The following is a 72,089-nucleotide window of genomic DNA, read 5'->3' on the forward strand; positions in this document are numbered from 1 at the left end:
GTGCCGTCCGTTCGGCGCTAGGATCATCGGTGATTTGGATCACGACGAGTACGACTCCATCAACCCCATTCTCTTGAACGCTTCCGCTCGCGATCTAGAAGGGTATGTAGATGCACTCCTTCCCTCTCGTTGCTAGTAAACTCCATAGATTGATCTTGGTGATGCGTAGAAAATTTTGAATTTCTGCTACGTTCCCCAACATTTACAACACATTATCAATTGGCTATTCTCACCTAGAGGTCTTAAGGGGTCGACGATGGGAACGACTGCGGGGATGAGGCAGGGGCAAACTTGATTACTGCATAAACAAAATATATTAACCACTTACTATAAATAAACTAATTCTATTAAGCACTTACTATAAATAAACTAATTTTATTAAGCACTTAGTATAAATAAACTAGTTCTATTTAGCACTTGCTATAAATAAACTAGTTCTATTAAGAACTTACTATAAATAACCTAATTAGTTAACCTAGTTAACCTAGATAATTAACCTAATTAAACTAGTTAACCTTATACATGGGACATTTTTATTCAAAATGTTCTATACCTAAAAGTTTCTAGTACTAATTTTTTTACTAAACCCTAAAAATATGCCCTAAGTTCATAATGTAACAAGTACAAGACATTTTTATAAATTCTACCAACTAAAAATTACTATTACTGAAATTTCTAATCAAAAGACCTAAAACTTCCTATTCTATTCAAAACACCTAAAATAGTAAAAAAAAACTACATTTACTCAAATGACCTAAAAAATTATTTTATTAAAAAACCTACATTTTACAAGGTCTGCATTTTAAAACCTACATTTAAATTACCTACATTCTACAAGAACAAAGAGAGAAGGAAGGGAGGGAGGAGGGGCAGGAAGGAGGGAGGGAGGAGGGGGAGGCAGGGGGGCGGGAAGGAGGGGGAGGGAGGGGGGTGGAGGGGGGATGGAGGAGGGAGGGGATCGATGGAGGAAGGAGGAAGGGAGGGAGGAGGGAGGGGATGGAGTAGGGAGCTAGGGAGGGCGGAGGACGGTCGGAGGGAGGAAGGCAGACATACAGCGAGCGGCGGCAGCAGTGGGCAGCAATGCGGCGGCGGTGACGAGCCGGTAGCGGCACCAACACATGTGAGATGAGATGGAGAGTGTGGAGGGGGAGAGTGAGGGCTGCGTGCGGTGAAGGTAAGTTAGACTTACCAGTAGCACGGTAAAGGTAAACGTGCTACGGATACTCCCATATCAGCAGCGCGTTTTCCAGGCAGCGCTGCTACTATGCCTAGCTTGATGGCAACGGTGATGGCCAAAATAGTAGTAGAGAGTTTTCGTGTTGTCGCGCTACTGTTATATTTGTAGCAGTAGCGCGGTCGGTAACAAAGCGCTACTGTTATGTATCAGTAGCGCCTGATTCTAACCCACGCTACTGCTAATCCTCTGTGTATAAGATTTTTTCTAGTAGTGTTAGGGGGCGATGGGGAAGAGAAAAACGGCCCCGCCGCCACCATCCCGGGGCCTGGCACGGCTTCACCGGCTGGCCCACCGGCAACGGCGACGCAGGGGTGGACGGGAGGTGGAGGGGCCAGCCGGCGACGGCTAGGGTTCCCCCGAGTCGCTCAACTCGGGCGACGCGAGGGATGGGAACGAAGCCCGACACTGGATTAATTTGAAAGGTCGCCTCAAGCTCGTTTCTTAGAAACAAAAAGGCACACGCTCACATCATTACACACACACAATGACACTGTGCCTATTGAAGACTGGGTCAAAGTTGCGGAGCTGGAAGATTGATGAAGAGCGATGCAAAAGAAAAAAATTGGATTGACAAAGAACTCGCTATTAACGAAAACGTCATCCCCCACTGCAATGCAAGAATAATCCGTAATCAGAATAGCTCCACACACGACCTTTTATGCATGATAGTTGGACGATGGTGGGATCTGATGTTCCTTAAGTATGGAGGGATTTAATCTAACGATTATTAGCTAGTGTCGTCCATGCATCGGCCGCATAGTCATCGGCTGCGTAGCACTGCTCATCCGCAATCGTGAGATACCAAAGCGTCAAATCTAGGGTTTACTTTTTAGTGAGCTAGGGGAACTACTGTGCTCTAATCATCCAACCACTGGTCGCGTAGGCTGTAGGCGGCAGGACTCCCTTGATATACTTCTACCGGTGAATTAAGCTCACTTCAGTGAAGAAAAGGTGCGTACGACCTTGTCACTATCAGTCCAAAGAGTAAATTGTGGTAGAACATGTCTATCTGGAAAAAACATAATATAGACATAGACGTTCATAAATATGAGTGTACATTCATTCTTATAAACATACTTACTATCCTATGAGCACCACCAAGACTGAGATGACAAATCAGATTGGTGATGTCACTACAAATGTCTCATAGTCGACAGGGATGTTATCTCCCACTGACGAACATCATTAAAAAGCCTAAAATAATCTAGGAAACGCAAGCGTCCATGCAAAGTCTAATACTTGAATTTGGATAGGCTGGTTCATTGGCAAAACACATTTATAGATGATGTTGCAATCCAAAGTTACAACTCTTAAGTAGTTTCAACAAGTATCTCGGGTTCGAAAGGTAAATCATAGGGTATTGGTTATGATAGATTAGGATTTTTTTATGATTAATTGTAATCTCTCCATCATGATTCTTATCTTATCTCTGGAAGCGGTTTCTTGGCATTCATGTCTTGTACTCTACATAAACAGGTTGCAAACTAGCCGAATTCTAGCGAGTTGGCCTTGGCTCAGGTTGGCTCATACTAAACCTCGAGCAAGCTCATATCTTAGTGAAGCTCATACTAAAATTGCTCATACACAACTTGTAATGTTTTCCAGTTAATCTTGAGCTAGTTTCAGGCTAAATAAGACCATAAAAATTATATAATCTAAGGGCATTTTCCTATAGATAGGCCACATCAACATAATAAAACATACAAGAATGCAGGTACTGTTAAACTTTGGCAAAAATGAAAAAATATTTAGCACACGGCGGAGGACGTATCATATTAAGGTCTAAATTTGCTCTATGAACCTCCCATGTTTATTAGGAACACAATAAATATGTAGACGCCTACATACACTCATAGAGACTCATCCCAATAAACAAACACACACTCTATCCTTATGAGCACCTCAGAGAGACTGAACCACTAGATATTGAGGTCGATGAAGTCATCACAGACGCCTCGCTGGCAATGGAAATGATGCCTCCCGCTGAAATGATATTCCAGTGTTCGGCGTACAACCACCCTCCTAACCATCCAACCATCAGTTGAATGATATTAACCTTTCATGTTAACTACTCCCTCCGTCCCATAATATAAAAATGTTTTTGACATTAGTGTAGTGTAAAAACGTTCTTATATTATGGGACGGAGGGAGTAATAGATAAAATGAAGACAAATCACGTACGGAACATAGATGGTAATAAATTATCATATTTCGGTTTAATACACAAGAGGATCATTCAATATAGTTATATTATGTTGAACTATCGAGTTAAATTGAGCGAGATAGTGTTGGCTCAAGATTCGCTCATTTCTCCGAAAATCTGCTTCTGAGCTCGGGCTCAGATGATTCCGCAATCCACACCGATGGTTTTGCATCAGGATTTGTGCGTCTTTGGGTATTTTCGGCCGTATTTTCGTTGTCTGGCGCGGCAGACTGTCAGCATTTATTGCTACGGAGCGTTGGGCTACTGCCGCCGGACAGATAGAGGCCCGATGGCTCGTCATCTTATCTGAGCTCACGTCGTTGCGGGACAGCTCTACGATAGATGGCTCGGCACTTTACCTGAGCCACCCTAAGCCGTATGACTCAAGTTTCCACAACGACGGCGTCAACACGTCTGGAAACATAAATTCATTGGCCTACCCTCAGCCCATCTGCCCAACGCTCTCATTCACTCTCCCATTCCCCAGTCTCTCCATTGTTCACTCATACCCAACTCCGTCCCCATCTCCGGCGACATGTCCGCTTCGTCTACATCCTCTCTCCCCGTCCCGGCGGACTGGCTGCTACCCCTGATGGCATATCCACTCTGCGGCGACGAGGTAGTACGTCGCAAGGAGTGGGAATCAGGTTGGGCATCGTTTCTACAAATGCATCCGTTATGATGTAAGTATTTTTTGATCCGATCTTGTCAGGTTTTTCATATTGAATCAAGATTTCACACACATCTCACCGGACTGACATAGAAGAGTTTTCACACACATCGTTTCGATGGACGCATGTTGTCCAAGTGTGGCTACGTCAGACGCATTTACATGCCACGAAGAAATGCTTGATCAAGGGAAAAAACAAAGGCCTCAACATCCAGACGACGCTGCTAGTCCCAGTCAGCATCAGCCAAAAAAAAACTGCTCAAATAAAGTTGTTTCGCTCAAACATATTCAGTAACCATGATCATGGATACAAAACGCAACTCAACAGGATGCAACCACTGTAAATCTATTTTTAGCTTTCGAAATGCCAAGGCCTCCCATATAAAATTATGTATGATTCAAATACAGAGACTGCAGGAATATATTTTTTAGTAATCAAATAGTGCAGAAACAACAATAAACATGGTAACAATACTAAAGTTTACGTGTTGATATCATCTCAAAAAGCAGTTCATAAATTCAGACTAGCTACCAAATTTTTCAGAAAACCATAAATCCTTTTGCGTGCTCTAGGACACAACTCTAGATCGTTACAGACATGGACAGTACATCTCAGACTAGCTATCAAATTGTTCTCACAACATCCCACAATTTTTTCTGCTTGCCCAAGGAACGCAAGACCATGATATCTCATATAGGAACAACATACAAATCCTGATCCGGGACGGACTGCAAATCAGGCCTCATGAAAAAGACAAATACATATTCATCGACCAAAAATTGCACAGCTCAGCTCTCGGCAAACCCAAGAGGCCTCTTGCATGTGTTCCGCCAGTGTCCTTCTATTCCGCAGTTCTTGCATCTGCCTGGTTTCCGCGGCTTCTTCGGAGCATCCCCTCGCTCTGGACATGTGGTCCTCTTGTGCCCCTCGCGGCGGCAAATGCTGCAGAACCTGGTTCTTTTACTCAGCCCTTCGTACGGTGCCTTCTCCCTGCTGCTTGTCGGCCTGCCAGTTCCTCTACACTTTTCTGGTGCTGCGAGGCACTGAAGTTCATTCATGCCGACAGAATTCGCAGCACTGTTGCATTGGTCAGCCTCCTGATCAACCAAAGCAGGATCGCCGTTGCAAGTTGCACTGGCATTTCCATTTTCAATGAGACGATCCTCGAATGCCAATCCATCCCGCGCAACCGCCAGAGGCGCTCCACCCTATAGCAGAGAGTCCAGCCCAGAATGCATGTAGTCATAGCATGCAGCACTTGCGTCCCCCATTCACACAACTTCCATGGCTTTAAAATATAATGTTGCATGCCTGTACGTGAACGACAAATTATGCGATTTGTCTTTCTGGTATTGAACCAGGTGATCCGGTAGTATATCCCTCGCATCTCTTGTCCACCTTTTCAGGATATGGTACTTAGGGATTTCATCAAGAGGTAGAATCTCCATCACCTACATTTTTTTCATATTTAACATATGTTAATGAGACATGTCCTTTTTTCCTTTGAAAAACTGAATTATGTACATCAATACACTTATGCAGCTTACCCTCAAAGCTGTGTGCTCAAAACTGACCACATTCGCACGTGAATATTGATTTGTCTTCGTTAACTGTCACCTCGTACTCCACTCTACTCCACTTCTCTCTCTTTGCTGCATTATTGTGAGTTGTGATGTATTTCCTCATCCTTTCTACATCAGTCACATTGTATGCAGTTCCATCTATTAGGAGGCGGCCAAATTCCTCAAACATATTCCTTGTATATATTTTGCTGGCATGGCGCTCTATCGCAAGGTTAGTCCGCCGCACAGCGCCTCCCCGACACAATGAAAGTATTAAAATGAACGAGATCAGTTCTTGAGCAGAAATCAGTAAAAAACAGAAATCTATTTTCTTGAATGGGAGCAACATATTTACAATCATTGTCCTCTTCTCCTCGTAGCTTTCATCGCGCTCACGGTCAAACTGAAGCCCCATGTATTGCCAGACAAAAACATGCATCGGGCTTGCGGGGGGGCATGTATGACTTCAGCATGTGGTTTGCACTCTCACTCCTCTGCGTACTTGTCAATTTTGCACAAAACACACCTCTGAAATATGGTTTTGCCCATTTATGTCTTGTCTCATATATTTGGGTCATATAGTTATGCCCCCTCAAGTTGTACTTATCAAGCAGCGCGTCCCAGGCTGTTTCAAATTCCTCCTCAGTTAACATGTGGTTAACAACTTTGTGAAATTCAGCTTGGAAATCACACTTTTTCGTGTAAAGCGGCCCCAGTGTTTCCTTCACCTTCTTAAGAACATGCCACTTGCACCAACGGTGGACAGTGTTTGGATAAATTTTCTTGATCGCAACCTCCATTACTCTGCATTGGTCTGAGCAAACAAAAAACAGTTTCAGTCAGAACCATAATTCAAGACTTATTTCCTTGCATGTTTTTATGTCATAATTCATTACTGCGTCCAGTGCAATTTGAAGGGATCTACAATAAAATATGTACAATCAAGGGACATTTTTCGTGTTCAAATCACTCACCTGTTAGTATTGTTTTTGGTGCAGGTCCGCCCATCATGCGAATGAATTCTGAAAACACCCATTCGAAGCTCTCTTCCTGCTCGTCGCGCATCAACACTCCTGCCACGATGATACTCTAGTAGTGATTGTTAACTCCAACAAATAGACCGAATGGCATGTCGTCCAGATTTGTACTGTATGTGGTGTCGAATGTGACCACGTCGCCAAAGAACTTGTACTGCATCCTGCTGCTCCCATTAGCCCACATGAAATTCTTCACCTTGCTATCTTTCTCGGCGAGCACCACAAAGGAGAATCCAGGGTCACTCGACCGAATGTCGGCAAACACCTGTAGTGCCTTCCGTACATCATCTTCAGCCTGCTCACGACTAATCTTCCCACAAATGTTCCTGAGTGTCCTTTTAGTGAAAGGCACCTTCTCAACCGAACCAAAGAAGCTCCCAATTATGCTGTATACCTTGCCAAGGTTGACGTTGTTCTCCCTCAACTGCCTTCTTAAATCTTTGGTATAGACGTCTATGTGTTTATGAGATGGCCAGTGCACTTTCTCTCCCATTGTAAGCGACATCGAATGATTGTGGCTCGCTCGGTGCTCTGTTATGTACCAACTGTTGTCTGATGCACGTAACAGTCTGATCAAAGCCGGGCACTCGCATCTGCACGACCTGCTGTTTCGTCTGGCTTCCCCTGCATACCATACAACAGAGCTAGTCAAAGAACATTCCAGCAATTTGATATGTACAACCAAATTCACTTTGTACACTTTTTTTCATTTTTATCTGAAACTGAAAGGCCACTCACCGAACAACCACAAACTATCTCCTGCATGCTTTTGGTTCTCTCAGCTTTCAGCCTGCCTTTTCCATATCTTATCCCAAAACCAATTTCCCAAGAATACAAGTTGTAGAAATCATACACCTCGCCCAGTGAATCAAAACTAAGACCTAGCTCAGGTCGGACCACACTCTTGTCAGGTTGCTCAGCGTATTCACACATTGATAGCTCCAGGGCGCTCATCCTTGATGGACAGGGCACACGGTCCGATGGCGCACTCCCGAGACGAAGCCTGCAGCAAGTTGCAAGCCCCATAATTTACATGCTGGATGTCTATGAGATTATCAAATAAACTGATTGTCACGAACAAATGTCAGAGAACCATCTCTCCCTGTATAGTCTTGCAAATCACAATTTTTCAACCTCCCTGTGTCATCATATTATTTTCTAATCTAAAAAAGGCAAAGCCTAGTTCGTCTAGAAACAAAAAACACAAAAACCAATTTTGACAGTTCACACCCGTACCATCAATTTTTACATGTCTGCATTTCTATGTGAGAGAAGATTGGTGAAACAAGTAATTACCCCCACTCCCCCAGCGCACACACACACACACGATTTGTTTCATCTGAATATGTAACCAAGGATCAATCGGGCGCCTACTTGTAACGGCAGTAACAGAAGATACAGATGGTCGTCGTCGGAGCCTCAGCTTTTAGTCCAGCCGGGGCCTGCGGATTTACTCTTCCCGTCGACTGGGCAGACCTGGTCGGAGATTCATCACGCCTACGCTGGCCACCTACCTGAGCGTCGGTGAGCACACCATTGCACACCATCTCAGCTATCCCGGAATCAACATCCCCTGGCGAATATCCTGATTAGCAGCCCCATTATCCAGAAGGTACATCAGCGGGACTGGATCTGGGGTTGTCGGCAAACTCCTCCCGCACGGGGAACCTGCGTACAGAATGGCGAATCAATCGCATAAGATTAGTTATCTTTCACAGAGCAAGCTTATCCTATCGTCGTTCCTAGGAGAAAAACGGACCAGAACTGCACGGGAACGAACTTGCCGACCGCATCCAGTAGGAATTCCATTCCCTCGATGTCCATCCGCACCCAGCTTCACGATCAAGCACCGTCGACGGCACCGGCGCCGCCACCCGCGACAGCAGCCTCGGCGAACTCTCCTCCTTTTTTTCTTCGACGGCGGCGAGGGGCCTCTAGAATGAACCACCGAAAGGGATGCATATCTCTTTCCTATTTTTTCAACGGGGTGTGCCCCGGCGGCCGACAAGCGGCTCAGACAGCGTAATCCATCTTGGACTCCTTATCTGATCCAGGCCCAGACTAGAAAAGCTAACGTCATGGTCCACGGCCTACTCAGGATTGCACATTCCTGGTCCACGGCCCATTCCGACTACCCGCGACGTCCGTCCGACCGCAGGGGACCAGCCCCACTTACGGTGCACTGTTCCATACTGTATTGGGAGGTTTTCTCCATTTACCAACGCTCGCACAGGATAGGCCAGCTGGCTTTCTCCAGATCCCAAGACTGCAATGGACGATGCAGATTTGGGTGCAGCTGAGCCCGAGCTCCAAATCGACGCACTTCATTTCTCGATCAACATCCATACTTAACTCATTCCTTTTCAAGTCAATTTCGAGTTGAGCCAAAAAAAAAAAACAAATCGATTCAAACGGGTCGCCGGCCTCGAGCTTTTCTTGACCTAAGGCTAACTGCATACGTTATTGCCTCCAAGAATGTCCCGCCTCATTTTTGGTTTGAGCACTTTGTTGGCCTAGGCTCAAGCCGACCTAAAGTTGAGCTGTTTTGTTCAAACTTTTGCCCGATTTTAAATAGTGTGAACTTCATTCAAATTTGAGTACTTTTATTTTTATGCAAATATAGACGCATGGATCACACAAGAAAATCACACAAATCACAAGGAGGTGGCGGCCAAAACTATTGGAGATCTCTCTCGGACACATATAGTAAAATAAAAACCAAAGTGTAGATTTTGCCCTAAATTATCGTCATAACTCGTAAGTACCTTTCATTCCTAATTATTTTATACCACCTTTAGTTTTCATTATCATTTAGGTTCCATCCATTGCGATGGTCAACCATCGTCAAAACCATTTTTGTGCAATACACGAACCGTTCTCTCCTCTTCGAATCATAGAGGGGCAACTTTTTTGATGCTCCGTGGTGCCACCCCTCTTCAGACAATTGGTCGCCGCACCCCCCCTCCGACCCTACTAGGGTGGGAGCACGGGGAGGCCACGATCTACCAGATGGAGTTGTAGTTTTCCTGGTTTTGAGACTTTTTGTCGGGTTTTGTGGAGGCACGTGCTCAGGTAAGTCCCTGAGCTTCCTCATCTTGACAATGTAGGCTATGATAACATCTATGACATGTTGGCATGTTTTCATGCTCATTTTGGCCGATGGGGTTAGCGACTTAATTAGCGTTTTTAGAATTTGTTAGCATGACGATGATTGTGTTTTTTCTTTGCAATTTGTTCCTCCGCTTTGTCTCCGTCACGTTGTGTGCCCTCCGGTGCGGTCGTGAGGCATGTGAGTTCTTTTTATGGAAATAGTAACCGGCGAACGTTCGCCAGGGAGAAACTGCCAGCGAATGCTCAACCTACCATACAATCTCAATCCTACGGTGCAGTTTGGATGACTTGTATACACTTAAAATTAAACAAAGGCCATGGCTGTTTTACAAAAAGGCCACCCAGGTTCTCGAAATGCTATGTAAACTGTCTTAAGTACGTTCACAAATGTCATGTCTTGTGGAGAACGTTCGCCAGCCCATCCTTTTCTTTAAGGTTGAGACCATGGATATGTTATGTGTGTCTTTTGGAAACAACGAGTTCAACTATTTCTTCTCCGGCCTTGAGAACTTCTTGGCAGTGACCAATAATGACTGGATGGTCCCGCGATGGAGAGGCAACGACAGCGGCGCACCATTGCGGAATCGCCCAAAGACCTCGATGCATATTCTCTATTTTTCAGAGGGGTCGCCTAGTTGATCCCGAGGAACTCGCTCACAGAGAGCAGGTCGCAGAATTCTCCTCCTCCTTGCATGTGGATCTGACCGGCGTCGAACTCCCAACAGATGCCCCCGTTGCCGAGCCCATGCAACGAGTCCACGGCGCCGCACATGCCATCCACCTGCACGGCCCCCTGGTGGCCCACGCCCAGCTGCGCCGGGCTGCCGTCGAAGGCCGCGTCCAGTGCGCTAGGTGCCATCAGGCCGGTGCCGTAGTCCATGTCCATGTCCATGTCGAGCCAGTCCGCGAACATGACCTTGGGGAGCACGGGCGTGTGCGGCCGGATCGTGGCTACAACGCCGGGGATTGTGAGGTTGCTCGAGTCGTCGGCCATCGACGACGACTCCAGCGGCCCGGATGAGCCGGCGATGGACGGCTGGTTAACAGTGCTGCGTTCGCGGGCGCTGTCGCTGGGCGTCGGGCTCCGGGGCGCGTCTGATCCGGCGGACTTGGCTGGTGAGCGCGCGCCCTCGACGCGCTTCTTCAGATACGAGTTCCAGTAGTTCTTCACCTCGTTGTCGGTTCGGCCCGGTAGGTGCTGAGCTATCTGAGACCACCTGAGAAAAAACCTCACCATGTAAGATAAGCTAATTAGTGTACAGTGACTCTGATAAATAAGGACATCGATAACTGCCACACGTGTGGTGTATCGGGTGGTTGTGCCGCACGCCTCGTGTGGCATGGAGAAGAAACAGCCCACGCATCTACGTGTGGCCAAAACAAGTAATGCCCACACATCTCTTTTTTCCCTCCCGGTCCCTCTCACACGCGTGCGAGTGGGCGAAATAGATAACGCCCACACGCCCCGTACGTCAGGCCTCGTACCTCGTGGTTCCGCAGGCCCCGCGTGACAGTCACCGTGCGTCCCGCAGTTGCCATGGTCCAGACCCTCGTCCATGTTCGTTTAACTGCAGTTGCCATGTCGAACAACTACAGTTGCCATGGTTGCTCAACTGCAGTTGCCATCTAATGTCAAAAGTTTCAGATGCCATTTTTGGGCAACTGCGGCTGTTGCTATGTATGGTCTGGTTTACCACTAGGCAGTTGCCATGTATGGTCTGGTTTACCACTAGGCAGTTGCCATGTATGGTCTGGTTTACTACAGTTGCCATGATTTGAAAACCTTAGGAGTTGCCACCTACTAACACTAGGCAGTTGCCGTGTAGTGCTACAAAAAGACATGGCAAAACAACATGTTCGGGTAAAAAAGAGAGAGTTGCCATCTGCTTACAAGCACACTAGGGCAGTTGCCGTGTACCCTGTAAAAATACATGGCAACTGACATATTTGGGTAAACAAAAAAAGAGAGTTGCCACCTGCTTAAAGCACACTAGGGCAGTTGCCATGTACAGTGCAAAACACATGGCAAGTGGCAACTTGGGTGTGGGAGATGAGACGGGCGTGTGGGCGAGATGGCAAATGCCCACACACCAGCCCTTGTGCGTGAGTGGAAAGTGGCGTGTGGGCGAACTGCTGAACGCCCACACACCAGCCTCTCTCATGTGGTGAAACGGCCGTGTGGGCGACCGGGTGAATGCCCACACACCAGCCCAGTCCTACGTGGCACTAGAAACATGCCAAAGATTCGTGCGCTAACAAACGGACGCGGATCTACGCGTGTGGGCGAGATGCAAATGCCCACATGTGTAGGCGTTAAACTTTTCGATAAATAAAGCTATGATTGTCAATGTCAAAGCATCTGTACACTATCATTGCTCATTTGTCTCAGACCGTTGACTAGTACTACAAGCGTGTACAAATGATTGTACTACACATATCTTTACTATCAAAATTGAGGACGATACTAAGAGTCTGTTCGGCACTCATCTACTCCGTAAAATACGAGAGTACACGGAGCGCCACTTTGGCCACTCCGCGAAAATAGCCTGCGGGCCGCTCCGCCGCTCCAGGAGCGGAGCTGCGGAGCGGAGAGCTGTCGAACAGGCCTTAATTTGATCTTGCGTACGAAATGGAATTGACAAAACTATCTTGCTTGCAACGACTATTTAGAAACGTAACGTAAGCATTGGATTAGACACAAGTTTAGCGATTCTTAGCTGTTCTTTCTTCCTTTTTTGTCCAAAAAAGAGGTTAACCGTGACCAAGCCAACTTTCCATCCAGTAGCTAGGTTAGTGAAAGCGAGGCTCTTGTTCACTATCACCAAACGGGCACTCAAAAGAAGCAATCGAGTGCCTCGATATATATGGACGCAGGTGTCAGCATCAACTCCACCACGTAGCGGCCTACATGGCAGACATCAGCATTTTCTTTTGTTTGCGCCAGCAAAACTAAGCTTGCTATTTTTCTTCTTCTTATTGAACTCCTAGATGAATTAGGGAAGAAAATATCAAAGAAACACACTCTGATTCAGTCACGCCTGCTAATCAGGTGACGTTTCGCTCGTCACCAATCTACTTGCTCTGGAGGCGAGGTGGAAAACGTGAGGCTTGTGATGCGTGCTTGCTTACTTGTTGCCGAGTGTGGCGTGGAGGCTCATGACGGTCTCTTCTTCCTCCCTGGAGAACATGCCGTGCTTCAGCCCCGGCCTCAGGTAGTTGATCCACCGCAGCCTGCAGCTCTTGCCGTTCCGCTCAAGTCCTGATATTCAAGGGAAGCTTTAGCCCCCACACCACATGCCAAGGTACACTTGACAGAATTCTGCTGGAACCCTTTCCCGAAAGCACTGCAAAAATTTGCTGAGTTCTAAAGAGCTTCATCTACTGTCCTCTGGCGATTTTAATTCCCCATCTTTTCCCCATCCCACGAGCCAAGGTACATTGCAGAGCCTCGGCAGGAAAGCAGGGGAAATTGGGAATTGGGCATGAACCACGCAGGCTCGCGGGAATGCAAGTACACAAGAAGAAAATCTATCCAATTCCCTGTCGAAAATCTCGCTTGGCTGGGAGGGAGTTCTTACCGGCCTTGACGGGGACGGTGCTCCAGCAGCTGTGGCCGTAGCGGACGATGAAGTCACGGAGCTTCTGGTCCTCCTCCGGCGACCACAGCCCCTTGCGGTGCTGCGCCTTGGGCTTCTGGCACGACTTGCACCCCATCGATTCTTGCGAAATGCCGGCCGCCGCGGAGGCGCAGGACCAGCAATGCTTTCGGCTGTGTAGTACTCCAAGTAGGAACAACGAAGGAGGTTAATGTTTCTTAAATCAGCTTTGAGAGGCGTGGGAGCCTGCGAGGGGCTGCGATCGCTGTGCTGTTTGCACTGTTGTGTCTGGCATGAGGGCTCTCGGTGAGACTTTATAGACCCAAATGATGAGTCGTTGGGCGCCTTCTCGTGGGGATAGAGAAAGATTAGTCACCGATTGTTTTTAATGATCACAAACTCTTTGAGATAGCATATCCACCGATTTCTGCAATGCTCTTTTATTTAGTAAAGCTTCTTTATTTGTAGCAGATAGTAATCCAAAAGGCATGGAATTCTAGAAGAAAAATCCATCTTGGAGACACCCAATTATAAGTCCTGCAAATTGTGTACTTTAATAATTCTCCGTCCTATGTGAGCTATGGAAGATAAACCTTGCACAATTTTAGTTGATCTTTATTTTAGGTACACTTAGCCAGCTGGGTGATCAGTGTAATTGCGTGCCTAGCATTTTAATAATTTGAATCTTGGAATCTAATTTAAATCGAAAGCGGTGATTCTTAAACTAGATTTTGAGAAGGCTTATGATTCCGTGAGTTGGCCTTTTTTGCGTACGGTCTTATTGGCTAAAGGGTTTGAGGGGCCCCTTGTTCATAGAATCATGCAGTTGGTCTCGGGAGGCCACACTGCCATCAATGTTAATGGTGGTTAGCAAGTTCTTTGCCAATGGTAGGGGTCTGCGGCAAGGTGACCCTGCCTCGCCCATTCTGTTCAACTTCGTTGCGGATGCCTTATCCCGCTTGCTATCTAGGCCAGCTACCTTTGGGCACATCTCTCCGGTTAGCTCTAATCTTCTTCCCCAAGGACTGATCCACCTCCAATACGCGGACGACACTATTATTATGGTTGAGCTGAACGATGCCTGCCTTGCACACCTCAAGTTTATTTTACTCTGCTTTGAGGCAATGTCGGGCCTTATGATTAACTTTGCCAAAAGTGAAGTGATTGTTACTGGTGTGGACAAATCGGAAGCTGTGCGTGTGGCACATCTTCTCAACTGTAAGTTGGGGTCCTTTCCGTTCAAATACTTGGGCTTGCCAATATCCCCGGACGTGCTTCATGCCAAAGATTTTGCCCCGGTGGTTACAAAGGTGGGCAACAGGGTTCTTCCCTGGCGGGGTACGTATAATACTAATGCGGGTAAAGTGGCTCTAATTAATGTTTGTCTATCCTCCCTCCCCATGTTCCTGATGGGCTTCTATCTCTTGTCGGCTGGGATTAATGCTGGTTTTGATAAACCCCGTGGGGCGTTCTACTGGAACACGGGCGGACAATCGCCGCAAATACCGCTTTGTTAAATGGAAGTTGATGTGTAGGCCCAAAAACCTTGGGGGGTTAGGGATTCTTAATACTTCCATCATGAACCAATGCTTGATGATCAAATGGTGGTGGAAGATTATGAGTGCTGAGGATCAGCCCCTCTGGCTGTCGATTCTTAAGCCAAATATTTCCCGTCCTCCAGCCCGATGTTTGCTCAGTCGCGTGGTGGCTCTCAGTTTTGGAAGTCCCTGGTCAAAGTTAGACCTGTGTTCCAATCTTTTGTTAAGTTTGTTGTTGGGGATGGCTCCTCGATTAGATTTTGGCTTGATTAGTGGTGTGGAGACTCACCCCTCTCGGTGAACTTCTCCACCCTTTTCTCTTACTATTCTGATCCGAATATTTCTATTGTGGAGTTGGCTTCCCAAGGGTGGAACCTGGTCTTCTGCCGCTCCCTGTCGCTTGTAGAGTTTGAAGACTGGCAACGTCTTACTGCCTTCTTCCCCTCGCTCTCGACGAATAGGGATTCGGTGGTCTGGCCGTTGTCTGCCTCTGGGCGTTTCTCTGTTAAATTGCTACTCCCTCCGTCCTTTAAAGACTGTACTTCCAACTTTGTTGGAGGGTCAAACTATCTCCAAGGTTGACCGAGTTGTGCAAAACTATATCAGTGTTTGTGAAACCAAATAGGTATACGATGAAAATATATTTTATCATGAATCTAATACTACTAATTTGATGGAATAAATGTTGGTGCATTATTGTACAAATACGGTCAAACATAAAAAAGTTTGACTTTCCAAGAAAGTTGGAAGTACACTCTTTAAAGGACAGAGGGAGTATACTCTAAGCTTGTTGGTGGCACGCCCACTAATCGGTTTTCCTAGACCTGGAAGGCCCGTATTCCCCCTAAGATTAAGATTTTCCTGTGGCAAGCTTTCAGAGGCCGGTTGCCCTCGGCTGATCAAATTCGTAAGAGAAATGAGCCGGGCTCCCAGTTCTGTGCTTTGTGCGGTGCTGTGGAGGACACAGACCATATTTTTTTTCCATTGTGCCCTGGCTAAACTCATTTGGAGTTGCGTAAGGGATTGGCTTCTTGTCTCTTGGGCCCCTGGCTCCTTTTCCGAGTTGCGTAGCTTGGCAAACAACCTTTCGGGCGTCTCCAGACGTATCTTTTGGGTGGGCCTGGGAGATTTTTGCTGGTCCCTTTGGACGACTAGGAACAAATTTACTATTGAGCACGTGTTTCCGGCTAAACCTGCTGACTGCTTATTTAAATCATGTGCTTTCCTGCAGCAGTGGAAATCATTGACTAAGGTCGACGACCAACAAGCGCTCTCTCTGCTGATCTCCAAAGTCCGGGCTACGGCGTCTCAATTATGCAGACAAGAGCAAGATGTTTAAGTGCTTCTTTTGGATCGGTTGCTTTAGCTTTAGTTGGTCCTTCTTTCCGGCCTGCGTGCCGTGCACTAGCGAGGGAGCCATGTACCTGACTATCTTTTCTTTCGTCTCGCCCGTCGTTGGGGCCTGGGTGTTGTTTGGAACTTCTCTGTTATGTGGTTGATACCTGCCTTATGGCTTTATTTATAAAGTCGGGCGTATGCCTTTTCTCTAAAAAAAATTTGTTCATTTTCTTGTTGGTACCATCTTTTGGAATAATCCAGGTGAAATAAGAATAAAAAATATATTAAAATCATTTATGATACTCAACTGTAGTGCTTCCCCACTGTTTCCATAATCTATAGAAAGTGTTTGATGGCAACTCAAAAATTAAAAAAGTATCCGACGAAACCAAGTTACAATGACGAAAAAGGGTTTGTCCCGCTTTATATTATAAAGCAACCATCATCCACACATCCGAGCAAATCTATATAAACGCACGCCACCACCACACCACACACAATACACACACCCAAGCCAAGATACAAAGGTGCCGGGCACCGACACACCCCGTCAACGACTACCAAGCACACTACAGATGAGCAAGCCTAGAGTCGACGGAGACCACCACCAAGATGAGCGATCCACCGGGAAGAGGTGAGACGGACAACGCCGGAGCGAGGACTCCAAGACAATGCCTTCAAGAAAGGCACGACCACGGATAGCCGCCACCGTTCGATCCGAAGATCAAATTTTCACCCGAAGCAACACGAAAGGAGTAGGAACACAACGACGGAGCCTACAGGAGGAGCACAACGTTCACGGACGCTGTCGCCGTCGACTAGTTCACAGACTGGACAAGTGATGTACCCTGGTGCTCCTACCCCTCCGTCGTACCCCTGCTCCGCCAACCACCCGCAGCCATGGCTGCCCGCCCGCACCCGAGCCGCGCAATCTACGCACGACCAACACGCCTCCCACCACTAGGGCCGCCGCCCTGCATCCAGACGTTCTCGAGATCAACCAAAGGTCTCGGCTTTGGCCCGACTGGCAGTCCCCTGCAGACGGAGCCACCGACGACCGCCCTGCCCTGAACATCGTCGGATCTGAGCTTGCCCGCACCCGGCTGAGGGAGGGGGGGGGGGGAGGGGGAGGGGGAGGAGGAAGAGGAGCGGACGCATTGATACGTCCATTTTGCATCATGCTTTTATATTGATATTTATTGCATTATGGATTGTTATTACACATTATATCACAATACTTATGTCTTTTCTCTCTTATTTTAGAAGGTTTAGATGAAGAGGGGGAATGTCGGCAGCTGGAATTCTGGACTAGAAAAGGAGCAAATATTAGAGACCTATTCTGCACAACTCCAAAAGTCTTGAAACTCCACGGAGAATATTTTTGGAATATATAAAAAATATTGGGCGAAGAAAGCACCAGAGTGGGGCCACCAGCCAACCACAAGGGTGGAGGGCGTGCCCTACCTCCCTGGGCGCGCCCCCATCCTTGTGTGCCCCCTGGCAGGCCTCCGACGCCCATCTTCTGCTATATGGTATGTTTTGACCTAGAAAAAATCAGAAGGAAGTTTTCGGGACGAAGTGCCGCTGTGTCGAGGCGAAACCTGGGAAGAACCAATCTAGGACTCCGGCGGAGCTATTCTGCCGGGGAAACATCCCTCCGGGAGGGGGAAATCATCACCATCGTCATCACCAACGATCCTCTCATCGAGAGGGGGTCGATCTTCATCAACATCTTCACCAGCACCATCTCCTCTCAAATCCTAGTTCATCTCTTGTATTCGATCTTGGTCTCAAAACCTCAGATTGATACCTGTGGGTTGCTAGTAGTGTTGATTACTCCTTGTAGTTGATGCTAGTTGGTTTATTCCGTCGAAGATTATATTATCATATCCTTAATGATAATTAGTACTCCTCTGATCTTGATCATGAATATGCTTTGTGAATAGTTACGTTTGTTCCTGAGGACATGGGAGAAGCCTTGTTATAAGTAATCATGTGAATTTGGTATTCGCTCGATATTTTGATGAGATGTATGTTGTCTCTCCTCTAGTGGTGTTATGTGAACGTCGACTACATGACACTTCACCATTGTTTGGCCCTAGGGGAAGGCATTGGGAAGTAATAAGAAGATGATGGGTTCCTAGAGTGGCAGAAGCTTAAACCCTAGTTTATGCGTTGCTTCGTAAGGGGCTGATTTGGATCCATATGTTTCATGCTATGGTTAGGTTTACCTTAATTCTTCTTTCATAGTTGTGGATGCTTGCGAGAGAGGTTAATCATAAGTGGGAGGCTTGTCCAAGGAAGGGCAGCACCCAAGCACCGGTCCACCTACATATCAAATTATCAAAGTAATGAACGTGAATCATATGAGCATGATGAAAACTAACTTGACAACAATTCCCATGTGTTCTCGAGAGCGCTTTGCTATACATAAGAGTTCATCCAGGCTTGTCATTTGCTACAAAAAGGATTGGGCCACCTTGCTACACCTTGTTTAATTTTGTCACTTGTTAGCTGTTACGAATTATCTTATCACACAACTATTTGTTCCCGATAATTTCAGTGCTTGCAGACAATACCTTGCTGAAAACCGCTTGTCATTTCCTTCTACTTCTCGTTGGGTTCGATGCTCTTACTTATCGAAAGGACTATGATAGATCCCCTATACTTGTGGGTCATCACGCATCCACGGTCGGCGACCCCCCGCCGTTGAGGGTGGTTTGACCACTGTCAGAACCTCCCGTCCCTCCATCCAAACCTCCCCACCGGACACCTCTGTCGCCCCACCGAGGCCGCCGGCTCAGAAACACGCAAAGCCACCAGCAGCAGCCCACCCACCTATGAGGGATCCAGGAGGACCGCCACCTGCAACCAAGAATCTCATTGGAGACGCCCTCTCGCGCCGCACGTCGTCGTACAGGGGCTAGAGCCGGAAGAGATTGACCAGAGACGAACCAACACACCCCGCCAGATGTCCCCCGAGATCCTGAATCACGCAACCACCACGCCGCCAGCAGACATCCCAGACCGCCGATGAGCCACCACAACGGGAAACGATGATGGCCTGACTGCTCGCCACCACTCCGCCGACCCCACGCAAGTACAGTGCACCGTACGCCCCAGCCGTCCCGCGCCAGCCGAAGAGGGACGTGTGCACGGTCTTCATTATATGTCTGGACCGCAGTGTCCGGACCACTTTTGCCATCCAATGAGAAACCTTATATGTCCGCTCAACAGTCCGGACGTACGGATTCTGGTATCCTAGCAACAAACATGGGGGGCTTTGTGGGAGTCCGGACATGTACTTGACCAACACAAAGCCTTCACGTGGTTCACCTCTTTTTTCTCTCTCTTCACATGCATGGTCTCTCTCCTCTCTCTCACATACACCACACGAGAATATCCCACCACATGCATGGTCCCTCTCTACTCTCTTTTCTTCCAACCTTAATTTGTGAATAGTGTTGGATGTATCTCTCCCACATCATGTTCGCGGACCATAAAAATGAACATTTGTGGTGTCCATTTGCGGATCATCGTTGGAGATGCCCTTATATGTTTTCTACTTTTGTTTCTGAATCATTCTCTCGCAGAGTCCTAATTTAAAATCTGAGCTCTTCTCTGTGTAATCCTCCACCGTCCACTTTCTCTTACTTTTAATTTATTACATAATATGAACAGAAATTTAGCCCATTTATGCGGTATTGTCGTATTGTATTTTAGGGGAAGAAAGAGAAAACATTACACTCTTGCCCGGCGAGACAAACCGACATCAGTGTTCCTGCCACCTTGGAATCCTGCCGCCACAGCACATATTCAAGTCACTCACGTATGCACGTTAGCACATGTAGCTATTGCTAATTTATCATTGCCAATTTTGACATCTTGTGCGCGTCCGAAGCAAATATGGATGCAGTTGTGTGTGAAGTCTTGAGGGAGGGGGTTGGCTGATTTGATTTGACTTAGTTATTTTGGTGCCATTTCCAAATTTGAAATAAGATTATTATTGAATAAATGTAAATGTAGATAGTCAGACCTGCATTGTATTCTCCAAACAGGTTTAACTAATTCTTTAACTTATATTTTAGTGTATGCAAATAAAAAATACAGACACGTACGTACTCTACAAACCTATACGACAATAGTGTATGACATTGTGTTGTGTTGTGATTTCTGACATTTCAAATATAAATTTTAGATATGAACAGTGACCTCCACTAATAAACAATCAGAGGTCAAATTACCAGTGTTTACATTGGAAGTATACACACGGACAATTTCTTCGGACGGCGCCTAGATTAAAAGACGATACGTACACATGTCTTGCATTTAGACGTACACATATATTAAATAATGTAGAGACTATGTAGTACAATCGATTAGGTTAGTATATACACCGCATTCATATTGTTGATTCCGACCATAAGACGCGGTACGTTATTCCATTTTATCATTGTTAATGTGTTCTGGTGGCATATCGAATAGTACATCTGTGGCATTAGTGCATCTTCAACACCGACTCTTAAATCGTTCACATATGTGCGGCGTGTTGTTCGGACCGCGAAAGCCTTTTAATATGGGCCTATATCGGTTCACAGGGCGGTTCGGATGTTCTCTCTCCCGCAAACCGGAAACAAACGTGGTGAGCTTTACGGCGTTCGAATAGCACCCACGCCCGCTTCTGACTACAATGGCCCCACCCGAACCCCCTCCTCCGTCGCTCGCACGCGTTCTGGCCCGGTGCCAGCTGCCCGCATTCACCCTGCGGTAGAGCGCGCCACTCCATATTGAAGTCGGCCCAGAGCGGACGCGACCTCTCACTGGCTCCACCAATGAAGCGGCGCGCCGACGGAGGGCGCCGCCTGCGACACGTCTCTGGTGTCCGTGCCTGTTCAATACCGGAAACACGTTACTGGAAGGGGCGGGACGAATATCTACCACACCAATGCCCCGTCCATCCGTATGCCTCCATTAAGTAGGCTCGCCGGCCGAGAAACCTACTCCGGCACCGCGCATTGACGCACCCGGACGCCTAGACTCATCGAAATCCGCTATTTAAAGGCGGCCACACCTGGATAACTCCACGCTACAACACAAGTCACTCCCATCCTTTTTCCTTACACTGCATCCGCCATGACTGCAGACGGCGAAACTCTGTGGGAGAGGCTTTCCACATAGATGAAGTATGAGGTGGCTGTCCTTGCCACTGCATGGCAGAACCGCCATGCCAGGCGTATCGAGGCTGGCTTGCCGGCCAGTTCGCCCGAGGTATCCGACAACGAGTACGACCTCACGATGGAGATGGGCTCCAACGACATCGCCCTGGCTCCCGTGCCTTTGCACGCCAGCCTCACCATGAAACAGGCGCAGGCGCACAACAACGCCGCCATGGTGGAGGTGCAGCCTGCGCCAGTGCCTTTGTCGGCGTTCCAGCAGGCACAGGAGGAACAACTGTACAATTTGTTCCTCCTGGAGCAGCACCGGCCGGCGGAGGCCAGATCTACAGTGAGCGCGGGAGCGAGGTCGTGGCAGCCATGGCTGCAGTGAACCCCAACTTCGTCGCGGAGCAGCATGCCATCTACGATGTCATCCGAACTCAAGGCGTCGCTCGTCAGGAAGGGGCTGCCAGGAATGTTTGCATGAATTTCATCCGGTTTGTTGGAAAAGTGCTTGAAATGTATGTGAGCAGCATTAAATGGCGGCCTCTTACTTCCATGTCCGTGAACTGATCCCCTATGCACATACGGAAGCGTGAGAAAATTTGCGGAGTTGGCCTAAGAGAAGCTTACTATACATTGCAACCTAATTTCTTAAACTCCAACTAACAGCAACACATAAGAGACAAAAAGGGATCGTGATGACAGACTTCATTACAGCCTTGCACCGGGAGCATGCATGCCTGTTTGATATAGCCGGGCGGCCGGCGAACATCACACGCGTGGTTCCACACGCTGCCCTGTCCCCTGACCTGGCCACCGGACAAACCATCCATCTACACGGGTATCAACGCTGCCCTGCTGGCTCGACCACCCCGTTTACTTTTAAGCTTCCAGATATCTTTCTTTTCTTGCCATCAAGCGGATGCTACTACATTTTGTATGCCGGACGCCGATCCGGCGTGCTTCGTTTGAACAATGCGCTGGTGCCGCAAAAATATGGCGTTGCCCCGCGCCGACGCGCCGGAGCGAAGGTCAATGTGCATTGGCGGGCGAATCGGCGTCCGCGGCCTCGGCTTCCGGGGCTGGCCTCCCGTGCGCGCCTCCGGCGTGCGCCTTGTTAAATCCTCGGGTTCCTTCCCTCAAAAATAAAAATAAAAAAAATCCTCGGGTTCCTTTTGTTACGGGGAGTGCACCGTGATGTAGCTAGCCGTGCACGAACCCGTGGAAAACGAGACGAACTGTTTCTGGTGAGAGACCAAACGTCGTGGCAGCAGTATATGCATGTAGCAAAGTGCAGTGGAGTGGTTACTTCCTACTGTGCTGTGCTGGTCGACCAAAGCATCATCATTTGGGAATAGGCCGTCCGTGCATGCATGGCGAGCGTTGACAGACGCATCGTGATCATGCATGCATGGAGATGGGGTCCTGGGCTGGCGCTTGTTTGTTGGCTTCCCCTGACATGACCCTTTGCTCACCCCTCTCGCGATCGTGCGCATACCACCGTTTTGTTTGCATGGATGGAAGACTCCCATGCACCTGTCACGGTATCACCCGGGCTCACGATGTACGACTGTGACGGATTTTATTTCTACTTTGTAGCGAAGGTGACACACTACGTGCACAATGGAACACGTACGAGCGTTTCTACTGGCTGGTGGAGTTTCAAAGAACGACTGCATAGACTTTGGTGCAGTCGAGCAAATGGAGAGATGGAGCTCGATAATTAACAAGGACAACTACACCTCAAGAAAGTTCACACCAAAGGCTGCGTTTTTGTATACCACTTGGTGGTACTTAACTCCAATTTGCTGGCGGTCCATGGAAAATATCCAGACTTAGTTTCTGGATGGAATTATACGCGCATTTTGTAACCATATATGTGGTACGTAGTGATATGCATTGTCCGTGAGAAGGAGATTGTCTTTCTTTCCCCTCTCACAGGACGACTATGGCAAACACTTCCTCCCCTCGATCTCTGCGGGCGAGCGTGTGGATTTGCCTCTAATCCACAGTCTTCCAGGCAGCCAATGGCAGGAACCGGAATTCTGGTGCCTCGCTACGTTTAGTAGATAGCTTAGTGGTTTTTTAATCCTGGGGTGGCGCTTTCACATATGGCGTCGCTTCTTCTTTGACTTAGTCTTTCGAGTTTGATCCTTCTCAAGTTCGTCCATCGGGCCGGATTAGACGGAGCTCCTGCGTAGGTTTCTCCTGGCTCCTTGAAGCGGCGAGGTTAGAGTTTCTCGCCGCGCGTACACGATGGCGAGATTTGGTGTCAGGTTCTTCGGATCGATTCAAGGGTTCAACGATGACGATTACGGCTCCAGGGCGTTGGTCCTTGGGGACACCACTAGTAGAAAAAACGGCCATTTATCCTGGTTCATAAGGCCCATTTGTCCCGGTTCGAGAACCGGGACTAAAGGGTCGGTACTAAAGCCCTGTACCTTCACTCCCGGTTCTTATACAATTCGGGACAGATGGGGCTCCACGTGGCCGCAGCGGCTTGCCCTGGCAGGGGGCCTTTTGTCCCGGTTGGTAGCACTAACCGGGACCAATAAGCTACCACACGTCAGCAGTTCAGGGGCTAGGGTTTTTTTTTTCTGAGGGGGGGGGGGGGGGGGTTGGGGGTTTTGGGGGGTTAATTTAGGTGTTTCATATATTGTGTTAGCTAGCTAATTAATAGAGAGAAGTGTCCTCTCTTATCTCCGTGCTTGGTCGACGCTACGTACTATACGTATAGAGAGGACTCGACATGCTAGCTAGTAAACAAATGAAGGAAACCATTAAGTACAGAAGATCGTCATGAACATATGCATACAGAGAGAAGTGATATCGACCTCTCCTTCTCCGAGAGATTGGTCGAACAACAAGTTTTCATATATCTATCCGATGCTACTGGCTACATATATACAATATAAGATCTCTTACAATATAATTCCCTAATTATATATGAACTCATGTTCCACATGGTATTCTCCGTCTTTACTGATTACGTGATCACCAATTCCTCTTGAATTTCTCGCATGCGATCTTGTGCTAGGAGTTCATCCCGCATCTGAAACATCTAATTTGAAGAAGGGGGTCAATACAGATATATGAATGAATGAAACTCAACACAAATGATGGTAATAAAATAAAATTGTGAATATTATTGCTTACGCACTTCATATTGTTTTTTAGAGTAGCCCCGCTCACAGGTCGTGTGGCGGACGGACTCGCAAACGTAGTATCCACAGTAATTATTCCCGGGTTCCTGCCACAACCACTTTATAAGAAATAGAGGTCAATCAAACTGATAAGCAAGCATGCTAAATGGTATTGATGAAACTAGCGCTTGAATCACTAGGAGATGCGCGGAACTAGCTAGTAGTACTTACTTTCGGGTGTGTAAATCGCAGCTTCCCCGACAGTCCCGGAGCTTGTGCGGTGAATTTTTTCCAAACCCTCCCAGACAAAGAAAACAATTACTTGATATCAGGAAATGAACAAAGTTGCTGATATGGTGCGATAATGATCGATTTAACTTACTTCTCGAGCATTTCAGTCGTGTCCGCATACTCCCGGGGATCTTTTCGTCTAGAGTCTAAGACGGTTACTAGTCCCTGCTCAAGCTTAATCTCTAGGAGAATATAGTGGAATCTGCGCACGCATGCATAACTCATCAATTACATTACTATAACCTCGACTAATAAGGGAAACCGAATATGTATAAGACAGTAACACTCACTTGAAGTTGTAAGGAAAGAGTATTATATCTTTGTTTTGATTAATTACCAATGATCGTAGCAAGTTGGCCTCGGTTTCTTTGGCATGAAATTTAACCGTAAATTCATCTATAAGATTTGTGTTAATGAACCCAATATCACCGATTTGTCTTTTCTTGCATTCGGCGATCTTCAATCTGCATAATATAGTGAGGATAATTATATATACATGCAATGAAAGAGCTGAGCTATATATAGAGACTTAATGACAGAAGTAGTACTTACAGACAGTAGCAAGTGACCGTTAATTTATCGAGGGCCTTTTGATTGAAAAACTGGAAGAACTCCTCAAATGGAATAGACAACAGATCAATTCCAACGAGGTCATGCTCCTCTTTAACTCTCAGCGTCAAAGTAACCTTCCCCCCAGACTCTCTGCAGGTTTTCATGTACCAATCATGGAATCTTCGCATCATCGTTGTTAGAGGAGGATGACCAGGTTTGACGAGAGGCTTCCCGTACTGGTATCTGAATTCATCCACCTCCATTATATCAAAATGTGCATCGTCGTCGTGCATGTAATCTGCAGGATTGGTACCGGGCAAGTGATAACCCACAAGTATAGGGGATCAATTGTAGCCTCTTTCGGTAAGTAAGAGTGTCGAACCCAACGAGGAGCTAAAGGTAGAACAAATAATCCCTCAAGTTCTTGAAGGAAATATGCCCTAGAGGCAATAATAAAGTTATTATTTATTTCCTTATATCATGATAAATGTTTATTATTCATGTTAGAATTGTATTAATAGGAAACGTAATACTTGTGTGAATACATAGACAAACAGAGTGTCACTAGTATGCCTCTACTTGACTAGCTCGTTGATCAAAGATGGTTGTGTTTCCTAGCCATTGACATGAGTTGTCATTTGATTAACGGGATCACATCATTAGGAGAATGATGTGATTGACTTGACCCATTCCTTTAGCTTAGCACTCGAACATTTATTATATTGCTATTGCTTTCTTCATGACTTATACATGTTCCTATGACTATGAGATTATGCAACTCCCATTTACCGGAGGAACACTTTGTGTGCTACCAAAGTGCTACCAAACGTCACAACGTAATTGGGTGATTATAAAGGTGCTTGTGACGCCCTCGATTCAATCGTACACTAATCATACACACAAATGTGTACGATCAAGATCAAGGACTCACGGAAAGATATCACAACACAACTCTAGACACAAATTAAAATAATACAAGCTTTATATTACAAGCCAGGGGCCTGGAGGGCTCGAATACATAAGCTCGAATAGACAAGAGTCAGCGGAAGCAACAATATCTGAGTACAAACATAAGTTGAACAGGGATGCCTTAAGAAGGCTAGCACAAAAGCAACACGATCGAAGAGGCACGACCTCCTGCCGGGGAGCCTCCTAACTACTCCTGATCGTCGTCGGTCTCCACGTAGTAGTAGGCATAGGCGGTGGCATCTGGCTCCGACATCTGGTTGCATCAACCGGAAAGAAGAAGAAAGGGGCAAAGGGGGAGCAAACAACCGTGAGTACTCATCCAAAGTACTCGCAAGCAAGGATCTACACTACATATGCAACATTATCAAAGGAAGGTTGTATATGTGGACTGGGCTGCAGAAATGCCAGAATAGAGAGAAGGCCTAGTCCTATCGAAGACTAGCATCTTCTGGAAACCACCATGTTGCAGCAACAGGAGGGAGTAGAGTAGCATAACTAAAGTAGTAGTAGTGTTATCAACCTCGGCCAGAGATCCTTTCTCGACTCCCTGTGAGAAAGCAATCCCAGAGCCATACTATCTAGTTATCACCTCATCACAAGTATCCAGTTCTAGTTGTATCGATCGGGATACAACTCCAAGTGTCCGTTACCGTAGGACAGGCTATCGATAGATGTTTTCTTGCCTGCAGGGGTGCACCAACTTACCCACCACGCTCGATTAACTCCGGCCGGACACACTTTCCTGGGTCATGCCCGACCTCGGCCAAACAATACGCCGCAACCCGACCTAGGCTTAATAGAGCGGTCAAGCACGCCGGACTAAACCTATGCCCCCAGGGGTCATGGGCCATCGCCCCGGGAACTCTTGCACGTTGCGTGGGCGACCAGTGAGGAGACCTAGCTACCTCCTTAAAAAGGTAGGAGCTTACCAGCCCAACCCGGCGCGCGCCGCTCAGTCGCTTGACGTCTATTAAGCTTCGGCTGATGCATACGACGCAGAATGCCCATACTATGCCCACGTGATGGTTAGTGCTATCAGGCCAGAGGCCCCTTGAATCAAATTTCCAAATCGTACTGGTTTAGGAACGCGCGGTAACAAGCAGAGACTCACAAAAGATGTGACCCCGTCGCCCCGTCTCGAGGACTTGCGGCAAGGGCTAGGAATGCCCGGCCACGCCTCGTAATTATCTCGCGGGCACCTTCCAGGTCAACCCGACTCCACATCACTCGCAATTAAGCTCGCGCGGGTACCCCTCAGGGCCGACCCATCTTTAGTAACATGGTTCAGTGTAAAGTCATAGTAACCATAGTAACCGTGTGTCCAAACATCAAGGGGAAAACCCGAGGAATCACCCCCGGTGAATTCCACTCGATGTAATCATCAAGGTGAACGTAAGAGGAACCACCCCCGAGGTTCAGACTTGAGGGGTGGCACGACAGAGTCGTATCGGAAGTGGTTAAGGCGGAATCACCCTCGATGACCACGACCGAATAGCTATACTAAAGGGTTAACATCAGAAGTGCTGTAGAGGTCTCACCCTCGGCACTCGATAGTAACCCAATAGTGTCGAGCAACTAAGGGGAAAGTGATGTGCGGTGCCGGGGCCTGGTCTTCGATCCCGTTTATCGGGTCTTCAATGATGAAGCGGGGGCAACAAGGACAAGGTGGGGGGTCACTGATGGATCACTAACCAACCTATACTAAGCAGTTTAGGATAAGCAGGTAGGTAACAATGAACAGGTTACAAAAGAGGCTAAGCATCAGAATAGGAGCAAACAATAACAATAGCAAAATCTAATGCAAGCATGAGAGAATGGAATGGGCGATATCGGGATGATCAAAGGGGGGGGCTTGCCTGGTTGCTCTGGCAAGGAGGGGTCGTCGTCGACGTAGTCGATCACCGGGGCATCATCGCCCTCGGGGTCTATCGGAGAGAATAGGGGGAAGAAACAGTAAATATAAGCAAACAGATGCAACGCTAAGCATGACATGACGATATGCGGTGCCGGGTGTGACCTAACATAAGGCTACACGATATTGGTGAAGGGGGAATTCAACCGGGAATGTTTTCCCGGTTTCGGACCTGTGTCAGACAGATGACCGCAGGGTGAATGTTCCATGTTCAGATAGCTAGAGGCATCCGACTGATGAATGGACCGCGTATTCGGATTCGTTGGATTTTTCTGAGCAACTTTCATGTAGAAAACATTTTCATCCGAGTTACGGTTTATTTTCTATGAACTTTCAAAGATTAAACCATTTTTGCATTTGTTTTAATTCGCAAATAAAAAGAAAATACTAAGTGTACACAGCCATGTGCTAGCCACAGAGGCGGACTGGTGGGGTCCAGGGGGTGTCCAGTCAGCAGTTGACCAGTCAACTATTAACTGGTCAACAGGGTCGAATGGGGCCACATGTCATAGACTGGGTCAACCCAGTCAATAGTTTGACTGGTCAAACTAGACAGGGACCCACATGTAAGTGACTAATTAGCTAAACTAATTACTTTTAATTATAAAAATCATTTTAATTAGTTATTTAAGTGGTGGGCCCGCACATCAGTGGTACTGAGCTGCCCAGTCAGCAGTTGACTGGGTCAACTCAGTCAACAGGCCCCACGGCCCCACGGTCAGTGGCTCAGGGGACGGGCCCCAGGCGTCCACGTCAGCCCACGCCGGCGCTGGTGACCGGAGTAACTCCGGCGGGCCATTTCGCGGCGGTGCATCGCCGGCGAGGTTCGGAAATAGCCGTCCGGGGCCTATTTGACGCGCGAGAGGCGCCGTTCGGACGCGATGAACGAACCACGTCGAGTGGCGGCAGCGGCAGTAGCTGGGGAGGCCGGAAAGGGCGCTGGCAACGAGTTGTAGCGGCGGCGGCTTCTGGGCAACGGCGGAATCGATGCTAGAGAGGGCGGTTGCACTAAATGGAGGGCGCTACGGGTCCCTACGGTGTCGAGGAGCACGGCCGAGAACTCGGTCGAGCTCAATGTCGACCGAAACGACGGTGACGAACGGCGCGGCGGCGGTTCAGCCATGAAGAAGAATGGCGATTGCGAGCGCGGGGAGAGGGGAGAAAGAGAGGGGTTCGGTGCGGCAGCTTACGATGCGGCTCACGGTGGCCCGTGGATGCTTAGGAGTGCAGCGGGTCGACGGAGTCGGCGACGGACGGAGCGGAGGAGCTCCGGCGATCCACGGTGGTCGTCGGTTCGATCCGGGCGATGTAGTGGCCTCCGGCTCGGACGCGAGGCCGGGGAAGAGGGAGAAGACGTCGACGGTGCTGGTGGATAGGTCAGGAGGACGAGACGGCTCCGGTGGCTGCGGTGACGACGGAAGATGGCAGCGGGCGCGCTCGGGTCAGAGAGAGGGGAGTGAGCGAGCAGGAAGAGAGATCGACGAGGGAGAGAGGGGGCAAGTGGGCGAGTGGGGAGGGAGCCCGAGGAGTCGGGGCTGCCTTTATCCCCTCGCCGGCGACGTGGCAGCGCGGGGCGCCGCACCGGGTCCGGTGGGAAAGAGCTGGGGGGGGGGCTCGGTCGCGTGAACAGAGAGGAGAGGGATGACCGGGCCGGCCTAGCTGGGGTGGGCCGAGGCCCAATGGGAGGCCAGGGGCTCTAGCCCCTTTTCTCTCCTTTTGTTTTTGTTTTAACTTTTGCTTTCTTTTTTCAACAACTTTCTGTTATAGCTATTTTAGGCCATTTAGGTACTTTGCAAAAAATGTTGGTTCACCACCAATATTACCAGAAGAATATTTTCCACACGATGAACATTTTAGTTTTCATGTTTGAGCATTTTGAATTTCACTCATAATTTGAAATTGAATTCAACTGGAATTTAAAAAGAGAGAGGAGAAAATGATGATCAAACACTTGTTTAGCAAAATGATTAACTTAACCCCAGGGGTTACTGTAGCATCATTACACCGGGGTGTTACAACTCTCCTCCTCTAAAAGAAATTCTCGTCCCGAGAATTAAGAGGTAGAAGGGAACAGGTCGGGGTATTCAGCCCGGAGGTTATCTTCGCGTTCCCAAGTGGCTTCCTCTTTAGTATGATTCGACCATTGCACCTTGAGGAACTTAGTAACCTTCTGGCGTGTTCAACGTTTAGCTTCTTCAAGAATGCAGATCGGATGCTCCTTGTATGTGAGATCATCTTGAACTTCAATCAATTCCGGCTCCACTTCACGTTCCAGATCCTTGAAGCAACGACGAAGTTGTGACACATGGAAGACGTCATGGACGTGAGAGAACTGAGGTGGCAACTCAAGTTGATAAGCCAGCAGCCCACGACGGGCCAGAATGTAGAAAGGACCAATGTAGCGCGGAGCTAGCTTGCCCGTGACTCCGAACCGATGAGTGCCTCTCAAAGGAGTGACATGCAGATAAGCTTGTTCACCAGGTTGATAAGTTGAACCCCAGTGTTTCCGGTCATAGTTGCTCTTCTGGCGGGACTGGGCCGCCTTGAGATTATCCCGGACAATGCGAACCTGCTCTTCAGCTTGTTGTATAATGTCTGGACCAATGAGCGTCCGTTCCCCAGTTTCTGACCAATTCAGAGGGGTTCGGCACTTACGTCCATAGAGCACTTCAAAGGGTGCCATCTTCAAGCTGGCTTGATAGCTGTTGTTATAAGAGAACTCCGCATAAGGGAGAGATTCTTCCCACTTCTTGCCGAAAGAAATAACACAAGCTCGAAGCATGTCTTCAAGAATTTGATTGACTCGCTCGACTTGGCCTTGGGATTGGGGATGATAAGTAGTGCTCCAGGTAATATGAGTTCCCATTGCCTCTTGGAAACTATCCCAGAACTTTGAAGTGAATATACTGCCGCGATCTGAACTGATCTCCTTCAGAATGCCATGGAGTGACACAATTCTGGAGATATACAAGTTTGCTAATTGACTAGCAGTGATTGTCTCCTTGACTGGCAGAAAGTGAGCAACCTTCGAGAATTGGTCGATGACGACAGAGATAACATCGTTACCTTTCTGAGACTTGGGAAGGCCAGTGACAAAGTCCATTTGGATCTTATCCCACTTCCATTCAGGAATCGGAAGCGGTTGTAGAAGTCCAGCCGGTTTCTAATGTTCTGCTTTGACGCGACGACAAACGTCACATTCTTCAATATATCGAGCAATGTCTTGCTTCATATTAGACCACCAGTACTTCTGACGGATGTCTAGATACATCTTGGTACTTCCCGGATGAATAGAGAGAGGGGTGTCATGCGCTTCTTTCATCACCTTCTCTGTCATAAGCTCGAACCGGGGTACTACAATGCGATCTCTGAAGTATAAGGTTCCATCTTCACCAAGTGAGAAATCTCTGGATTTCTCTAATGCAAGATCCCTTTTCATCAGATCAACATGTGCATCTTTGGCTTGAGCAGACTTGATTGCTTTCAGAAGAGTTGGTTCCAAGACAAGGTTATTCAGAGAACCCTGTGGAACTAGTTGAAGGTTCAGCTTGCATAACTCTTCATAAAGGCGGGGTCGAGCTTTGAAGACCATGTGATTGTTGCAATAAGACTTACGACTTAGGGCATCGGCCATTACATTAGCCTTGCCAGGGGTATAGGATATACCGCAGTTGTAGTCAGCAATAGCTTCCATCCATCGCTGCTGACGGAGGTTCAGATCTGGCTGAGTAAACAGGTACTTCAGACTCTGATGATCGGTGAAGATCTCGCAACGATTACCGAGAAGGTATTGTCGCCATAGCTTCAGTGCAAAGATAACCGCAGCAAGCTCGAGATCATGAACTGGGTAGTTCTCTTCATGAGGACGCACTTGACGGGAGGCATACGCAATTACTTTGCACTCTTGCATTAGGACACAGCCTAATCCTTGACGTGAAGCGTCGCAATAGATGACAAAGTCCTTGCGAGAATCAGGGGGAGCAAGCACTGGGGCAGAAGTCAGCTTGTCCTTGAGTGCCTGGAAACTTTCCTGACATTTGTCTGTCCAATCGAACTTAACGCCCTTGTGAAGCAGATTGGTCAGTGGCTTGGCAATCTTTGAGAAGTTCCCGACAAAGCGGCGACAATAGCTGGCTAGTCCGAGAAAGCTTCTAACTTGCTCGACAGTCTTCGGAGGGGTCCAGTCAAGAATAGCCTGAACGCGTTCTGGGTTGACGGCAATACCATCCTTGGAGATGACATGACCAAGGTAGGTGACTTCGGGTGACCAGAATTCACACTTGGAATACTTGGCATAAAGTTGATGCTCTCGAAGCTTCTCTAGAACAAGTCAAAGATGTTCAGCATGTTCTTCTTTGTTCTTCGAATATACCAGGATATCATCCAGATAGACTACGACGAACTTGTCGAGGTAATCCATGAATATGTAGTTTATCAGACGGGAGAATGTAGCTGGAGCATTGGTCAAGCCAAAAGACATGACGGTGTACTCGTAAGAACCATAACGAGTGACGAATGCGGTCTTTGGAATATCCTCTTCACGAACACGGATCTGGTGGTAACCCAACCTCAAGTGGAGTTCAGAGAAAATCGATGAACCAGCCAGTTGATCATACAGATCATTGATCTGAGGAAGGGGATATTTGTTCTGAATTGTAGCTTGGTTGATAGGACGGTAGTCTTGGACCAAACGGTTCGTTCCGTCCTTCTTCTTGACGAAGAGAGAAGGTGCTCCCCAAGCAGAGTAACTTGGACGAATGAAACCCTTGCGAAGAGATTTGTCGATTTCCTCCTTAAGTTCAAGGAGTTCATGAGGTGGCATCTTGTACGGTCGTTTGGCAATAGGAACGGTGCCTGGTTTCAAGTCGATGACGAACTCGACAGCCCGAGCAGGGGGTATTCCTGGAAGTTCTTCTGGAAATACGTCTTGGAAGTCGCAAACGACTGGAATCTTTTCAATTCCCTCAAGAGGTGCTGCGTTCAACGCATTCAAAGCATAAAGTCGTGCTTCAGCGTTTTGAACAAGCTGAGCATGGTAGGTTACTATCTCATCGGAAGGATGTAGGAGGTGAACGACCTTGGTGGCGCAAACGATAGAGCCAGTATGCGCTTTCAACCATTCCATTCCCAGAATGAGGTCAATATTGGAAGACTCCAGAATAATGGGAGAAACAAGGAATTCCAACCCTTCCATTTCAACGGGGACGTCGCGACCAATCATGGTCGTTCGACACTGACCCGCAGGGGTGCGTACCACTATCGGGGTGTTCATGGGCTCGCATCGAATGTCGTGTGCGTATGCAAAATTTTCTGACATGAATGAATGCGATGCTCCTGAATCGAATAAAACAGAAGCCGGTACTGAATTAACGAGAAGAGTACCCATCACAGTGGCAGGCTGGTCTTGAGCTTCATTCAGATCAACATGATTAGCCTGACCACGACCATAAGGTCTGGCATTGTTGTTATGGGGCTGATTGTTACGGCCAGTTGAAGGCAGAGCCAACTGGCTCTTTTTCCGATTGCATTCTTTAGCAAGGTGGCCCGGGCGGCCACATCTGAAGCACAGACCATCATTGGGATCGGGAGCAGGAGCTTGGGATGGTACATCTCGAAGAGGCTGCCTCTGCGGTGGAGGAGGCAGACGAGGTGCAGCATAGGACTGTCTTGGTGCGGGTGCAGTTGGACGATACATGCCGTGGGGATCCATACCCGACGCTTCTGCGCGGACGGGCCCGAAGATGAGCCAGCGTCACGGCTGCACCTGAGGGATCCCTGATGTTCCTGCAGACCAGTTTCGACATGAATGGCCTTGTTCACCAAGGTGGCGAAGTCGGCAAAGTCATGAACGAGCAGTGCTAGCTTGATATCAGGGTGAAGTCCATCACGAAACTTCTCTTGCTTACGAGCATCAGTTGCTATGTCTTCTTCAGCATAACGTGACAAGTCCAGAAATTCCCGTTGATAAGCATCTACAGACTTGTTGCCTTGGGTGAGGTTACGGAAATCTCGCTTCTTCCTGTCCATGATTCCCTGAGGAATGAAGCGGGCACGGAAGGCAGCTTGGAAATCCGGCCAAGTGATGACCGTTCCAGCAGGTAGGGTATGCCTGTGGCTGTCCCACCATTGAGCAGCAGGACCCTTGAGGAAGAAGGATGCGAAGGTGACATAGCTGGGAGGGGCAACACTAGCAGACTCCATTTCATACGTGATGTCGCGGAGCCAGTCATCAACATCAAGGGGTTGAGTTGAGCTGCGGTAGATAGTTGGGTTGAGGCGCATGAAGTCCTACAGAGTTACTAGGGTTGGCTGTTGATTCATATTCGGACGAGGAAACTGAGCCATCATTCCTTCCATGAACTGGCGGTTCAGCTCAAATTGTTGCATCATTCCGGCAAAGAATTCGGGCGGTGGTGGATCGTTGGCACCACGGCCACGACCGGCGGGTCTAACCATCCTGCTAACATGTAACAGGGGGGTAGTTCAGCATTGAGCGTTTGCAAAGACAAGGACCATTCATGATGAAACATGCATAATGAAAGAGGTACGATGGATACCACTTCGTAGTCAACACGACAGTGTGTGTACTATTCAGAATACTATTCTAAGGAATAACTATGGCTTATCCAACTTTGGGGTGAATGTGGTCACGGGATCCTAATGTTAGAGTTAGTAAATTTGTTTAACCCGAATGGAAGAGAGATCAGAGTCCCAGAGTATAGATGAGGAGTAAAAGATCCTAATACCACCCAATGGCGACGTGGGCCCGTAAGCCACACAGCCAATGTTAGTAAAAGTCTTTCAGTGACTAGACTCAACTTCGGCCAAGGAGTTGGAAAGGGGGCTACCTACAGGCAGTCGGCTCTGATACCAACTTGTGACGCCCTCGATTCAATCGTACACTAATCATACACGCAAATGTGTACGATCAAGATCAAGGACTCACGGGAAGATATCACAACACAACCCCAGACACAAATTAAAATAATACAAGCTTTATATTACAAGCCAGGGGCCTGGAGGGCTCGAATACACAAGAGTCAGCAGAAGCAACAATATCTGAGTACAGACATAGGTTGAACAGGGATGCCTTAAGAAGGCTAGCACAAAAGCAACACGATCGAAGAGGCACGGCCTCCTGACGGGGAGCCTCCTAACTACTCCTGATCGTTGTCGGTCTCCACGTAGTAGTAGGCATCGGCGGTGGCATCTGGCTCCTGGGCTCCGACATCTGGTTGCATCAACCAGAAAGAAGAAGAAAGGGGCAAAGGGGGAGCAAAGCAACCGTGAGTACTCATCCAAAGTACTCGCAAGCAAGGATCTACACTACATATGCAACATTATCACAGGAAGGTTGTATATGTGGACTGGGCTGCAGAAATGCCAGAATAGAGAGAAGGCCTAGTCCTATCGAAGACTAGCATCTTCTGGAAACCACCATCTTGCAGCAACAGGAGGGAGTAGAGTAGCATAACTAAAGTAGTAGTAGTGTTATCAACCTCGGCCAGAGATCCTTTCTCGACTCCCTATGGGAAAGCAATCCCAGAGCCATACTATCTAGTTATCACCTCATCACAAGTATCCAGTTCTAGTTGTATCGATCGGGATACAACTCCAAGTGTCCGTTACCGTAGGACAGGCTATCGATAGATGTTTTCTTGCCTGCAGGGGTGCACCAACTTACCCACCACGCTCGATTAACTCCGGCCGGACACACTTTCCTGGGTCATGCCCGGCCTCGGCCAAACAATACGCCGCAACCCGACCTAGGCTTAATAGAGAGGTCAAGCACGCCGGACTAAACCTATGCCCCCAGGGGTCATGGGCCATCGCCCCGGGAACTCCTGCATGTTGCGTGGGCGGCCGGTGAGCAGACCTAGCTACCTCCTTAAAAAGGTAGGAGCTTACCAGTCCAACCCGGCACGCACCGCTCAGTCGCTTGACGTCTATTAAGCTTCGGCTGATGCATACGACGCAGAACGCCCATACTATGCCCACGTGATGGTTAGTGCTATTAGGCCAGAGGCCCCTTGGATCAAATATCCAAATCGTACTGGATTAGGAACGCGCGGTAACAAGCAGAGACTCATGAAAGATGTGACCCCGTCGCCCTGTCTCGAGGACTTGCGGCAAGGGCTAGGAATGCCCGACCACGCCTCGTAATTATCTCGCGGGCACCTTCCAGGTCAACCCGACTCCACTCACTCGCAATTAAGCTCGCGCGGGTACGCCTCAGGGCCGACCCGTCTTTAGTAACATGGTTCAGTGTAAAGTCATAGTAACCATAGTAACTGTGTGTCCAAACATCAAGGGGAAAACCCGAGGAATCACCCCCGGTGAATTCCACTCGATGTAATCATCAAGGTGAACGTAAGAGGAACCACCCCAGAGGTTCACACTTGAGGGGTGGCACGACAGAGTCGTATCGGAAGTGGTTAAGGCGGAATCACCCTCAATGACCACGACCGAATAGCTACACTACCGGGTTAACATCAGAAGTGCTGTGGAGGTCTCACCCTCGGCACTCGATAGTAACCCAGTAGTGTCGAGCAACTAAGGGGAAAGTGATGTGCGGTGCCGGGGCCTGGTCTTCGATCCCGTTTATCGGGTCTTCAATGATGAAGCGGGGGCAACAAGGGCAAGGTGGGGGTCACTGATTGATCACTAACCAACCTATACTAAGCAGTTTAGGATAAGCAGGTAGGTAACAATGAACAGGTTACAAAAGAGGCTAAGCATCAGAATAGGAGCAAACAATAACAGTAGCAAAATCTAATGCAAGCATGAGAGAATGGAATGGGCGATATCGGGATGATCAAGGGGGGGGCTTGCCTGGTTGCTCTGGCAAGGAGGGGTCATTGTCGACGTAGTCGATCACCGGGGCATCATCGGCCTCGGGGTCTATCGGAGAGAATAGGGGGAAGAAACAGTAAATATAAGCAAACAGATGCAATGCTAAGCATGACATGACGATATGCGGTGCCGGGTGTGACCTAACGTAAGGCTACACGATATAGGTGAAGGGGGAATTCAACCGGGAATGTTTTCCCGGTTCCGGACCTTTGTCAGACAGATGACCGGAGGGGGAATGTTCCATGTTCAGATAGCTAGAGGCATCCGACTGATGAATGGACCGCGTATTCGGATTCATTGGATTTTTCTGAGCAACTTTCATGTAGAAAATATTTTCATCCGAGTTACGGTTTATTTTCTATGAATTTCCAAAGATTAAACCATTTTTGCATTTGTTTTAATTCGCAAATAAACAGAAAATACTAAGTGTACACAGCCATGTGCTAGCCACAGAGGCGGACTGGTGGGGTCCAGGAGGTGTCCAGTCACCAGTTGACCAGTCAACTATTAACTGGTCAAGAGGGTCAAATGGGGCCACATGCCATAGACTGGGTCAACCCAGTCAATAGTTTGACTGGTCAAACTAGATAGGGGACCCACATGTAAGTGACTAATTAGCTAAACTAATTACTTTTAATTATAAAAATCATTTTAATTAGTTATTTAAGTGGCGGGGCCCGCACGTCAGTAGTACTCAGCTGCCCAGTCAGCAGTTGACTGGGTCAACTCAATCAACATGCCCCACAGGCCCACGGTCAGTGGCTCAGGGGACGGGCCCCAGGCATCCACGTCAGCCCACGCCGGCGCTGGTGACCGGAGTAACTCCGGCAGGCCATTTCGCGGCGGCGCATCGCCGGCGAGGTTCGGAAATAGCCGTCCGGGGCCTATTTGACGCGCGAGAGGCGCCGTTCGGACGCGGTGAACGAACCACGTCGAGTGGCGGCAGCGGCAGTAGCTGGGGAGGCCGGAAAGGGCGCTGGCAACGAGTTGCAGCGGCGGCGGCTTCTGGGCAACGAAGGAATCGACGCTAGAGAGGGCGGTTGCACTAACTGGAGGGCGCTACGGGTCCCTACGGCGTCGAGGAGCACGGCCGAGAACTCGGTCGAGCTCAATGTCGACCGAAACGACGGTGACGAACGGCGCGGCGACGGTTCGGCCATGAAGAAGAACGGCGATTGTGAGCACGGGGAGAGGGGAGAAAGAGAGGGGTTCGGTGCGGCAGCTTACGATGCGGCTCACGGTGGCCCTTGGATGCTTAGGAGCGCAGCGGGTCGACGGAGTTGGCGACGGACGGAGCTAAGGAGGCCCGGCGATCCGTGGTGGTCGCCGGCTCGGTCCGGGCGATGTAGTGGCCTCCGGCTCGGACGCGAGGCCGGGGAAGAGGGAGAAGACGTCGAAGGTGCTGGTGGACATGTCAGGAGGACGAGACGGCTCCGGTGGCCGCCGTGACGACGGAAGATGGCAGCGGGCGCGCTCGGGTCAGAGAGAGGGGAGTGAGCGAGCAGGAAGAGAGATCGACGAGGGAGAGAGGGGGCAAGTGGGCGAGTGGGGAGGGAGCCCGAGGCGTCGGGGCTGCCCTTATCCCCTCGCCGGCGACGTGGCAGCGCGGGGCGCCGCGCCGGGTCCGGTGGGAACGAGCTGGGGGGCTCGGTCGCGTGAACAGAGAGGAGAGGGATGACCGGGGAGGGGGAGCGGGCCGGCCTAGCTGGGGTGGGCCGAGGCCCAATGGGAGGCAGGGGCTCTAGCCCCTTTTCTCTCCTTTTGTTTTTGTTTTAACTTTTGCTTTCTTTTTTTAACAACGTTCTGTTATAGCTATTTTAGGCCATTTATGTACTTTGCAAAAAAATTTTGGTTCACCACCAATATTACCAGAAGAATATTTTCCACACGATGAACATTTTAGTTTTCATGTTTGAGCATTTTGAATTTCACTCATAATTTGAAATTGAATTCAACTGGAATTTAAAAAGAGAGAGGAGAAAATGATGATCAAACACTTGTTTAGAAAAATGATTAACTTAACCCCAGGGGTTACTGTAGCATCATTACACCGGGGTGTTACAGTGCTCTACAGGTGTCTCCGAAGGTACTTGTTGGGTTGGCGTATTTCGAGATTAGGATTTGTCACTCCGATTGTCGGAGAGGTATCTCTGGGCCGACTCGGTAATGCACATCACTATAAGCCTTGCAAGCATTGTAACTAATGAGTTAGTTGCGGGATGATGTATTATGGAACGAGTAAAGAGACTTGCCGGTAACGAGATTGCACTAGGTATTGAGATACCGACGATCGAATCTCGGGCAAGTAACATACCGATGACAAAGGGAACAACGTATGTTGTTATGTGGTCTGACCGATAAAGATCTTCGTAGAATATGTGGGAGCCAATATGAGCATCCAGGTTCCGCTATTGGTTATTGACCGGAGACGTGTCCCGGTCATGTCTACATAGTTCTCGAACCCGTAGGGTCCGAACGCTTAAAGTTTCGATGATAGTTATATTATGAGTTTATGAGTTTTGATGTACCGAAGGTTGTTCGGAGTCCCGGATGTGATCACGGACATAACGAGGAGTCTCGAAATGGTCGAGACATGAAGATTGATATATTGGATGACTATATTCGGACACCGAAATGGTTCCGGGGGTTATCGGATATATACCGGAGTACCGGGGGCTTACCGGAACCCCCCGGAGGCTATTGGGCCTCATGGGCCCAATTGGTGGAAGAGGAGAGGCGGCCAAGGGGCAGCCGCGCGCCCCTCCCCCCCAAGTCCGAATTGGGCAAGGAGGGGGGGGGGGTGGCGCCCCTCCTTTCCTTTCCCCCTCTCTCCTTCCCTCTCCTCTCCTAGTCCAACAAGGAAAAGGGAGGGAGTCCTACTCCCGGTGGGAGTAGGACTCCTCCTGGCGCGCCTCCTCCTGGCCGGCAGCACCTCCCCCTTGCTCCTTTATATACAGGGGCAGGGGGGCACCCTAGAGACACAACAATTGATTTGATCTTTTAGCCGTGTGCGGTGCCCCTTCCACCATAGTCCACCTCGATAATACTGTAGCGGTGCTTAGGCGAAGCCCTGCGTCGGTAGAACATCATCATCGTCACCACGCCGTCATGCTGACGAAACTCTCCCTCAACACTCGGCTGGATCGGAGTTCGAGGGACGTCATCGGGCTGAACGTGTGCTGAACTCGGAGGTGCCGTGCATTCGGTACTTGATCGGTCGGATCGTGAAGACGTACGACTACATCAACCGCATTATGCTAACCCTTCCGCTTTCGGTCTACGAGGGTACGTGGACAACACTCTCCCCTCTCGTTGCTATGCATCACCATGATCTTGCGTGTGCGTAGGAAAATTTTGAAATTACTACGTTCCCCAACAGTGGCATCCGAGCCAGGTTTTATGCGTAGATGTCATATGCACGAGTAGAACACAAATGAGTTGTGGGCGATATAAGTCATACTGCTTACCAGCATGTCATACTTTGGTTCGGCGGTATTGTTGGATGAAGCGGCCCGGACCGACATTACGCGTACGCTTACGCGAGACTGGTTCTACTGACGTGCTTTGCACACAGGTGGCTGGCGGGTGTCAGTTTCTCCAACTTTAGTTGAACCGAGTGTGGCTACGCCCGGTCCTTGCGAAGGTTAAAACAGCACCAACTTGACAAACTATCGTTGTGGTTTTGATGCGTATGTAAGAACGGTTCTTGCTAAGCCCGTAGCAGCCACATAAAATTTGCAACAACAAAGTAGAGGACGTCTAACTTGTTTTTGCAGGGCATGTTGTGATGTGATATGGTCAAGACATGATGCTAAATTTTATTGTATGAGATGATCATGTTTTGTAACCGAGTTATCGGCAACTGGCAGGAGCCATATGGTTGTCGCTTTATTGTATGCAATGCAATCACCCTGTAATGCTTTACTTTATCACTAAGCGCACTACAGGAATCAGCTACTTTGCCGTCTGCTGCGGACGGCAAAAGGCGCTGGCAAAGTAGGCTACGATAAAGAGCTTCTTTGCCGTCTGCTTTCTGAAGCGGACGGCAAAGGGGCCTTTGCCATCAGCGGCTGACGGCAAAGAAAGCCGACGGTAATAATTGTGCTGTTAGTCCGTTAGGCGGCTAACGGCAGCCTTTGCCGTCCGCTGTTGACGGCAAAGAGCATCCGGCCTTTGCCGTCTGCCACTATAGGCAAAGTGCTCAAACATGCCAGTCCCAGGAAGCACAGGTAGCTGCCACGTGGCATGTTTGCCATCAGCTAGCTGACGGTAAAGAGCCTGTACATCCCTGTTTTTAATTTAATTCATTCAATTTGACAGCAATTCATAGATATATAGAGATATACACAACAATTCACATATATACACAACAAGCATATCCAACACACAAGTTTCATCATATATACATACATAACCAACACATATATAGTTCCATGCTAACATATTACAAAAGTTTCACATTGTTCATCCTACACCGTTATCCATCCATCCATATAACAAGTTCCAACCATGCAAGTTCATTGATAGAAAATAAAAGCACAAATGGAAAAGAAGCACTCCATCCATGCAAGCTTTCGTGAATTAAATCAAAGCTGCAAAATGATAAACAAGATGTTAGAAAAAGAAGAAGAAAAAGAAGAAGAAGAAGAAGACTATAAGAAATAAGCATACTTAAGTAAAATGGAGCTAACCTAGAAGAAAATGAAGAAGAAGAAGAAGAAGACTAGAAGAATACTAGAAGAAGACTAGAATAATAATAATAATAATAATAATAATAATAATAATAATAATAAGAAGAAGAAGAAGACTATAATTAAGCTTATTATGTAAACTTGGTCATTTTGTGCTAACATAAGTAATTTTGGTGTTAACCTGTAGGAAACTAAGCATATTAGAGATAACTTAGCATATTAGAGCCAACTTAGGTAAAATGGAGCCAACCTAGCTAATTATGCCATCTTTGAGTGAACTAAGCATATTAGAGCTAACTTATGTCATTTTGGAAGAAGAAGAAGAAGAAGACTATAAGCTTATTATGTAAACTTGGTCATTTTGTGCTAACATAAGTAATTTTGGAGCTAACCTATAGGAAACTAAGCATAGTAGAGATAACTTAGCATATTAGAGCTAACATATGTAACTAAGCATATTAGAGCTAACATAGGTAACTAAGCATATTAGAGCTAACTATATATAGATCATTTTGGAGATCTGACATACCTGACATAGTTCAGTTCTCACTGTTCTTCTCCTTCTCCTTCCTCAGCCTGATGCGCCAAGAGCGGCGAGGCGGTGGAGGCAGTGGGATGTAGTCTTCTACCACAATTGGCGTGGTCATGTCGCCCAGCTATGGGATCGCCGGTGCCACCACCGGCGCGAGGTCATTGTTAGGCACCACCACCATCGTGAGGCCATCTTCAGGCAGGACAGGCATGACCATCGCTAGGTCATCCTCAGCCACCACCATCTCTTGCCCATGGTGCACCACCACCATCTCCTGCCCTTGGTCGGCCACCACCATCGCTAGGTCATCCTCAGCCTGATGCCCACTTTGCTCCTCTTCTTCCCCACTCCAGTCCAGATCATCCTCCTTGTTGTCTTTGCTGCAGCCCGAATCGCTGCTGCTTTTGCTACAGCCAGAATCGCTGTTGCTTTTGCTACAGCCAGAATCGCTGCTGCTTTGGCTGTAGCCAGTGTCGCTGCTGCTACTCCCATTGCCTGTCCAAATGCAACAATTAATGACCGTTAACAATCGATGCGAGACAAAGCCAAATGTAGAGGAATAAGAAGAGGCAGAACGTACCGGCATCATCATCGTCAGCGTAGCGCATGCGACACATAGTCGCGTTGAACACCTTCACGATGAGCATGGTGGCGTCATCGTCGTGCCTGAAGAGAAGGAAGTACCCCAGCCGCAGGTCGTAGGCACGGTAGAACTTCTCCCAGCCATGACACAGGTACATGTGGCCCTCCATGATCACCAACTCCACGTCCCACAGCCTGCGAAACCCGCTGCCGGCCTGTCGCAGCTTCACATTATTTGGTGGATATTCACCCAGCATGTTCATAAAAGTGTCAGGCAGCCTCTGCAGTTTGGGAAAAGGAGTGATGTAGCAAACAACAGAGTTATCATAATGAGATGGGTGAAGGGGAGATCTCTCCTTTTATATACCTGCCTCTTGGAGTAAGTCCCAAGTATGATACTGAAGAACTCGAAAGCATCCAACTCGTACTTTGGTGTGGCAGAGCGAAGCCTGCGGTGACGGCCTCCCACCATCTCTAATAAGCAGCAGAAGAGACCAATTAGTATCTAGCTAGAAGCATATCTATAAACATAGAGCCAAGTTTCTAGACATGAAAGAAAACTAAGAAAAAAAAGCAATGCACTTGTTCTCAACAACATCAACAACAGTTAGTTAATTTGGTAGGTTAGTTGGCAATGGCAATTGGCACCCTTCAAAACTAGGGATTTCTTTAGACGTGAAAGAAAACTGAAAATGTTGAAAAAAAGAGCATAGTAGTCTGAATATCGGGGGAAATGCACTTCTTCTTTCTCCTCTTCTTTTTTTTTTCATCTTTCTTCTTTCTTCTTAACCAAAACTAAACCTAAAGTTCCTTCTGGTGTGATCACATTGGAATACTTGTGGCAACAAATCATAGTTGCACCATATTTTAGGTGGCTCTAGGTGCCACACACCAAGCAAACAAACAAACCTCAAATCAGAAACTAAGGGTGTAGTGTCGTAAAATCAATTTACTTTGTATGCAAATCAGAATGTATAGTTTGCCTTTCCGCAAAAAAGAAAAGGAAAAGATGGGTATAGTTTGCCTCTTATGACAGATTCCATAAGCAATATGCATGCCTTGTTGTTTTCTAAATTAAACTAATTCGAGTGTTGCTGATTGATGAATTTGAATATATGCAAAGGAATTTGAGGAAAGCTTTTGCTTTCCTCACTATTAGTTTCATAATCTTTTATACAACCCCTTCAAGGAGTCTATGGATAACTTTCGTTTACAGTTCACTAGATATGTGTATTACATTTTCTATTGGAAATGTATTTGAATTCATTTATCACAAATACTAATTCTAAAGTTTAACTCTGATGATACGGTTGCCACGTACCTACCAAGACATGCCAATTTTTTTTCTTGTATCTAAAAGAACTCGTGCACTAATATTTACTTCACTGAAAGATTTTTCACTTTGAAGGGAAATAGTTTTTGTTCCATCATCTATTATATGCCAATGAGTTGAGAAATCTGGCACTACATTATTTAAATGACACATAAAAAGCATAATGTACAAAAAATTGATCATGCATAACTAAACATTGTGGATCAATAATAGTATAGAAGATGATCTAACTAATAAGACTACTAGTGAGAATTGAGATTATACACAATTATAGTAGAGAAGATGCTATCTATGCTCTAAACCTAAACTAAAGTAAACCTAAACTAAACCAAACCTAAAATAAACCTAAACTAAACTTAAAATACAGAAACAAAAACAGAAAAAAACAAGAGGTCTCATCGGGTGGAGGAGGGGGCACCGGAGGGGTGGGGCGGCCGCGGTGGTGGAGGAGAGGGGCGCCGGGGCGGTCGGTGGAGGAGGGGGTGCCGGAGTGGCAGGGAGTCCGCGGTGGTGGAGCAGAGGGGCGCCGGGGCCGCCGGGTGGAGGAGGGAGCGACAGAGCGGCGGGGCGGCCGCGGTGGTGGAGCAGAGGGGCGCCGGGGCCGCCGGGGTGGAGGAGGGGGTGCCGTGGCGACGTGGATGGCGTGGGGCGGCGGCGGCTCGGGCACGGGCGGCGTGGCGCGACGACGGGGATGGCGTGGGGCGGGGAAGGGGGTCACCGGGGCTGCTGGGGCGGCGCGGCGACGGGGGTGGCGCGGGGCGGCGGCGGCACGGGGGCAGGTTGGTGCGGGGCGGCGGCTCGGGCGCGGGCGGAGAGAGAGAGGGACAGATGTGGGGCGCGGGCGGGCGTCGATATGGATTTTAGTTAGGGCACGGTTCTTTGCCGTCCGCCAGCAGACGGCAAAGATCCTAGCTAACAGGCGTTAGCTTGGCCACATTCTTTGCCGTCTGCTAGCAGACGGCAAAGAGGGGGGCCGTTAGGTTTTTTTCTAAACAGCTCGTTAGTGGGGCCCACCTCTCTCTTTGCCGTCCGCGAGCTGACGGCAAAGAACTGGCAGATGGCAAAGAACGCCGTCCGTTTTTTGCAAGCCGACGGCAAAGACCTTCTTTGCCGTCCGCCAGCAGACGACAAAGAATAGGCAGACGGCAAAAAAGCAAATTCCATTAGTGGCGGTAGCAATAGTCGTAGAAGCATAAGATTGGCGAGATGACAACGATGCTACGATGGAGATCAAGGTGTCGCGCCGGTGACGATGGTGATCGTGACGGTGCTTCGGAGATGGAGATCACAAGCACAAGATGATGATAGCCATATCATATCACTTATATTGATTGCATGTGATGTTTATCTTTTATGCATCTTATTCCGCTTAGATTGACGGTAGCATTATAAGATGATCTCTCACTAAATTTCAAGATAAAACTGTTCTCCCTGAGTATGCACCGTTGCCAAATTTCATCATGCCCAGACACCACGTGATGATCGGGTGTGATAAGCTCTACGTCCATCTACAACGGGTGCAAGCCAGTTTTGCACACGCAGAATACTCAGGTTAAACTCGACGAGACTAGCATATTCAGATATGGCCTCGGAACACTGAGACCGAAAGGTCGAGCGTGAATCATATAGTAGATATGATCAACATAATGATGTTCACCATTGAAAGCTACTCCATTTCACGTGATGATCGGTTATGGTTTAGTTGATTTGGATCACGTGATCACTTAGAGGATTAGAGGGATGTCTATCTAAGTGGGAGTTCTTAAGTAATATGATTAATTGAACTTAAATTTATCATGAACTTAGTACCTGCTAGTATCTTGCTTGTCTATGTGGATTGTAGATAGATGGCCCGTGCTGTTGTTCCATTGAATTTTAATGCGTTCCTTGAGAAAGCAAAGTTGAAAGATGATGGTAGCAATTACACGGACTGGGTCCGTAACTTGAGGATTATTCTCATTGCTGCACAGAAGAATTACGTCCTGGAAGCACCACTAGGAGCCAAACCTGCTGCAAGAGCAACACCAGATGTTATGAACGTGTGGCAGAGCAAAGTTGATGACTACTCGATAGTTCAGTGTGCCATGCTTTACGGCATAGAACTGGGACTTCAACGACGTTTTAAACGTCATGGAGCATATGAGATGTTCCAGGAGTTGAAGTTAATATTTCAAGCAAATGCCCGGATTGAGAGATATGAAGTCTCCAATAAGTTCTACAACTGCAAGATGGAGGAGAATAGTTCTGTCAGCGAGCATATACTCAAAATGTCTGGGTATAACAATCACTTGATTCAACTGGGAGTTAATCTTCCGGATGATAGCATCATTGACAGAATTCTTCAATCACTGCCACCAAGCTACAAGAGCTTCGTTATGAACTATAACATGCAAGGGATGGATAAGACTATTCCTGAGCTCTTCGCAATGCTAAAGGCTACGGAGGTAGAAATCAAGAAGGAGCATCAAGTGTTGATGGTCAATAAGACCACCAGTTTCAAGAAAAAGGGCAAAGGGAAGAAGAAGGGGAACTTCAAGAAGAATAGCAAGCAAGTTGCTGCTCAAGAGAAGAAACCCAATTCTGGACCTAAGCCTAAGACTGAGTGCTTCTACTGCAAGCAGAATGGTCACTGGAAGCGGAACTGCCCCAAGTATTTGGAGGATAAGAAGGATGGCAAGGTGAACAAAGGTATATGTGATATACATGTTATTGATGTGTACCTTACCAGAGCTCGCAGTAGCACCTGGGTATTTGATACTGGTTCTGTTGCTAATATTTGCAATTCAAAACAGGGACTACGGATTAAGCGAACACTGGCCAAGGACAAGGTGACGATGCGCTTGGGAAACGGTTCCAAAGTCGATGTGATCGCCGTCGGCACGCTACCTCTACATCTACCTTCGGGATTAGTATTAGACCTAAATAATTGTTATTTGGTGCCAGCGTTGAGCATGAACATTATATCTGGATCTTGTTTGATGCGAGACGGTTATTCATTTAAATCAGAAAATAATGGTTGTTCTATTTATATGAGTAATATCTTTTATGGTCATGCACCCTTGAAGAGTGGTCTATTTTTGATGAATCTCGATAGTAGTGATACACATATTCATAATGTTGAAGCCAAAAGATGCAGAGTTGATAATGATAGTGCAACTTATTTGTGGCACTGCCGTTTAGGTCATATCGGTGTAAAGCGCATGAAGAAACTCCATAATTATGGACTTTTGGAACCACTTGATTATGAATCACTTGGTACTTGCGAACCATGCCTCATGGGCAAGATGACTAAAACGCCATTCTCCGGAACTATGGAGCGAGCAACATATTTGTTGGAAATCATACATACAGATGTATGTGGTCCGATGAATGTTGAGGCTCGCGGCGGGTATCATTATTTTCTCACCTTCACAGATGATTTAAGTAGATATGGGTATATCTACTTAATGAAACATAAATCTGAAACATTTGAAAAGTTCAAAGAATTTTAGAGTGAAGTTGAAAATCATTGTAACAAGAAAATAAAGTTTCTACGATCTGATCGTGGAGGAGAATATTTGAGTTATGAGTTTGGTCTACATTTGAAACAATGCCGAATAGTTTCGCAACTCACGCCACCCGAAACACCACAGCGTAATGGTGTGTCCGAACGTCGTAATCGTACTTTACTAGATATGGTGCGATCTATGATGTCTCTTACTGATTTACCGCTATCATTTTGGGGTTATGCTTTAGAGACGGCCGCATTCACGTTAAATAGGGCACCATCGAAATCCGTTGAGACGACGCCTTATGAACTGTGGTTTGGCAAGAAACCAAAGTTGTCGTTTCTTAAAGTTTGGGGCTGCGATGCTTATGTGAAAAAGCTTCAACCTGATAAGCTCGAACCCAAATCGGAGAAATGTGTCTTCATACGATACCCAAAGGAGACTGTTGGGTACACCTTCTATCACAGATCCGAAGGCAAGACATTCGTTGCTAAGAATGGATCCTTTCTAGAGAAGGAGTTTCTCTCGAAAGAAGTGACTAGGAGGAAAGTAGAACTTGATGAGGTAACTGTACCTGCTCCCTTATTGGAAAGTAGTTCATCACAGAAACCGGTTCCTGTGACGCCTACACCAATTAGTGAGGAAGTTAATGATGATGATCATGGAACTTCAGATCAAGTTGTTACTGAACCTCGTAGGTCAACCAGAGTAAGATCCGCACCAGAGTGGTACGGTAATCCTGTTCTGGAGGTTATGTTACTAGACCATGACGAACCTATGAACTATGAAGAAGCGATGGTCAGCCCAGATTCCGCAAAATGGCTTGAGGCCATCAAATCTGAGATGGGATCCATGTATGAGAACGAAGTGTGGACTTTGGTTGACTTGCCCGATGATCGGCAAGCCATTGAGAATAAATGGATCTTCAAGAAGAAGACTGGCGCTGACGGTAATGTTACTATCTATAAAGCTCGACTTGTTGCAAAAGGTTTTCGACAAGTTCAAGGGATTGACTACGATGAGACTTTCTCACCCGTAGCGATGCTTAAGTCTGTCCGAATCATGTTAGCAATTGCCGCATTTTATTATTATGAAATTTGGCAAATGGATGTCAAAACTGCATTCCTGAATGGATTTCTGGAAGAAGAGTTGTATATGATGCAACCAGAAGGTTTTGTCGATCCAAAGGGAGCTAACAAAGTGTGCAAGCTCCAGCGATCCATTTATGGACTGGTGCAAGCCTCTCGGAGTTGGAATAAACGCTTTGATAGTGTGATCAAAGCATTTGGTTTTGTACAGACTTTTGGAGAAGCCTGTATTACAAGAAAGTGAGTGGGAGCTCTGTAGCATTTCTGATATTATATGTGGATGACATATTGTTGATTGGAAATGATATAGAATTTCTGGATAACATAAAGGGATACTTGAATAAGGGTTTTTCAATGAAAAACCTCGGTGAAGCTGCTTATATATTGGGCATCAAGATCTATAAAGATAGATCAAGACGCTTAATCGGACTTTCACAAAGCACATACCTTGACAAAGTTTTGAAGAAGTTCAAAATGGATCAAGCAAAGAAAGGGTTCTTGCAAGGTGTGAAGTTGAGTAAGACTCAATGCCCGACCACTGCAGAAGATAGAGAGAAAATGAAAGATGTTTCCTATGCTTCAGCCATAGGCTCTATCATGTATGCAATGCTGTGTACCAGACCTGATGTGTGCCTTGCTATAAGTCTAGCAGGGAGGTACCAAAGTAATCCAGGAGTGGATCACTGGACAGTGGTCAAGAACATCCTGAAATACCTGAAAAGGACTAAGGATATGTTTCTCGTTTATGGAGGTGACAAAGAGCTAGTAGTAAATGGTTACGTCGATGCAAGCTTTGACACTGATCCGGACGATTCTAAATCGCAAACCGGATACGTGTTTACATTGAACGGTGGAGCTGTGAGTTGGTGCAGTTCTAAACAAAGCGTCGTGGCGGGATCTACGTGTGAAGCGGAGTACATAGCTGCTTCGGAAGCAGCAAATGAAGGAGTCTGGATGAAGGAGTTCATATCCGATCTAGGTGTCATACCTAGTGCATCGGGTCCAATGAAAATCTTTTGTGACAATACTGGTCCAATTGCCTTGGCGAAGGAATCCAGATTTCACAAAAGAACCAAGCACATCAAGAGACGCTTCAATTCCATCCGGGATCTAGTCCAGGTGGGAGACATAGAAATTTGCAAGATACATACGGATCTGAATGTTGCAGACCCGTTGACTAATCCTCTTCCACGAGCAAAACATGATCAGCACCAAGGCTCCATGGGTGTTAGAATCATTACTATGTAATCTAGATTATTGACTCTAGTGCAAGTGGGAGACTGAAGGAAATATGCCCTAGAGGCAATAATAAAGTTATTATTTATTTCCTTATATCATGATAAATGTTTATTATTCATGCTAGAATTGTATTAACAGGAAACGTAATATTTGTGTGAATACATAGACAAACAGAGTGTCACTAGTATGCCTCTACTTGACTAGCTCGTTGATCAAAGATGGTTATGTTTCCTAGCCATTGACATGAGTTGTCATTTGATTAACGGGATCACATCATTAGGAGAATGATGTGATTGACTTGACCCATTCCTTTAGCTTAGCACTCGATTGTTTAGTATGTTGCTATTGCTTTCTTCATGACTTATACATGTTCCTATGACTATGAGATTATGCAACTACCGTTTACCGGAGGAACACTTTGTGTGCTACCAAACGTCCGTCTTCCTCTTGAAGATCCATTTAATTTCAATGGCTCACCAATCATCGGGCAAGTCAATCAAAGTCCATACTTTGTTCTTATATATGGATCCCATCTCAGATTTTATGGCCTTAAACCATTTTGCGGAATCTGGGCTCATCATCGCTTCCTCATAGTTGGTAGGTTTGTCATGGTCAAGTAACATGACCTCCAGAACAGGATTACCGTACCACTCTGGTGTGGATCTTACTCTGGTTTACCTACGAGGTACGGTAGTAACTTGCTCTGAAGTTACATGATCATCATCATTAGCTTCCTCGCTAATTGGTGGAGTCACAGGAACAGATTTCCGTGATAAACTACTTTCCAATAAGGGAGCAGGTACAGTTACCTCATCAAGTTCTACTTTCCTCCCACTCACTTCTTTCGAGAGAAACTCCTTCTCTAGAAAGGATCCATTCTTAGCAACGAATGTCTTGCCTTCGGTTCTGTGATAGAAGATGTACCCAGCTGTCTCCTTTGGGTATCCTATGAAGACTTACTTCTACGATTTGGGTTCGAGCTTATCATGTTGAAACTTTTTCACATAGCATCGCAGTCCCAAACTTTAAGAAGCGATAGCTTAGGTTTCTTCGCCAAACCACAGTTCATACGGTGTCATCTCCACGGATTTTTTAGATGGTGCCCTATTTAACGTGAATGTAGCTGTCTCTAATGCATAACCCCAAAACTATAGTGGTAAATCGGTAAGAAACATCATAGATTACACTATATCCAATAAAGTACGGTTATGACGTTCGGACACACCATTATGCTGTGGTGTTCCAGGTGTCACGAATTTGTGAAACTATTCCACATTGTTTTAATTGAAGACCAAACTCGTAACTCAAATATTTGTCTCCGCGATCAGATCGTAGAAACCTTATTTTCTTGTCATGATGATTTTCCACTTCACTCTGAAATTCCTTGAACTTTTCAAATGTTTCAGACTTATGTTTCATCAAGTAGATATACCCATATCTGCTCAAATCATCTGTGAAGGTCAGAAATAACGATACCCGCCGCAAGCCTCAACGCTTATCGGGTCGCATACATCAGTATGTATTATTTCCAATAAGTCAGTTGCTTGCTCCATTGTTCCGGAGAACAGAGTCTTAGTCATCTTGCCCATGAGGCATGGTTCGCAAGCATCAAGTGATTCATAATCAAGTGATTCAAAAAGTCCATCAGCATGGAGTTTCTTCATGCGCTTTACACCAATATGACCTGAACGGCAGTGCCACAAATAAGTTGCACTATCATTATTAACTTTGCGTCTTTTGGCTTCAGTATTATGAATATGTGTATCACTACGATCGAGATCCAACGAACCATTTTCATTGGGTGTATAACCATAGAAGGTTTTATTCATGTAAACAGAACAACAATTATTCTCTAATTTAAATGAATAACCGTATTGCAATAAACATGTTCAAATCATATTCATGCTCAACGCAAACACCAAATAACATTTATTTAGGTTCAACACTAATCCCGAAAGTATAGGGAGTGTGCGATGATGATCATATCAATCTTGGAACCACTTCCAACACACATCATCACTTCACCCTTAACTAGTCTCTGTTCATTCTGCAACTCCAGTTTCGTGTTACTACTCTTAGCAACTGAACTAGTATCAAATACTGAGGGGTTGCTATAAACACTAGTAAGGTACACATCAATAACATGTATATCAAAATATACCTTTGTTCACTTTGCCATCCTTCTTATCCGCCAAATACTTGGGGTAGTTCCGCTTCCAGTGACCAGTCCCTTTGCAGTAGAAGCACTCAGTCTCGGGCTTAGGTCCAGACTTGGGCTTCTTCACTTGAGCAACAACTTGCTTGTCGTTCTTCTTGAAGTTCCCCTTCTTCCCTTTGCCCTTTTCTTGAAACTAGTGGTCTTGTCAACCATCAACACTTGATGCTTTTCTTGATTTCTACCTTCGTCGATTTCAGCATCGCGAAGAGCTTGGGAATTGTTTCCATCATCCCTTGCATATTATAGTTCATCACGAAGTTCTAGTAACTTGGTGATAGTGACTAGAGAACTTTGTCAATTAGTATCTTATCTGGAAGATTAACTCCCACTTGATTCAAGCAATTCTAGTACTCAGACAATCTGAGCACATGCTCACTGGTTGAGTTATTCTCCTCCATCTTGTAGGCAAAGTACTGTCAGAGGTCTCATACCTCTCGACACGGGCATGAGTATGAAATTCCAATTTCAACTCTTGGAACATCTTATATGCTCCGTGGCGTTCAAAACATTTTTGAAGTCCCGGTTCTAAGCCATAAAGCATGGTGCACTAAACTATCAAGTAGTCATCATACCGAGCTTTGTCAAACGTTCATAACGTCTACATCTGCTCCTGCAATAGGTCTGTCACCTAGCGGTGCATCAAGGACATAATTCTTCTGTGCAGCAGTGAGGATAAACCTCAGATCACGGATCCAATCCGCATCATTGCTACTAACATCTTTCAACATAGTTTTCTCTAGGAACATATCAAAATATAAACAGGGAGATACATCGCGAGCTATTGTTCTACCACATAGATATGCTAATACTACCGGGACTAAGTTCATGATAAATTAAGGTTCAATTAATCATATTACTTTAAGAACTCCCACTTAGATAGACATCCCTCTAATCATCTAAGTGATCACGTGATCCAAATGAACTAAACCATGTCCGATCATCACGTGAGATGGAGTAGTTTCAATGGTGAACATCACTATGTTGATCATATTACTATATGATTCACGCTCGACCTTTTGGTCTCAGTGTTCCGAGGCCATATCTGTTATATGCTAGGCTCGTCAAGTTTAACCTGAGTATTTCGTGTGTGCAACTGTTTTGCACCCGTTGTATTTGAACGTAGAGCCTATCACACCCGATCATCACGTGGTGCCTCAGCACGACGAACTTTCGCAACGGTGCATACTCAGGGAGAACACTTATACCTTGATAATTTAGTGAGAGATCATCTTATAATGCTACCGTCAATCAAAGCAAGATAAGATGCATAAAAGATAAACATCACATGCAATCAATATAAGTGATATGATATGGCCATCATCATCTTGTGCTTGTGATCTCCATCTCCGAAGCACCGTCATGATCACCATTGTCACCGGCGCGACACCTTGATCTCCATCGTAGCATCATTGTTGTCTCGCCAACTTATGCTTCTATGACTATCGCTACCGCTTAGTTATAAAGTAAAGCATTACAGGGCGATTGCATTGTATACAATAAAGTGACAACCATATGGCTCCTGCCAGTTGCCGATAACTCGGTTACAAAACATGATCATCTCATACAATAATATATAGCATCATGCCTTGACCATATCACATCACAACATGCCCTGCAAAAACATGTTAGACGTCCTCTACTTTGTTGTTGCAAGTTTTACGTGGCTGCTACGGGCTGAGCAAGAACCGTTCTTACCTACGCATCAAAACCACAACGATAGTTCGTCAAGTTAGTGCTGTTTTAACCTTCTCAAGGACCGGGCGTAGCCATACTCGGTTCAACTAAAGTTGGAGAAACTGACACCCGCCAGCCACCTGTGTGCAAAGCACGTCGGTAGAACCAGTCTCGCGTAAGCGTACGCGTAATGTCGGTCCGGCCCGCTTCATCCAACAATACCGCCGAACCAAAGTATGACATGCTGGTAAGCAGTATGACTTGTATCGCCCACAACTCACTTGTGTTCTACTCGTGCATATAACATCTACGCATAAAACCAGGCTCTGATGCCACTGTTGGGGAACGTAGTAATTTCAAAAAAATTCTATGCACACGCAAGATCATGGTGATGCATAGCAACGAGAGGGGAGAGTGTGTCCACGTACCCTCGTAGACCAAAAGCGGAAGCGTTAGCACAACGCGGTTGATGTAGTCGTACGTCTTCACGATCCGACCGATCCAAGTACCGAACGTACGACACCTCCGAGTTCCGCACACGTTCAGCTCGATGACATCCCTCGAACTCCGATCCAGCCGAGCTTTGAGGGAGAATTCCGTCAGCACGACGGCGTGGTGACGCTGATGATGTTCTACCGACGCAGGGCTTCGCCTAAGCACCGCTACGGTATTATCAAGGTGGACTATGGTGGAGGGGGCACCGCACACGGCTAAGAGATCAATGATCAATTGTTGTGTCTCCAAGGGGTGCCCCCCTCCCCGTATATAAAGGAGTGGAGGAGGGGGAGGGCCGACCCTCTCTATGGTGCGCCCTAGGAGGAGTCCTACTCCCACCAGGAGTAGGATTCCCCCTAGTCCAATTCGGACTAAGCATTGGGGGGGGGGGGCGTTCCCCTAAAGCCCAATAAGGCCCATATACTCCCCGGCGAATTCCCGTAACTCTCCGGTACTCCGAAAAATACCCGAATCACTCGAGACCTTTCCGATGTCCGAATATAGTCGTTCAATATATTGATCTTTATGTCTCGACCATTTCGAGACTCCTCATCATGTCCCCGATCTCATCCGGGACTCCGAACTACCTTCAGTACATCAAAACACATAAACTCATAATATAATCGTCATCGAACTTTAAGCGTGCGGACCCTACGGGTTCGAGAACATTGTAGACATGACCGAGACACGTCTCCGGTCAATAACCAATAGCGGAACCTGGATGCTCATATTGGCTGCCACATATTCTACAAAGATCTTTATCGGTCAAACCGCATAACAACATACGTTGTTCCCTTTGTCATCGGTATGTTACTTGTCCGAGATTCGATCGTCGGTATCTCAATACCTAGTTCAATCTCGTTACCGGCAAGTCTCTTTACTCGTTCCGTAATACATCATCCCGCCAGTAACTCATTAGTTACAATGCTTACAAGGCTTATAGTGATGTGCATTACCGAGTGGGCCCAGAGATACCTCTCCGACAATTGGAGTGACAAATCCTAATCTCGAAATACGCCAACCCAACAAGTACCTTCGAAGACACCTGTAGAGCACCTTTATAATCACCCATTTACGTTGTGACGTTTGGTAGTACACAAAGTGTTCCTCCAGTAAACGGGAGTTGCATAATCTCATAGTCATAGGAACATGTATAAGTCATGAAGAAAGCAATAGCAACATACTAAACGATCGAGTGCTAAGCTAACGGAATGGGTCAAGTCAATCACATCATTCTTCTACTGATGTGATCCCGTTAATCAAATGACAACTCTTTGTCCATGGCTAGGAAACATAACCATCTTTGATCAACGAGCTAGTCAAGTAGAGGCATACTAGTGACACTCTGTTTGTCTATGTATTCACACATGTATTATGTTTCCGGTTAATACAATTCTAGCATGAATAATAAACATTTATCATGAAATAAGGAAATAAATAATAACTTTATTATTGCCTCTAGGGCATATTTCCTTCACTTTTTACTTGGTAAATTTGGGTGGCCTCGGCAACACTTCTAGGGTTTGGGCCGGACCGCCTCTCTATCATGATTCTCCATAATGGGGGAATTCTTGATAAATCTGGACCCTCGACCCTCGACCGCTCGGCGATCCACGACCCTCGACCCCTCGGCGATCCTCGACCCTCGACCCCTCGGCGATCCTCGACCCTCGAACCCTCGGCGACCCTCGACCCCTCGACGTCCCCCCTCATGTCATGTCTAACGTCCCCCTCATGTCATGGCCGACGTCCCCCCTCATGTCATGTCCGACTTCCCCCTCATCACGTGTCCGACGCCCCCCCCCTCATGTCATGTCCGACCCTCGACCGCTCTGCGATCCCCGACACCCTCGTTCCCGAAAAAAATAAGAAGAGGAAGAATAAAAAAAGGAGAAGCCTTCTTCTTCTCCTTTTTTTTCTTCTTCTTCCTCTTCTTATTTTTTTCTCCTCTTACCTCTTCCTTCTTCCTTCTTCCTCTTTCTTCTTTTTCCTTTTTCCTCTCAACTAACCTAAAATCTTCTAACCAAAAATGCACTAACAGTACAACTAACCTAAAAATGATCATCTATGAACAAAAAAAAAATCATATGATCATGTATGAGCAAGAAAATATCATATGATTATCTATGAACAAATAAATCATCATATATATAAAAATTGTTTTTTGAAAAATCAGGACATATCATCATATACACATACATATCATCATATACACATACATACATATCATATATGAACAAAAAATCATCATATATATATATATATATATATATATATATATATATATGAAAAAAAAAGAAAAGGAGGAGGACAGGGAGGAAAGGGGGCGTCGGCCGGACGGAACGGGGACGAGGGGCGGCGTCGACGGGGCAGGGGCACGTGGTCGGCGGCGAGGATGGCGACGATGACGGAGCAGGGGCGCGGGCTCAGGGGGCAGGGTCGACGGCGACGACGGGGGCGGGGCAGGGGCGCGGCGCCGGCTCGGGGCAGGGGTGACGACGATGACGAGGGCGGGCCGGGGCAGAGGCGCGCGCGACGGCGACGGCGACAACGGGTGTGGCTACGGCGACGGCGGGGGCGGCGGACAGCGTCGGGGCAGCCTGGCGGCATTGATGTGCTCGGCGTCGTCGGGGGCAACTGCTGATGAACTCTGCAAATTCCTAAGTGCCACCAACCGGAACCAAAGGCCTTCTGCTAGAACTGGCGCGGTGCCGTGGGATGTTTAGTCCCACCTCGCTAGCCGAGAGGCTTCAATAGTGGTTTATAAGCGCGGCTGTGCTGACCACTTCGAGCTCCCCTCAAATGTAGGCTTACGGGCCTAAAGTGACTTTATCTATCTGTGGGCCTACTGGGCCTTCTGCGGGCCTGAATCCTGGCCGATGGTTGGGTTTCTAGTCGTATTCAAGCCGTGGTGGCCCAGTAGGGGGCATTTTTTCAGTTTTTTGTTTTGTTTTTTGTTTTATTTATTTTCTTTTGTTTCTACTTATAGTATTTCAGTGATTCCTTTGCTTTTAGGTCACAAAAATTATAAACTTTCTCTTAGTGCCATTAGTTTTCCAATTTGAATGGTTTAAATTTGAATTTTTTGAAATGTGTGTGAATCACTAGTTTGCGCATAACTTTACTATAAAAATAGATTTTTGAGTGATTCTTTTTCCTACTATTTAATATTACTGTGTTTTATCATTATATTCAATTTGGTAATTTTTAGGTTATTTGAAATGTCTTTTTAATCAAAAACAGATTTTGTTATATTAGTTTGCTATTAAAGTTTCAAACAAAAAATTTCTTTATGAAAATTATTTTCGCTATTAATGTTTTGAATGAAAAATACTTTGATAATTTTAGTTGCATAAATTTTATATAATTTTAGTTTCAAAACCATTAGAAGTTCATAAAAGGTTTTTAGTTGATTCCTTTTGCTAAATGACCATGAAATTGAAAAGCACTTCAAATGAACTCCGAAGAGGTTGAAAATTGGCATGTTATCATCATTTCAACCACATAGCATGTGCTAAAAAGTTGAGAGGGTTACGGCCAAAAATGGATGCACTTCGTGTACAAAACGAACAATCTCTTTCGAAGTATCAGGGTTTCGGACGAAAACTCATCTGTTACAAAGGGATTTCATTTTTTTGAACTTATTTGAACTCCAGACTTTTTGTGTGTTCAAAATGCACCATTCAAAGCCACATAATCATTTTTCAACCATTTCTGACTTCATTTGTTATTTTTCATGCATTTACTTATTTTTTTGAGCTAAATGACCCTGAAAATGAAAAACACTTTAGATGAACTCTGAAAAGGTTGAAAGTTGGCATGGTATCATCATTTCACCCAAATAGCATGTGCTAAAAAGTTTAGAGGGTTACGGCAAAAACTGGATGCACTTTGTGTACAAAACAGACAATCTCTTTCCAAGTATCAGTGTTTCATACGGAAACTCGTCTGTTACATGGATATTTTAGATCAAAGGCAACATCATAATAGTTGTGGAGAGAAATTCTTCACTTTTTATTCGCTTATGTCCTTTGCTTATTGCGCTGTAACCATGGTTAATCTTCATCGTTTATCAGGGTGCTTGGGTCAGCCTTGACTTTGAAGGGAGGAATTTCATGAAACTTTTCATAATCTTCGGACATGTCTGTCTTGCCCTCCGCTCCCACGATGTCTCTTTTTCCTGAAAGAAACATGTGGCGCTTTGGCTAATCATATGATGTGTTCGCTTCCTTATCTTTTATTTTTCTCGGTTTGGTAGACATGTCCTTCACATAGAAAACCTGCGCCACATCATTGGCTAGGACGAACGGTTCGTCTGTGTACCTAAGATTGTTCCGATGCACTGTTGTCATTCCGTACTGTGGGTCTACCTATACCCCGCCTCCTGACAGATTGACCCATTTGCACTTAAACAAAGTGACCTTAAAATCATGTCTTTAGTCAAGTTCCCATATGTCCACTATGTAACCATAATATGTGTCCTTCCCCTCTTGGTTGCTGCATCAAAGCGGACACCGCTGTTTTGGTTGCTGCTCTTTTCATCTTTTGCGATCGTGTAAAATGTATTCCCATTTATCTCGTATCCTTTGTAAGTCAATACAGCCGAAGATGGTCCCCTGGACAACGAGTACAGCTCATCACAAATAGTGTTGTCACCTCTAAGACATGTTTCCAACCAACTGCCGAAAGTCCTGATGTGTTCACATGTAATCCAGTCGTCACACTGCTTCGGGTGTTTGGAGCGCAGACTGTTCTTGTGTTCATCGACATACGGGGTCACCAAGGTAGAGTTCATTAGAAATGTGTAGTGTGCTTGAGACCAAGAATGCCCGTCCCTGCATATTACTGAGTTCCCTCCTAGCGTGCCTTTTCCAGTCAGTCTCCCCTCATACCACGATTTAAGGAGACCAATCTTCTTAAGGCCAGGAATGAAGTCAACACAAAACCCAATGAGATCCTCTGTTTGATGGCCCATGGAGATGCTTCCTTCTGGCCTAGTGCGGTTACGGACATATTTCCTTAGGACTCCCATGAACCTCTCAAAGGGGAACATATTGTGTAGAAATACGGGGCCCAGAATGACAATCTCGTCGACTAGATGAACTAGGACATGCGTCATGATATTGAAAAAGGATGGTGGGAACACCAGCTTGAAACTGACAAGACATTGCGCCACATCACTCCTTAGCCTTGGTATGATTTCTGGATCGATCACCTTCTGAGAGATTGCATTGAGGAATGCACATAGCTTCACAATGGCTAATCGGACGTTTTCCGGTAGAAGTCCCCTCAATGCAACCGGAAGCAGTTGGGTCATAATCACGTGGTAGTCATGAGACTTTAGGTTCTGGAACTTTTTCTCTGGCATATTTATTATTCCCTTTATATTCGACGAGAAGCCAGACGGGACCTTCATACTGAGCAGGCATGCAAAGAAGATTTCCTTCTCTTCTTTGGTAAGAGCGTAGCTGGCAGGACCTTCATACTGCTTTGGAGGCATGCCGTCTTTTTGTGCAAACGTTGCAGGTCCTCCCGTGCCTCCGGTGTATCTTTTGTCTTCCCATACATGCCCAAGAAGCCTAGCAGGTTCATGCAAAGTTTCTTCGTCACGTGCATCACGTCGATTGAAGAGCAAACCTCTAGGTCTTTCCAGTAGGGTAGGTCCCAAAATATAGATTTCTTCTTCCACATGGGTCCGCGTCCCTCAGCGTCATTCGGAATAGATAGTCCGCCGGGACCCTTTCCAAAGATGACGTGTAAATCATTGACCATAGTAAGTACGTGATCACCGATACGCATGGCGGGCTTCTTCCGGTGATCTGCCTCGCCTTTGAAATGATTGCCTTTCTTTTGACATTGATGGTTCGTCGGAAGAAATCTACGATGCCCCAGGTACACATTCTTCCTGCATTTGTCCAGGTATATACTTTCGGTGTCAGCTAAACAGTGCGTGCATGCGTGGTATCCCTTGTCTGTCTGTCCTAAAAGGTTACTGAGAGCAGGCCAATCATTGATGGTTACAAACAGCAACGCATGCAGGTTAAATTCCTCCTGTTTGTACTCATCCCACACACGTACACCGTTTCCATTCCATAGCTGTAAAAGTTCTTCAACTAATGGCCTTAGGTACACATCAATGTCGTTGCCGGGTTGCTTAGGGCCTTGGATGAGAACTGACATCATAATGAACTTCCGCTTCATGCACATCCAAGGAGGAAGGTTATACATACATAGAGTCACGAGCCAGGTGTTGTGATTGCTGCTCTGTTCCCCGAAAAGATTGATGCCATCCGCGCATAAACCAAACCATACGTTCCTTGGGTCACCTGCAAACTCAGCCCCGTACTTTCTCTCGAATTTTCTCTACTGCGACCCGTCAGCGGGTGCTCTTAACTTCCCGTCTTTCTTACGGTCCTCTCTGTGCCATCGCATCAACTTGGCATGATCTTCATTTCTGAAAAGACGTTTCAACCGTGGTATTATAGGAGTATACCACATCACCTTGGCAGGAACCGTCTTCCTGGGGGGCTCGCCGTTAACATCACCAGGGTCATCTCGTCTGATCTTATACCGCAATGCACCGCATACCGGGCATGCGTTCAAATCCTCGTATGCACCGCGGTAGAGGATGCAGTCATTAGGGCATGCATGTATCTTCTACACCTCCAATCCTAGAAGGCATACAACCTTCTTTCCTACATACGTATTGTCGGGCAATTCGTTATCCTTTGGAAGCTTCTTCTTCAATATTTTCAGTAGCTTCTCAAATCCTTTGTCAGGCACATCATTCTCTGCCTTACACTTCAGCAATTCCAGTACGGCACCGAGCTTTGTGTTGCCATCTTCGCAATTGGGGTACAACCCTTTTTTGTGATCCTCTAACATGCAATCGAACTTCAGCTTCTACTTTTGACTTTCGCACTGTCTCCTTGCATCAACAATGACCCGACGGAGATCATCATCGGGCACAATATCGTCTGGTTGCTCTTGATCTTCAGCAGCTTCCTCCATTGCAGCATCACCGTATTCCAGGGGCACATAGCTGTCATCGTCCTCTTCTTCTTCGTTGTCTTCCATCATAACCCCTATTTCTCCGTGCCTAGTCCAAACATTATATTGTGGCATGAAACCCTTATAAAGTAGGTGGGTGTGAAGGATTTTCCGGTCAGAGTAAGACTTCGTATTCCCACATATAGGGCATGGACAGCACATAAAACCATTCTGCTTGTTTGCCTCAGCCACTTCGAGAAAATTATGCACGCCCTTAACATACTCGGAGGTGTGTCTGTCACCGTACATCCATTGCCGGTTCATCTGCGTGCATTGTATATAATTAAGTGTGTCAAAAACCATTACAGGACATCATGGATAGATAAGTGTCCAAATTAATACTAGTTCATCATCACATAAAACCAAAGTACATATATAGTTCTCATTGAACAACATATAGCTCCCCAGAGCATCTAATTAAACCATACATTGAAACTATGTAAAACATTTCAATGCAACAACAAATGCGATCATAATCGCAACCAAGGTAACAATTGATCCAACGGCATAATGATACCAAGCCTCGTTATGAATGGCATATTTTCTAATCTTTCTAATCTTCAAACGCATTGCGTCCATCTTGATCTTGTGATCATCGACGACATCCGCAACATGCAACTTCAATATCATCTTCTCCTCCTCAATTTTTTTTATTTTTCCTTCAAGTAATTGTTTTCTTCTTCAACTAAATTTAACCTCTCGACAATAGGGTCGGTTGGAATTTCCGGTTCACATACCTCCTAGATAAATAAAATCTATGTCACGTTGGTCGGCATAATTGTCATAAACAATAAATGAACCAAATAGTTATAAAAGATAATATATACCACATCCGAATCATACACAGGATGAGGGCCGACGGGGGCGGATACCAAAACCATCGCACTATATAATAACAAGCAATAATAAAAGTAAGAAAAATAGACAAATATCTATCCAAAGTAAGTATTTTTTTCTTTCAGAAAGAAGATAAGAACAAGGGGCTCACCACGGTGGTGCCCGTGACGAGATCGGCGCGGGCGATCGACGGCGGCGAAGACAGGGACGGGACGTGATGGACCGCTAAACCTAGATAAATCTCGGGGAAAATGGAGCTTTGGAGGTCGAGCTTCGAGAGGAGAAAGCTTAACTAGTGTGGCTCGGGCATTTCATCAAACACCGCATGTGCATAGGAGGTGAGCTAGAGCACCACAAAGCACTCCCCTCGCCGGCCAGAAAAAGCAGAACAGTGTGGAGTGCTCTGCTGCGGCGATGGGGTATATATAGGCAACTCATTGGTCCCGGTTCGTGGCTGGAATCGGGACTAATGTCCCCCCTTCTGTCCCGGTTCCAGCCAAGAACCGGGACCAATGGCCGTGGGCCAGGAGCGAGGGCCATTGGTCCCGGTTCGTGCCTGGAACCGGGACAAATGGGTCCAGACGAACCCGGACCAATGCCCCACGAGGCCCGGCCGGCCCCCTCGGCGCATGAATCGGGACGTATGCCCCCCATGGGTCCCGGTTCGTGACTGAACCGGGACTAATGGGCTGGCCAGGCCCCAACCAAAGCCCTGTTTTCTACTAGTGCACGTGCACAAAGACTTCCCGACTGTCATGGTAAGGTCAGGCTATTGTTTTCAATTTCATTTCCAGGAAAATTCTAGCACCAACTGAAATCACCGAAATTCAGTGATTTCTGTTTGCATTTCGGCCAAATGACCGAAATATTCATTTGAATTCAATTAAACATTTGATTTTTTGAAAAATGTTTTCAAAATATATTTGAATTCCTATGCACTATTGAAATTGCTAAAATATTTTGGTCGAAAGGTAATTATTACAGTATCTACTAAAATTACTGAAATTCAGTGAATTTCATCGAAATCTCACTCAAAGTGAAAACCCCTCCAGGCCGGCTCTGCTATGGGAGCGATGACAGCGGCGCGTCGACAACTCGTTCTGACGGCGGCATTGGTCGTTTGGTGGTCTACGGACCTCAATTACTTTTAGCATGTTTGGTGTGTTCTGCAATTCTGATGAAACTTTATAATAGATTTGAATAGTTTTTGAAAAAGATAGTGATGTGTATTACGTAGACTTGGACTAACTTGCAAACATTAAATTAACATATACTAGTGGTTGGGCCCGCCATTGCGGGCCTCTTGAGAGAAAGTTGTGCTCACATTTCTCCCTCTCAAAGAAAAAAGAAGAAGAAAAAACGACCTTACTTGAACAAGATCTGTTATTCCAAAAAAAACCTCATCTTCATCTCAAAATTTAAAAAACATTTCCCGTATGACGTGGACATTCCGTCACATCCATCTCAAAAAGAAAAAGGAAAATCCTAAAAAACTTTACTCAAACAGAAAAAGAAAAAAACTTCCATCTACAAAAAAAAATCTCAAAGAAAACATGGACATCACATCCATCTCAAAAAGAAGAAAGAGACTTAAAAACTGTTCCCAAAAATAAAAATAAAAAACTGACACTTCCAAAAATAATCTTCAAGAAAACTTTTCTCAAAAAACTCTCATTCCATCTTTCAAAAATAATCTTCAAATAGAAAATCAAAAAGTTTCTCACCGCGGCCAACCAGCATGCACCACATGGCCATGCTGGCTGGCCAGCATTCTCCCACACGTTAATGTGTGTAATATGCATGGAAGAGTAGTTCCAGATATTTAAGTAAGTTTGCAAAACCGTTTTACCGTACTACCACAGATGCAAATCAATGGCCTTAGGGTACCCTCTAACCCTCTTTAATTCAATCAAATGAACCACAATATTAAAATCATATTACTCAATTTCTCTAGTCACAAAGCACCCAGTTTTATAAACGAAACCATCAGTACAAACACCTTGAGAAATAAAAGGTTACATCAAAATCTACCGGCCCCAACAATCTTCATCATCTTAAACATGTCAACGGTGTGCCATCGCATGCTGCTGCATAGCCGAAACCTGTCTGCCATTGTTGATCGAGAAAGGGAAGTCATCAGAGCCTTGGTCCTGCTAGACCAATGTCCTAGAGAAGAAACCCACACCGCTGGCAGAGCCGCGTATCCAAGCCTCCATTATTCAAGCCTCAAACCGTGGCTGCAACAAAGATGAGGCCAAAAGATGAAACTGCAACACGAAGCCATGTCCACCACGCCAACAAACCTAGCAGATCATAACCTCATCGGTAATAACAGTTGACAGGAAAATACATCATCGAGCCATCGACACCGCAACAGACGACACCGTCAAAATGGAAGACTCGGGGGGACCTTATTGATCGGATTGGTGTAGTTGCCACCACCAATGACACACCCTCGGAGAAGATTTATTGACCGTCGTTGTCATTACCGTCAGAAGGGCCGAAGTGACGGACTTTGGATACCTACCTAAGGGGACCTAATTGGAGAAACCCACAACTCCATCCGGTCGATCGACGCCTCTCCACACTCCCACACCTAAAGAGCCAACGGAGAAGAAGGGGGGGTGCTGACCTACCGTTGGAGGAAAGGTGCACCCAGAGATTCCCTCTCATAAGAATTGGAGAGGAACGGTTGGGTATATGCGGTATATACTTGCACTTTTATAAATTTGGTTCATTTGATTGAACCAAATAAGGTAAGAGCGCATCCCTGTGTATTACATATAAGCATAAGAGAATGCAGGTACTTAACAAGTTACTTCATCTGTCCTGGTTTAGGGCCTTTTTTATCTGCAAGATTTATAAAACATATGAATAGAAAAAAAGTACCAGAATGGTGTGACATGTCACCTTCAATACTAGTACAAGATTAGTATGGGTGTTTGATTGTGAGCCAAAAAAGGTAACGTTCTACAAATGAGGTTGGAATGGATGGAAATTTCTGTATGAAAACTAGTACACATGAATCGTAATCCTATGAATTAAAAAATCCACATAGGAAAAAATCCTAAGAATTAAAATCCTGCAAAATTCGTTTAGAAATCATCTGTATCAAAGAGGCTCTTATCGTCTCCTCGTATTTTGGGTCAAAATTAGACTAGCAAAATAAAAGTTATATGTCACAAAATTATACTTTTAAATTCATATTGAAAAGAAGCTTGCAATGGTACTATCTTTTTATCATATAATTTATAGAAGGACTAATAAAACCGGGCGGGGAAAATATGAAGTAGCCATCGTGGGTCTCCTCCTACAAACACTAACCTGGAGCGCACCTTTCGATCGAGGGGGGTCTTGTTAGTGTTTGAACTTTTTCCTTTACTTCTATTTTTTTTCCTCGTGAGACACTGCTGCTTTCAACTGATTCTTTAAATATGCTTGATTGTGTAGAGTGTAACTATTTATCATGTTGTGATTCGATGGCTTGTTTTTCCTTTGACCATTTTCCCAAAATCTACATTCAAAAGTCAAAATTTTCATGTAACTCCTAGGATTCTGGAACTAGAGAATTTGTACTCATTCCGCAGGAGCAATTTTTCAGAAGTGGTTGATTTGGTAGGATCTTGATGTCTTCATACCCAATCCTCATGGAAGGACAAATTTTTTATTTCGAAAAGGAGGTTATTCCCCAGCCTCTGCATCAGAATGATGCATGCAACCATTTTATTAATAAGCAAACAGTTCAACAAAGTCTCCAAGTCTCAAAAAGCAAAACGGCTCACAAAGAGCTAAAAATATGAAAACGGGATAGCCACAACCGGCGGAATAAAGGTAGACAGAAAATTAGACGCCTATCCTATTACATGTCCGCCATCCAAACCGGTTGAAGATAGCCCGCGCTACCATCTCTCCACGGATAGACCCAGTAACCATACGCTCCCTGGCATCCGTCGGAATGAGTAGCGACCACATACGGATCAATGTAGTGGCCCGGAAAATAACCTGCAAGAAATGAATATAACCTGGAAGGACAAAATGATTTCCCTTTTCTCCTTTAACTTACTTGCTCCATTTATTATGTGTATTTGATTTTTTTTCTTCTAATTAGAGATTGCAAACGGAGCCATCTTACATAATTCTAATCGCTTATGGGGCCTACTTGATTAGGTTACGCTATTTTTTTGGTTATAATACCACTTAAGGGCCATATGTACCCATGATCCCACAAAAAGTATATCTTCAAAGGATATCCTGTTGATTTGATAACTCCGCGGCAAAGAATAGTGGTCATGTAACATGTGCACTGCCTCTAATTTTCTTTGGGTCCTGTGGATCATGGGGATAACCTGTTCTGATTACCTTTTTCGCATGATTACTATTCACCACTAAGGACTCTGGTCTAGTCCATACTTTTATGTCGTCGGTTGCACATATATGTAGACCAGCACAAGTGCTAAGATATCACTGAATAATCAAACTCTACACACTGTCCTTGCATCTATATCATCAATATAAAAAGATCTAAAGGGGCAGATCCAATTGATCTCGGCCATCAAATCATGTCAATCCAACGACCTAGACTGCTTCAATTTCGAGCTCTTAACACGTTTAGCGTGCAGTTAATTTCATGCCAAAAATAGTGCTAATCAGATAATAACACGCAAATAATATCCCACTTAATATCCGCATGCACTTAATATACTTTCAAATTAACGTGCATTGCACGTACACATTGACTAGTTTTAATATAAAAGGACCCAGAGGGGCAGATCCAAATCATCACGCCTGTCAAATCATGATATCTAGCGGTTCAAATCGCTCCAATGTTGAGCACCAAACACGTTTAACGCTCTAATTACCCACCACTGCCATTGGTTATAAACATGTTTTGACTCAACGCTATCCCATGAAATCTGCCATGTAATTAATATCCTACCATTCCCGTGAAAAAGCAATTGATATCTTACCAAATACCAACGTGCAACAGATATATCTTACCTAATATAACGTGCAACTAATATCCTACCTAATATAAACGTGCATTGCACGTACATTATTACTAATTATGTAAATAGAACAGTAATCAGACGTCGTTGCTGCCAGTTCACTACAAGTTGAATTGTCAAATCTGAAATCATAAATGCGCCCACTTGTTTCCTAACGATGAGCAAAATATCTCTTCTTCCCACTATTGTACCCCCGAAACTTCTCCAGGAAAGTTACATTCTGAATAACAAACCTCCAATTTTAAACTACTGAACACTAATTATCAAATCAGATACTTCTACTAGGGTAATTGGAAATTGCACCAGATAGCAGGTGCCCCAGGTGAAATGCATGTGTTTTCGAATGTCAAATATTTTTCGTAAAATTTATACATGAAAGTGAGTCTTGAGTTGTCATGGAAGAAAGATAAGTTTTGCGCAATATGCTAAAAAAAAGGTTTAGTAGCTATAAATATATGTTTTTTGCGAACAGCTACAAATATATGTTGTAGACCGCATGATTTATATACTCCGAGGACGCTTAACTTATATTTTATTCATACATAAAGTTTTATGAGCTATAATAACCCACGTGCTTGTTCTCCTCTCAAATAAAAACCCCACAAACTTGTATACAAAACCTAAATTTTGATACTTACTAGTTTTGTGATTTTGTTGTTCACCCGGGAAGTACTAAAGCCCATTAGCTGCTCCTTCTTCCACTCAACTTTCTAAACTAGGCCCCTTTCGATCCTTAGACGGGTATTACTTCCTTTTTTTGCGAAAAAGACGGGTATTGCTTTGCGCCAGACGTTTTCTATACGATTCTAGATAATTCCCAGTGCGTTGCAATGCGATAAAAATATTTTAGTATGTGAGCCGTGACATGAATATATGATATTCTAGTACACATTATTGCCTGTGCCAGTGCGTGGTACGGACAGTTGTGGACGATTTGAGAGTCCGCTTTGGAGAGCCCTAAATTTTCTATTATGTTAGCACGTGATTTACTTATCCAAAATTATATTGTTTGCATCCTACTCCAGAGAGGAAATATTGCAGCCCCTTGAATTCTTCGTTAGAAGAAAAGAAATAAGACAATACAAACATCCAGTTTTGGTAGGCTTTCTACTTTCTAGGAAGCGAGGGGGAGCTGCCTGCTTGGAGAAGCAGCCAAAGCAGGGGCAGCCAGCAATTCATTCCACGGGCGCAAATGATGAAGCCATGCATTTTTAATCTCGTGGTTGGTACAATGAACTGTAGAAAAATAGTACTTGTGGCAAATGGGACACGAAGCTTCGTTAACTTTGCTTGGAACTGGCAACTTGCATATTTAAAACGGAGGCCGTGGACTTCTATCATCAACTGATACTGACAGTACATATATATATACAATTAGGACCACTGATGAATGTGCTGCGTTATAATAAACACACACTTCTTTTATTTCTCCTTCAGAATGGGACTTGTCGTGAAAGTGATAACAAAGTTACACTTGTCCAAATTCTATCATATCTCTGCACAATCTGGACAAAGAGTTTGGTACGAAAAATTACGAAGCAACGATACTGCCGGTAGCTCCTTTCTAGGGCAATCTCGTTCGACGGCCGCATTGCGCCTCTGCTCCGCAACCGACGAGATTAATCCAATTGATTTGGTGAATGGTGATGTTGCTCTTAATGTCGTATAGCTCAGTCGAAACATAGGTCAGGAAGACATTTCTTGTTTAAGACTTGTGCAACTCATCAACCATAAACACGCTGTCTGACTGCTTGAACATTCTGTCTTATACTCTACCTGATTGCAAATATAAAAGGTTCTAGCCTTTTAGGGCAGTTCATACGGCTGTCCGATATGTTTGTTGATGACTAGCACTGCGATGACTAACATTAGGTGCCAAGCGAAGTGGGTCTTGTGCATCTTCTTACAACCGAGGACTGAGATTTTCAAGGAGAAAATATATACTCCCTCTGTAAACTAATATAAAAGCGTTTAGATCATTACAGTAGTAATCTAAATGCTTTTATATTAGTTTATGAAGGGAGAATATAATATTTTCGTCCCTCAACTTATAGCTCTCTTTCTCTCCGCCTCTGCCTCCGCCTCCCATCCCCTCTGCCTCTCCTCCCGCCGCCGCCGGTTCCCGGCTGGGCAAAGCCCGTGCGGGGGGATGATGGCGGCGGTGGTGCGTCCCTCCGTCGCGGGTTGAAGGTGTGGCTGTGACGGTGGATCTTGAGCGAGCGTCTCGGGACGACGTGTGTGTGGTCATGGCACCGGTCATGCAGCGATGTGACCGCCTCTACCTTTGGTTGCCTTCATCGTCGATACATGCATCGCCCCGGGGGTACATCCTCCTTTTCACACAAAAAACTTATAGATCTTTTCATTGCAAGGCTTGGCCCATCAACTATAAACCAGACATATTGCAGCTACAACTTTTGAAATCGAACAATTGGGCTCTCTTTGAAATTAAAATCGGTTTTCTTGATGAATCGGCGTGGTTTTTTACCTTGACTGGAACTTGTTGATGTTGATGTGTCTTAGGGAGTTTTTTGCCTATACTTGTTAGGTCCTCCTGGAAACTCTTTTTCAACCATAGTCTGCGCATGAACACGGCAGCTCTTTTTTTTTAGAACATAGACGTCAGGGACGTCCGGCTTTAAATTAATAAAGCCCTCAACACAGGCAACGTGCACAATCAACCAACGAAACGAACAAAAGGAGACCCAGTCTCCCGTAGTCTAAGACATACCCGAAGCGAAACGAAAGAAGCATTACATGGCATGTCCAGCCAACTTAAGAGCACGCAGGCTCGGAGGATACACTACCAAAAGGGCCACTGATCCCTATGAGATTGCGGAAGGAGGCGTCGGGGCTCGCGACGTGGAGTAGACAGAACGCAGGCGAGCTAGAGCCAGCAGATGTAGATCAGAGTCCTGTTGCCTTCCCAGCGGGGCCCATTGCTGCAAGAACAAGATGCATTTGTAGATTACGTCAGCAGGGTGAGAGGGGAACACACCCTCAATAGTAAACTTGTTACGAATGTTCCACAAAGCCCACAACATGGCCGCGGCACTTGTCCACATAACATGACGCGAAGAACCCTGGACTGAGGACAAAGACGACACTAGCTCTGGGCGGGAGTGTGGATCCCAATCCACCCCCGCGGCCTCCCGGACCGCACTCCAGGCAAAGCGCGCCAAGGAGCAACGGAAGAACACATGGTCAGCGTCTTCCGGAACGCCACACAACGCGCAAGGGCCAGCGGCCGGGCCATTGCGTTTGGCAATATTGACAGAAGTAGGAAGGCGGTCTTGACAAAGTTGCCAGAGGAACACCTTGATCTTGAGAGGAATTCTAGCCTTCCAAAGCCCCGCGGCAGCCATAGGGACATGGCCCCGGGATAGCTCACTGTAAAGGGACTTGACAGTAAATTTGCCTGAGCCCGAAAGTCTCCAGGATACCGTGTTCGCGCTGTTCTACAAACGAACGTCGGCTATCATAGCCCGAAGGCGGTCCCAATCCTCCCGCTCTGGCCCCGAGAGCTCCCTTCGAAAGTGGATAAGGGGCGGGGAGGAGCAAAGGGCCGAAGCAACCAATTGGTTGGGCTGGACAACGATGGAGTATAGTTGGCGGAATTCCGACCAAAGAGGTTGATGGCCTATCCAAGTGTCGAGCCAGAGACGCGTGGAGCGTCCGTTATTGACCGAAAACCTCGCGGCCCTGGCAAAGAACGGTTTTAGGGATTGGATGGAGTTCTAGAACGGTGATCCGTGTGCCGCTGCCTCGAAGAAATTCCCCTCCGGAAAGTATTTGGCACGTAGGAGATCCATCCAGAGGCCGGTCTCTCCCTGAGACATCTTCCAAATCCACTTGCACATAAGTGCAATATTCATCAACTTAGATTTGATGATCCCGAGGCCCCCTTGGGCTTTAGGTCTACACACGGCCTACCATTTAACCATGTGATATTTACATTTTGGTCCCGCTCCTTCCCAAAAGAAACGGGCCCGCGGGGTGTCCATTTTGGTGTGGACCCCATCAGCCAGCAAGAACAGGCCCATGGCAAACATGGGCAGGGATGATAAGCTGGAATTAGTTAGGATTAGTCTAGCCCCTGAAGACATAAACCGGCCTCTCCACGGGCAACCCTGCCCGCCACCTTAGTGCTGAGAGGTTCCCAATCAGCAATCGAGCATTTTTTCTCAGCGATCGGGAGGCCGAGGTAGGTGAAAGGCAGTTTTCCCAATTTGCAGTGAAGCAAATTGGCTACCGGCACGCTTTCGGCCGCATCCATCCCTATGGACACCACTTCACATTTGCGAAAATTTATTTTAAGCCCGGACATGAGCTCGAAACAAAGCAGGATGGCCTTTATTGTTGCGATGCTGTGAAGGTCCGGCTCGAAGAGGAGAAGGGTGTCATCAGCGTACTGAAGGTGTGAGACGCCTCCCGGGATCAGATCACCAAAACCACTCCCCTGATATGGCCCGCAATCCGAGCTTTGTCTAGCAAGGTGCCCAGGGCGTCTGCCACAAAGTTAAAAAGCAACGGCGAAACTGGGTCCCCTTGACGCAGCCCACGCTTGTTGCGGAAGAAGTTCCCTACTTCTCCATTCACCGCAATCGCCGTTTGGCCCCCCGAGACCAATTGCATCATGCGGTGAACCCAGACCGACGAAAATCCTCTGTCCAGAAGGACTTGT

General features: G+C 46.4%; 1 protein-coding gene across 3 annotated transcripts; it reads right to left on the reverse strand.

The window, feature by feature from the left end:
• Positions 1-4,576: 4,576 nt before the first annotated feature.
• Positions 4,577-13,704, reverse strand: LOC109742153 (transcription factor MYB58). Of its 3 annotated transcripts, none has more exons than XM_073508831.1 (8): positions 13,400-13,704; positions 12,951-13,080; positions 8,491-11,038; positions 8,225-8,378; positions 7,449-7,713; positions 6,648-7,334; positions 5,659-6,487; positions 4,577-5,562 (listed from the first exon to the last, which is right to left on the reverse strand). In XM_073508831.1, the coding sequence occupies exons 1-3, from the start codon at positions 13,533-13,535 to the stop codon at positions 10,453-10,455; spliced, it is 852 nt and encodes a 283-aa protein (XP_073364932.1). In that variant the 5' UTR covers positions 13,536-13,704; the 3' UTR covers positions 4,577-5,562; positions 5,659-6,487; positions 6,648-7,334; positions 7,449-7,713; positions 8,225-8,378; positions 8,491-10,452. The 3 variants fall into 3 exon arrangements, with proteins under 3 accessions (XP_073364932.1, XP_045089120.1, XP_045089121.1); XM_045233185.2 differs by having other exon boundaries at positions 8,085-8,378; XM_045233186.2 differs by having other exon boundaries at positions 8,085-8,378; positions 8,470-11,038.
• Positions 13,705-72,089: the final 58,385 nt, after the last annotated feature.

The sequence above is a fragment of the Aegilops tauschii genome, chromosome 2 (genome assembly GCF_002575655.3).
Source record: "Aegilops tauschii subsp. strangulata cultivar AL8/78 chromosome 2, Aet v6.0, whole genome shotgun sequence".
Classification (NCBI taxonomy): domain Eukaryota; kingdom Viridiplantae; phylum Streptophyta; class Magnoliopsida; order Poales; family Poaceae; genus Aegilops; species Aegilops tauschii.

Coding starts and splice junctions, on each gene's coding strand:
- LOC109742153 (XM_073508831.1), bottom strand. CDS start 13,535: ATGGGGTGCAAGTCGTGCCAGAAGCCCAAGGCGCAGCACCGCAAGGGG. Junction 13,081..13,399: donor CACCGTCCCCGTCAAGGCCG/GTAAGAACTCCC, acceptor CTTGAATATCAG/GACTTGAGCGGAACGGCAAG. Junction 11,039..12,950: donor CACGCCACACTCGGCAACAA/GTAAGCAAGCAC, acceptor GTTTTTTCTCAG/GTGGTCTCAGATAGCTCAGC.